The following is a 72,089-nucleotide window of genomic DNA, read 5'->3' as shown; positions in this document are numbered from 1 at the left end:
CGGATAATGTTAAATGGCGAGTTACAAAACACCCTTCGTAAACAAGAAAGGTTGTTCCAACCGAAGGCGGACATGCTAGGAGTTACTGCAATCCTGAAGGTGGCGACAGATGGCTCCATCATCGACATTGTGAGTAAATATTCATATTTAATTATTGTTTCTAAAGTTCAAATAAATGCAGTTAATCATTTATCATTTTGTTGAATAGCAGATGGGAGGTATGGAAAGAAACTTTAAAGACGTCTGGAAGCAATACTAATTGGAATTAAACTTTGAAATTCACATATGAAATACTTTACTCATTGCCTAAAAGTTCCCTTAAAAATGAATGCTTAACAACTATTAGTCTTCCTTCCAGCCGCCTTCAAATTTCATGTACAAAGTCTAAGGGTTTTCGACTTCGAATATTTTTCGACTTCTCCATAGGCAATGTACATAAAATTTAAAGACACCTGGAGCGAAGACTAATTAGAGTTACAACTTAAAAGTCCAATATGTTGGACCTGACACCGGACTTAACATTTTCCTAAAGTATGAATTCTTCAATACAATTAGTTCTCCTTCCAGACGCTTTCAAATATTTCTATGTACAAACATATGGTAACTTGAAAGACGGCTGGAGCAAAGACTACTTCAAGTTAGACTTTGAAACTTATATATTTTGGACTTTGTTCCCAACTTAAGTTTTTTCTCAAGTATGAGTGCTTAAATAAGTTTAGTCTTCTTTCCAGGATCTTTCAAATATTGTACATATAGTATATATCAAAAAATTCAAAGTCGCCTGGAGCGAAGACTAATTACACTTACACTTTCAAACTTACATATGTTGGACCTTCAACTGGACTCAACATTTCACTAAGGCATGAATCCTTAACTATAATTAGTTTTTCTTCCAGACGCATTTGATATTTTTTATGTACAAAACAAATGGTAACTTTAAAAACGGCTAGAGCAAAAACTACTGGGAGTTAAGATCTTAAATTTTTGAATTACCTTAGTCTCGATAAGACCTATCTACACTATCAATTTCAACTCTTAACTATATACTTCATATACTGCGGAATACCCGTAACTCTAACCCTAACCCTATCCCTAACCCTAACCCTAAACCCTAACCCTAACCCTAACACTAACCCTAACCCCAACCCAACCCTAACCCTAACCCTAACCCTAACCCCTAACCCTAACCCTAATCCTAAACCCTAAACCCTAACCCTAACCCACCCTTACCCTAACCCTATTCCTACTTCTAACCCTAACCAGACTCAGCACATGTATGGAAATATCGCTCAGCCACAGTCAGCCAGTTTCCCGCATTAACAGTTGGCGCGAAATTCAGCCAGTATAATCCTAAGTCTCGTCCTGATTGTAAATAGTATTGTAATTGGAATTCAAATTGTATTTCAGAGTATTTCAAGCCAACATGGCAGGAATACATATCAACAGGGATGTCTATAGTGCCATCCTGATTGGAAATCACAATGTTATGCGTGCCCAGTTTAAGCAGAAGTGTTTTCATGGGACAGCAATCATCACCGGTCCAGGGCCTCCAACAATAAGGCGTAACGGGCGATTTCGAGCATGGCCTCCTTATCCAGGCAGGAAACGTCCGAGGTCTGAACGCATATGTCCTCACTGACTAACTACCCTCTGGCTGACTTCAATGGGCGAATCCGAAAGTTCCTGGCTGAGAAGCCGTGCACGGGTAATGTATGATATTGTACTCTCTTCAAATGAAATTACATATTTGGAGTGAACATCAATACAATTGATATCAATATAAAGGTAGATATTACATTCTTCTTGCCACAAGTGGACACTATTGCACTTTATACATGCGCATACCAACATTATTCTTTAATTTTTCCAACATTTTCTTTAAACAAATTCAAAGGAAAAAAAAAACTTTAAAAATGTTGTGTTAAAAAACCTATGGGAAAAAAACAATTCTAATGGTTCTTTACACGTTTTTTACACGTCGCATTTTTCCTATTTGTATTCAATATATCCGAGGGCCTTGGTCTCGACGTTTGGACAACACACTACACCACGGCAGAAGAAGTGGAACAAGTGATAAAGGAAACCAACCACAACCAGATCATGGTAAACGGCAATTTTGGAGAGCGTTTGGCGAATGGATAGAAGTGAGTTCTTGAAATGTTGGAACCTACATTGTTATCCCATCCTTACCTATACCCTTAGCGTCAGTAAAATAGCATCAGACAAAAGTTAATATTATTGCTAAATCGAAACAAACTTGAAATGAAATAGGACAAAATATCACAAAGTATAACAAAGTGTGACGAAGTATGATGGAGTGAGCGAAAAACTGGCCAGCTTGTATTGATTCAATTGGATTATTTCGATGATTGCAATTTGTTTGTAATCCCACTTATTTAAATCCATTTTCTGTGTCTCATATTTCTACTGGGCGTCATCAGGACCGAAGGAGAAGTTAACTACTTCAATTTCGCCCTAATAGAACATGGGATGCGATAGGGTAAGGACGAGTTCAGCCATTTCACGGAAGTAATACCGCCACGTTGTCTACACTACCTGGAAGTGCACTCCGGCCTCGACCTGACGATGACGGATGGACGGATAATGTTAAATGGCGAGTTACAAAACACCCTTCGTAAACAAGAAAGGGTGCTCCAACCGATGGCGGACATGCTAGGAGTTCCTGCAATCCTGAAGGTGGCGACAGATGGCTCCATCATTGACATTGTGAGTAAATATTCATATTTAATTATTGTTTCTAAAGTTCAAATAAAAAATGCAGGTAACGGCTGGAGAACAGACTACTTCAAGTTAGACTTTGGAACTTAAATATATTGGACTTTGAACCGGGCTTAAGTGTTTTCTTAGGTATGATTGCTGACCTAAATTTAGTCTTCCTTCCAGGCACTTTCAAATATTGTACATAAAGTATATCTTAAAAATTTCAAAGACGCCTGGAGCGAAGACTAATTGGAGTTACAATTTCAAAGTCCAATATGTTGGACCTGACACCGGACTTAACATTTTTCTGAAGTATGTGTCCTTCAATACAATTAGTTCTCCTTCCAGACGCTTTCAAATATTTCTATGTACAAACATATCTGTCCCCCCCCCCCCCCCACGGAAAAAAGCAGTAACCGACATTTTTATGAATTTGTACTTTTTTGGAAAAAATGAATAGTTTACCCAATGCTCTTATATGTGATTAAGTCAGTTTTGAAAAAAAAAATGAGATTGACCAAAAATGCAATTTTTCACTTTTGCAAAAAGCAGTAACTGCATCCAGTTGATCCAACTTTTCAAGTTTCCCTACGGAAGAAAGCAGTAACCAACAGAACCTACGGAAGAAAGCAGCAACTAACAATTTAGTCTTATAATTCAGACTCTATAGTCCTGCCTGTACATTTTTTTTCCTGATACTTTTTTTTTTCAAATTCTATCAATTTTCTAAAACAACATAAACAGCAGTTTCTTCATTAATTTAGGGGAGTAGATATAAAAAGATTGTTTCACCAGTTGTCCGCAGGGAATCATTATGACAAGTTGTAGAAAAAAAAGTTTCTTTCTGGAGACTAGCAAAGCTAACATACTGAGCGCACTCGGAGTGCAGAATACGCGTACTGCATGCGCGCATAAATTTTGCAGCATGCCTACAACATGTACGCTGCAGTAACTGCAGAATTCATCACTACATCGGATACAGTCTAGCCATCACTTGCACAGTACAGTACAGTCTGAGTGACAGTGCCAACCATGCAGTCACACAGTGACTGAAAATTTTCTGCACTCCAGGCATGCCTGCAAATCTATCATGAATTGCAGAGCAACCAGAAAATCAAGGTGAGCTGAAAATGTGAGTAGAAATGTTGAATGGAGATGAGCACTAGATCTACTCTGTATCAATACACTAGTAGTAGAGGTCTACTCTAGATCATCTAACGCTAGGTCTACTGCGTACCACTACCAGACCATTCACTTCAATTGCCTTACTGTTGTGTTACACAAAATGCCATTTATTCCTAGATAGAGTAGAAGCGACAAGACCGTGTCTAGGTCTAACGTTAGGTCCTAGATCTTATAGATCTAGACTAACCAGAAAGTAGAAGAACTTTATAAGCTGGTGGTGGTAACAATTCTCCTCACTATGGTCATGTGACATGTGCAGTTACTGCTTTTTTCCATGGGGAAAACAGCAGACTCCTGGCCATCTGTAGACCGAGTGCAGTTACTGCTTTTTTCCGTGGGGAAACTACCCAGAATCAAGGGTGACTCACCGCAGTAACTAACATTTTCCTAAATAACATTTAAAAAATAACGGAAACACAAATTTTTCCTAGGTTTTGTTAGACAACTAGGTGTGGTGCATAATCATACCACAAAATTATTTTTGAATGTTCCTGTGTTTTTAAAGAATCTGCAAAAAAACACAAAATCGCGTTTATCTCAGCTCAACAGATATGCAGTTACTGCTTTCTTCCGTGGGGAGGCAGATATGGTAACTTAAAAAACGGCTGGAGTAAAGACTACTTCAAGTTACACTTTCAAACTTATATATTTCGGACTTTGCACCGAATTCAAGTTTTTTCTCAAGTATGAGTGCTAAACTAAGTTTAGTCTTCCTTCCAGGCGATTTCAAATATTGTACATATTTATAGTATATATCATTAAAATCAAAGTCGCCTGGAGCGAAGACTAATTACAATTAAACTTTGAAACTCACATATGTTGGACCTGACACCGGAGTTAACGTTTTCCTAAAGTATGAATTCTTCAATACAATTAGTTCTCCTTCCAGACGCTTTCAAATATTTCTATGTAAAAACATATGGTAACTTGAAAGACGGCTGGAGCAAAGACTACTTCAAGTTAGACTTTAAATCTTATATATTTTGGAATTTGTTCCCAACTTAAGTTTTTTCTTAAGTATGAGTGCTTAACTAAGTTTAGTCTTCCCTTCAGGCGCTTTCAAATATTGTACTTAGGCCTATAGTATATAGGAAAATTTTCAAAGACACCTTGAGAGAAGACTAATTGGAGTTACTATTTCAAATTCCAATATAATTGACCTGCCAACGGTCTTAAGATATTTGTCAAGACATGAGTCCTTCAATACAATTAGTTCTCCTCCCAGAACCTTTCAAATATTTCTATGTACAAACATATGGTAACTTGAAAGACGGCTGGAGCAAAGACTTCTTCAAGTTAGACTTTGAAACTTATATATTTTGGACTTTGTTCCCAACTTAAGTGTTTTCTCAAGTATGAGTGCTTAACTTAGTTTAGTCTTCCCTCCAGGCGCTTTCAAATATTGTATATATAGTAGATAGGAAAATTTTCAAAGACGCCTGGAGAGAAGACTAATTGGACTTACAATTTCAAAGTCCAATATGATTGACCTGCCGCCGGACTCAACATATTTGTCAAGTATCAGTCCATCAATACAATTAGTTTTCCTTCCAGACCCTTTCAAATATTTCTATGTACAAACATACGGTAACTTAAAAAACGGCTGGAGTAAAGAATACTTCAATTTAGACTTTGAAACTTATATATTATTTTGGACTTTGTACCGAACTTCAGTTTTTTCTCAAGTATGAGTGCTGAACTAAGTTTAGTCTTCCTTCCAGGCCCTTTCAAATATTGTACATATAGTATATATCAAAAAATTCAAAGTCGCCTGGAGCGAAGACTAATTACACTTACACTTTCAAACTTTCACATGTTAGACCTTCCATTGGACTTAAAGGGGCATAGTCCCGGTAGTGTAGATGGCGCTGTTGATGATACTGCCGAAGATTACAGAAGTAGAGCTGTCATCAAGAGAAAAGTGCGTAGGTGTTGCTAAGTAACGTTGCCTTTGTTGTCTTCTCTGCGCATCGCGCAGTCTGTAGTAATGCCAGGGTGCGTGTATATGTGCTTGTTATTATGACATCACAAAAGAAGTTTCCTGAAGCTGTCATCCCCCTCAGCCGAATCATGAGCCGAAGTGTGATCGGACCACTGACTACAGTGAATCGGTCTTCTTCGGACTCGGGAAAGTGGGCCAAAGCGTAAGCGCCAAAAGAAGTCGATATCGTAGGTCTCTATAGGAAACTTGCGCCGTGCGCCCGCGTACGCATTTGACTAAAACACGGGGACCATGCACCTTTAACATTTTACCAAAGTATGAATCCTTAACTTTAATTAGTTTTTCTTCCAGACGCTTTTGAATTTTTTTATGTACAAAACAAATGGTAACTTTAAAAACGGCTGCAGCAAAAACTACTATCAGTTAAGATCTGAAATTTTTGGAGTATGTTAGTCTCGATGAGACCTATCGACACTATAAATTTCAACTCTTAACTGAATACTTCATATGTGACCGTGCACCTCAAAACGAACATAAAGTCGCACACACTGATTTTGCGTGAGGACTGAAAATAAGTGAAATGGGTCAACTTAGCCGAACTTTACTTTTTCATATTTTCTGAAAGAGCGGGTCTTCTTTTACATTATTCTAAAATTTGGTATCATAAAACGGGCAGGAAAATGTATTTTTTTCGCAGTTTATCTCGAACATTTTTGGTAGAATAGTGTGATTAGGTGTGTCTTTAGAATCCCTTTTTCATTTATGAAAAACCTTGTCCACACTCTTCACTTTCAACTCTAATAACTTTTAAAAGGATAGTGCTACTGCTTTGAAAGTTGGCAATAATTATGGAGAGAATGTGTTAATGAGGCGTGCCTAATTTCAGTTTAATCTGATCATCTCTTCATTGTTGTTACTCTGGTGGTTTACTTCCTGTTTTTTGTCCCATTCATCGCACAGCCAGCACGGTTTGGTAAAGATTAACCGCTTGAATAGACACTGTACTTCAGAGCCTCTTTTCTCAGTTCACACTTTTCCTGAGTTTGTGCTTTCTTTCCAATATTTAGATAGGTTAGGGGAGTCCATTTGATTTGAGTTATACATCATTTTAGAGCTTAAAGTCTGCTCTTTCAGAATATGGTCTTAACTAAAAATTCATGTCTGGCGACTTTATGTTTGTTTTGAGGTGCAGGGTCACATATACTGCGGAATACCCGTAACCCTAACCCTAACCCTAGCAAACCCTAACCCTAACCCCTAACCCTAACCCTAACCCTAACCCTAACCCTAACCACTAACCCTAACCCTAACCCTAACCCTAGCAAACCCTAACTCTAACCCTAACCCTAACCCTAACCCCTAACCCTAACCCTAACCCTAACCCTAACCCTAACCCAAACCCTAACCCTAACACTAACCCTAACCCTAAACCCTAACCCTAACCCTAACCCCTCACCCTAACCCTAACCCCTAACCCTAACCCTAACCCCTAACCCTAACCATAACCTTATTCCTAAACCCTAAACCCTAAATCCTAACCCTAACCCTAACCCTAACCCCAAACCATAAACCCTAACCCTAACCCTAACCCTTAACCCTAACCCTAACCCCTAACCCTAACCCTAACCCTAATCCTAAACCCTAAACCCTAACCCTAACCCTAACCCACCCTTACCCTAACCCTATTCCTAACTCTAACCCTAACCAGACTCAGCACATGTATGGAAATATCTCTCAGCCACAGTCAGCCAGTTTCCCGCATTAACAGTTGGCGCGAAATTCAATATTAACAGTAATGTTGGAGCTACATTCAAATTAAATCACAAGTCCTGGCTGTGCTGCTTACATTGCCAATACATACTTGTACGGAACTTCCCCAACCAGACACAATACATGTATGAAAATTCCCCAACCACAGTCAACCAGTTTCCCGTTCTTAACAGTTGGCGCGAAATTCAAATATCAACAGTTGGCGCTACATTCAAATTAGATCAACAAGTCCTAGCTGTGCTGCTTACAATGCCAAAACATACAAGAATGGATATATCCCAGCCAGACTAAGCACATTTTTTCAGACCCTGTCGTTTTGAACACAGGTGCTCCAGAAGGCTGTATTTTCTCGGCGTTGCTGTTTATTCTGTACACGAACGATTGTAAATCAGCAAGGGAAAATGTATTCATTTTGAAATATGCAGATGACACTGTCATTTTAGGACTTATTGATGAGGATGAATCTAGCTACCGGGCCGAGGTTAAACGTTTTACCTCTTGGTGTGACAAGAACTGTGTGCAGTTAAATCTCACCAAAACTAAGGAGATTGTGTTTGATTTTCGGAAAATGCCCCCACAGCCAAAATTTATAAATATTGGTGGTACAGATATTGAGATAGTCAAGAGTTACAAATACCTAGGGACAACAGTGGACAGTAAACTTTCTTGGACTAAAGAGTGTAGATCTGTTATCTCAAAAGCCCGGACTCGTATGTACTTTCTGAGAAACTGAGATCACTACACATTGATAGAACTATTCTCAATCTTTTCTATAAATCACCTGTTGAAAGTATTGTATTGTTTAACTGTGTCATCTGGTTCGGGGTCTGCAGGAAACAAGACTTCAAGAGAATGGAAGCCATAGTGAGACAGGCTAGCAAAATCACTGGGGAAAGTTACGACCTTACAAAGGAATGTACAGATCGGATCGCCAATATGGCAGATGGTATTATGTTAAACGAGAATCACCCGCTACATGATTATTTTGAATTCCTACGATCAGGCAGAAGACTACGGTCTCTGAAATGTCGTACAAATCGATATGCAGACTCCTTTGTTCCATACGCAATCAGGATGTGTAATAACAACCGCTGATTTTTGTATAAAGTGAAGGGAGAGCTGTAGCTGGTTTGGTGTATGACGGCAGGGGGGGGGGGTATTTTGTGCATTATCAAAAACACACAAGAATTTTATGGTTTGTAATTATTTGAATAGAATAACTTCTAAGTGAATTAAGATTAATGTGCAATAGTTGTCTGATTGTGCACATCGGGCGTGTCAGGGATTCAGTGAAACGAAGCAGATTTTAGCTGTGTGTATGGGGGGGGGGTGGGGTGTAAGGAATATGTGCAATATGTGTTATAATTTATGGATTATAATATTTGGAGTGGTCTGTTTAAAGTAAGGTGTTTCGGAATTTGTGGTTATACAACTTTTTGCGGCAATTGATTTTTCCATAGTTTTCTGTGTATGTACACAAATATATTTATTTTCCCCCCTCTGCACGTTAAACACATGATGCTAGTCAATGTTGTGATGTATGTTTGGTTCCCTGTATTTTTTGAGTATTCATTTGATGTTTTATATGTAATGTAATATTATTTGCTATTTAACTGTTGTCAATATGTGTTTATGAATGTGTGACAAAATCAAATTTCCATGCCATGTTTTTATACATAATTTGGACAATAAAGAAATGAAATGAAAATGAAATGAAATGAAATGTATGGAAAATCCCCAGCCACAGTCAGCCAGTTTCCTGCCTTAACAGTTGGCGCGAAATTTAAATATTAACAGTTGGCGCTACCTTCAAATTAAATAATAATAATAATATTAATAAGTACAGCATTTGTAATGCGCCTTCGATCTAGTAGCCTATTCTCAGGCGCAGATGGACGCAATTATAAAAAGAATAGCATACATCGTAGTCATAATTGTACATAAGAAGGTTGAAAAAGAAGAAAGAGATATATAGAGATATACACCAATGAGCAATTCGTTGAAAATTCAATCAAAACAAGATGCGAACATTTGTGATTTCAGAAGCTTTTTAAATGTTTCACTCACAAGACAGTCCTAGCTGTGCTGCTTACAAAGCCAATACATACAGGTATGGAAATTCCCCAGCCAGACTCAGCACATGATGGAAATTCCCCAGCCACAGTCAGCCAGTATAACCCTAAGTCTCGTCCTGATTGTAAATAGTATTGTAATTGGAATTCAAATTGTATTTCAGAGTATTTCAAGCCAACATGGCAGGAATACACATCAACAGGGATGTCTATAGTGCCATCCTGATTGGAAATCACAATGTTATGCGTGCCCAGTTTAAGCAGAAGTGTTTTTATGGGACACAATCATCACCGGTCCAGGGCCTCCAACAAAGGCGTAACGGGCGATTTCGAGCATGGCCTCCTTATCCAGGCAGGAAACGTCCGAGGTCTGAACGCATATGTCCTCACTGACTAACTACCCTCTGGCTGACTTCAATGGGCGAATCCGAAAGTTCCTGGCTGAGAAGCCGTGCACGGGTAATGTATGATATTGTACTTTCTTCAAATGAAATTACATATTTGGGGTGAACATCAATACAACTGATATCAATATAAAGGTAGATATTACATTCTTCTTGCCACAAGGGGACACTATTGCACTTTATACATGTGCATACCAACATTATTCTCTAATTTTTTCCAGCATTTTCTTTTAAACAAATTCAAAGGAAAAAAACTTTAAAAATGTTGTGTAAAAAAACCTATGGGAAAAAAAACAATTCTAATGGTTCTTTACACGTTTTTTACACGTCGCATTTTTCCTATTTGTATTCAATATATCCGAGGGCCTTGGTCTCGACGTTTGGACAACACACTACACCACGGCAGAAGAAGTGGAACAAGTGATAAAGGAAACCAACCACAACCAGATCATGGTAAACGGCAATTTTGGAGAGCGTTTGGCGAATGGATAGAAGTGAGTTCTTGAAATGTTGCAACCTACATTGTTATCCCATCCCTAACTACCCTTTAGCGTTAGTAAAACAGCATCAGACAAAAGAAAAATTTTTGCTAAATTGACACAAATTTAAATGAATTAGGTCAAAATATCACAAAGTATGACAAAGCGTGACGAAGTATGATGAAGTAAGCGATAAACTGACCAGCTTGTATTGATTCAATTGGATTATTTCGATGATTACAATATGTTTGTAATCCCACTTATTTAAATCCATTTTCTGTGTCTCATATTTCTACTGGGCGTCATCAGGACCGAAGGAGAAGTTAACTACTTCAATTTCGCCCTAATAGAACATGGGATGCGATAGGGTAAGGACGAGTTCAGCCATTTCACGGAAGTAATACCGCCACGTTGTCTACACTACCTGGAAGTGCACTCCGGCCTCGACCTGACGATGACGGATGGACGGATAATGTTAAATGGCGAGTTACAAAACACCCTTCGTAAACAAGAAAGGGTGTTTCAACCGATGGCGGACATGCTAGGAGTTCCTGCAATCCTGAAGGTGGCGACAGATGGCTCCATCATTGACATTGTGAGTAAATATTCATATTATTGTTTCTGAAGTTCAAATAAAAAATGCAGGTAACTTCAAAAACGGCTGGAGAACAGACTACTTCAAGTTAGACTTTGGAACTTAAATATATTGGACTTTGAACCGGGCTTAAGTGTTTCTTAGGTATGAGTGCTGACCTAAGTTTAGTCTTCCTTCCAGGCACTTTCAAATATTGTACATAAAGTATATCTTAAAAATTTCAAAGACGCCTGGAGCAAAGACTAATTGGAGTTACAATTTCAAAGTCCAATATGTTGGACCTGACACCGGACTTAACATTTTTCTGAAGTATGTGTCCTTCAATACAATTATTTCTCCTTCCAGACGCTTTCAAATATTTCTATGTACAAACGAATGGTAACTTAAAAAACGGCTGGAGTAAAGACTACTTCAAGTTACACTTTCAAACTTATATATTTCGGACTTTGCACCGAACTCAAGTTTTTTCTCAAGTATGAGTGCTAAACTAAGTTTAGTCTTCCTTCCAGGCGTTTTCAAATATTGTACATATTTATAGTATATATCATTAAAATCAAAGTCGCCAGGAGCGAAGACTAATTACAATTAAACTTTGAAACTCACATAAAATGTTGGACCTGCTACCGGAGTAAACGTTTTCCTAAAGTATGAATTCTTCAGTACAATTAGTTCTCCTTCCAGACGCTTTCAAATATTTCTATGTACAAACATATGGTAACTTGAAAGACGGCTGGAGCAAAGACTACTTCAAGTTACACTTTGAATCTTATATATTTTGGATTTTGTTCCCAACTTAAGTTTTTTTTTCTTAAGTATGAGTGCTTAACTTAGTTTAGTCTTCCCTCCAGGCGCTTTCAAATATTGTATATATAGTACATGGGAAAAATTTCAAAGACGCCTGGAGAGAAGACTAATTGGACTTACAATTTCAAAGTCCAATATGATTGACCTGCCACCAGAATCAACATATTTGTCAAGTATCAGTCCATCAATACAATTAGTTCTCCTTCCAGACCCTTTCAAATATTTCTATTTACAAACATACGGTAACTTAAAAAACGGCTGGAGTAAAGACTACTTCAAGTTAGACTTTGAAACTTATATACTATTTTGGACTTTTTACCGAACTAGCAGTTTTTTCTCAAGTAGAAGTGCTTAACTAAGTTTAGTCTTCCTTCCAGGCCCTTTCAAATATTGTACATATAGTATATATCAAAAAATTCAAAGTCGCCTGGAGCGAAGACTAATTTTACTTACACTTTCAAACTTTCACATGTTAAACCTTCCATCAGACTTAACATTTTACCAAAGTATGAATCCTTAAATATAATTAGTTTTTTTTCCAGACGCTTTTGAATTTTTCTATGTACAAAACAAATGGTAACTTTAAAAACGGCTGCAGCAAAAACTACTATCAGTTAAGATCTGAAATTTTTGGAGTATGTTAGTCTCGATGAGACCTATCGACCCTATTAATTTCAACTCTTAACTATATACTTCACATACTGCGGAATACCCGTAACCCTTACCCTAACCCTAACCCTAACCCTAACCTAACCCTAACCCTAACCCTAACCCTAACCCTAAACCCTAAACCCTAACCCTAACCCTAACCCTAACCATAACCCTAACCCTAACACCCTAACACCCTAACCCTAACCCTAACCCTAACCCAAACCCTAACCATAACCGTAACCGTAACCCTAACCCTAACATTAACCCTAACCCTAACCCTAACCCTAAGCCCTAAACCTAACCCTAACCCTAACATTAACCCTAACTCTAACCCTATCAATTTCAACTCTTAACTATATACTTCATATACCGCGGAATACCCGTAACTCTAACCTAACCCTAACCCTCCCCCTAACCACCCCAAACCCTAACCCTAACCCTCACCCTAACCACCCCAAACCCTAACCCTAACCCTACACCCTAAACCCTAAACCTAACCCTAACCCTAACCCTAACCCTTACCCTAACCCTTTACCCTCTAGGCGCTTTCAAATATTTTATATAATCATAGTACATAGGAAAATTTTCAAAGATGCCTGGAGAGAAGACTAATTGGACTTATAATTTCAAAGTCCAATATGTTTGATCTGCCACCGGACTCAACATGTTTGTTAAAGGTGCATGGTCCCGGTGTTTTAGTTAAATGCGTACGCGGGCGCACGGCGCAAGTTTCCTATAGAGACATATGCTATCGACTTCTCTTTTGCGCTTACGCTTTGGCCCACTTTCCCGAGTCCGAAGAAGTCCGATCCAATGGGTGATTTCAAGTTCGGTGCTAGTGCTAGTGCTAGTGCTGAGATAGCACTAGCACCGGCGATAAAACCGAACTTGAAATCACGTCGGTGTTGGGAGTTGACCTCAAAATTATGACGTATTTCCGGTTGCTGGTGTTTGGCTCGGTGTTGAATGTCGTCTGCTGAACCGAGCTCCGCCGTTTGTGTTAGCGATTTACGTGCTTTTTCGCCATTGACTAACACTAGCCCCTAGGGATTAACATTTTCGTCATTTCAAGTTCGGTGCTGGTGTTAGCGTTGCCGTGCGAGACTCTTATTCACGTCCATAATAGATGCACGTTTTACGTTCAAAGTCTATGCTAATACAGTGGTCGCCCACGAAACGTACACGAACACTCTCGACATGGCTTCATAAATCTGAGCCTGGGAGCAAAATTAAGATAGTTGTATTTTGGGGAGTGGATGAAATTTGTGGCATTTTAATATGACTTCCTCACTATGTCTCTAAAACTACGCAATTTTGGCTACATCTTTTAATATTTGACTGTAATCACGCGCAATAACTTTTTTCGTCGCGCAATTACCGCGGAGCTCGCGGTGCTGTGATTCCAACACCTAGTGCTGGTGATCGATAATTTTGATCGGTATCGCCTCGTTAATCTGACCGTCGGTGTTGGAGCTCGATTTAACGCTATTATTCGTGGGCTAGCACTAGCACTAACACTAGCACCGAACTTGAAATCACCCACTGTGTCAGTGGTCCGATCACAGTTTTGCTCATGATTCGGCTCAGGGGGATGACAGCTTCAGCAAATATCTTTTGTGATGTCATAATAAGAAGCACATATGTACGCACCCTGGCATTTCTACAGACTGCGTGATGCGCAGAGAAGACAACGAAGGCAACGTTACTTACCAACACCTACACGCTTTACTCTTGATGACAGCTCAATTTCGGCAATCTTCGTATCAATGCTAACGGTGATCGGCAGTAGCATCAACAGCGCCATCTACACTACCGGGACTATGCCCCTTTAAGTATCAGTCCTTCAATACAATTCGTTCTCCTTCCAGACCCTTTCAAATATTTCTATGTACAAACATACGGTAACTTAAAAAACGGCTGGAGTAAAGATTACTTCAAGTTAGACTTTAAAACATATATTTTGGACTTTGTACCGAACTTAAGTTTTTTTTTTCTCAAGGATGAGTGCTTGATTTAGTTTAGTCTTCCTTCCAGGCCCTTTCAAATATTGTACATATAGTATATATCAAAAAATTCAAAGTCACCTGGGGCAAAGACTAATTTCACTTACACTTTCAAACTTCCATATGTTGGACCTTCCATCGGACTTAACATTTTATCAAAGTATGAATCCTTAACTATAATTAGTTTTTCTTCCAGACGCTTTCGATTTTTTTATGTCCAAAACAAAGGGTAACTTTAAAAAAGGCTGGAGCAAAAAACTTCTGGGAGTTAAGATCTGGAATTTTTGGAGTATGTTAGTCTCGATGAGACCTATCGACCATATTAATGTCAACTCTCAACTATATACTTCATATACTGCGCAATACCCGTAACTCTAACCCTAACCCTATCCCCTAACCCTAAACCCTAACTCTAACCCTAACCGTAACCCTAAACCGTAACCGTAACCCTAACCACTAACCCCTAACCCCTAACCCCTAACCCTAACCTAACCCTTACCCTAACCCTAAACCTTAAACCCTAAACCCTAACCCTAACCCTAACCCTAACCCTCACCCTAACCACCCCAAAACCCTAACCCTAACCCTAAACCCTAAACCCTAAACCCAAAACCCTAACCCTCACCCTAACCCTAACCCAGCCCTAACCCCCGCAAGCATGCACCGCTGCTGAAGTGATCCCTATAGTATAACACGTAGGTTGGTTGTAAACAAGGGGGTCCTCGGCGCAGATGTCCAATCGTGACCAAAGTTTCCAAAGAAATTCCTAAACGGTTTGTTGTTGTTGTTGTTCTTTTTTGTTTGTTTTTTAGGTTCGTCGTAGGTCTTCGTGTAACAAGGACTTTTTTAAACGTGCATGCAAGTCAACATTGGGGAAAGCATCAGTTTTTGGAAAGCGTTTTAAAATGTCAATGGACATTATTTTGTGTACGTCTCCGTCCTTTATACACGTCCACAAAACCTTTTCATTAGGTCTTCTACGTCGACTTCTTCTTGAATGAATGTTTAAAAAAGAAAACATTTTTATTTGGTCCGCTACCTGTTCGTCATCGGTTTCTTTATTATGAGTATTCATGCCTATTTAGGAATATTCAAATACGAAGGTATAAGATTTGAAAACTAGTGGAAATAGATTGAAGACAATGAAATCTAAAGATAAATGCTGGTTTCAAACTTTCTTTGTTAGAATAGACTTACCTTAGTTATCGTCCAGTTATTCACAATTTCGAATTGTGTTATATAGTCTAGTGGGATTTGGGGAAAATATGACTGTTAGAGGCAATTTTAGTAAAAGTTGGGAACCGGTCTATTTTGTATAATTCAAGTACGCTTAATCCAAAAATTCCGGTTCCAAAGCGGAATTTTGAGTCTGAGAGCATCTAATTTGCATAAACAAAATGACCGCCAATTCATTGCTTTTCAAGGTGTTTCGATGATCTAATTTTTATAAAATCTCCCTAGACATGCAGAAATAGTAATAATTTCAGAAATTAAAGCCCAAACAAAGTCCTGGTACGCCTGCAAAAGTTGTCAAATTTCGCTCCCAAATGTGAACGTATGCTTAGGAAATGTGCAGGATAACAATGTTATAACAAGATATTTGATGGGTAACGACGAAAATGCGAAATATTAACCAAAAAGGTTCAGTCTCAGTACTTACTCGAACGAGGTCAGGCTAAACTCGGACTCGGGGATAACTCGGCTTCACTTTGATGGCGTGATGAGTTGTAATGGTTGTCCCTCTGATTGTACAGTGTTGTCCTATGGGAGCGGCCTGTATAAACTAGCGCTTCGTGTTATGGCTACTCGCAGTAATAGCCGGGTTCACACGTACAAAATAGCGAGATGACGATCGCGATGCACATCCCGAGTTTTTTTGCGAGCGTCCACACGTACCAAATTCGCGGGATAGCGATCGCGATCGGTATCCCGCTAATTTGGCGAGCGTCCACACGTACCGAATTATCCTGCTAATTGCCGATAGAGATAACAGCAAAGCCTGCAAACTGGGTCACACAGCGCCCTTCTCTATCACTGCCTGCGCGCGTGAAGGACCTCTTCGCAGAGGCCTCGCTGTTGTGATGTGCGTATTGCATGATGGGATATAAAAACTCGAGATTCTATTCCCGACCGTTCACACGTACCAGCGCGGGGCCAATTATCCCGCTAACTGACGAACCAGCGCAAGATTTCTTGGGATATGCTTATCCCGCTAATTATCCCGCTAATTATCGGGTTTTTTTCTGTCCACACATGCAAAAAAACTCGGGATGACGTTCGCGATGCAAATCTCGAGATTTGTATCGCGCTAATTGGTGTACGTGTGAACCCGGCTATTGGTCCGAGTTGTTACAACGCGCGCATCAAAAACCTCTTTTGCGCGCATGCAAAATTAGTGTGCGCTATCAAGCACCTCTAACAATCAAAGGCGCTTGATAAACAACAACAAAAACTCCAAAGGCCGCGCTGTCATTTTCGTTTTGTTTTGTACAGTATTACGTTAGCACGCACTTTCCTGTCCATTGAGCTAGGCCTCATTTGGTATTATGCAGTGGCCAGTAGAATTGGCGATCACGAACTGCGTGTGAATTGTCTGAAGTAGGGTCGAATTTTTCCCGAGACCGAGTTAGTCTGGAGCCTTCTGGAATAAAAGTCGGTTTTCCTACTAGTATTATTTTTCTCAAAATACTCCTAACCGACTCATCATTCCGGCAAACCGCGTCAGCCAGGTGAGTTTCTTAGTGGACTCTTTCGATATATTGCAAGAAAAAATGAAATGGTGCTAGACGGGTTCTCAAGCACTTACCGAAACTTTGTTTTCACTTTAAAGTGCACATTACTTGAATATGAGACCGTTGTGACGCAAATAATTTTCACACAATAGATATATTATGTACTCATTAATAAATCCCACAAGAATTGGATCAATCATCACCCAGCATTCCCACTGATTTCCACTGATTAGTTAGTTACTAGCCATCTCCTTTAGATACCGAATAACAATAAACAAAAAAACGTTGACTTCTTAAAAGTTTTTTGAACGTTCTACACGGTTTCCAAAGGTTTTCTGCACGCCGGCAGTACGTCCACAGAACGTTTTGAATATTCTAAAAGTTTTTAAAGTTTGAAAAACGTTTTTATAACGTCAATTTGAAATCACAGAAGGAATGCGAATTTCATTTCTACAGTTTATAGCTCCACTCACCCAAAAGGAGGGCCCAACACTCTCCTACTGATTTAGCCATTCTCTTTGTTGCTTAAAAATGTACCTATTGATCGTTTTTTCCAAATACTATTCAAAGGCTGGACACTAGATTGCTGAACTTCAAGCCAAGATGTCAGGGTTAATTGCCCCCTTCCCATTTCTTTCTTTTTTTTTGGGGGGGGGGGAGAGGGGTGGGGTCCATCTCCAAGGTGCCCCTACAAATTGAAGGTGCACGCGCTGATAAATAGTTGACTAATATCAAGTTTGGGCGATTCACTTAACTTTTTTTTAAATTAAGTATAATCTTTTTTCGCCTTTCATGGCCCACGTTCGCATGTATCTAAAAAAAAAAAAAGAAATAGTGTCAAGCGTTCCACATCCTATCCGGGGCACAGAGTAGGGTTCAGCACCCCTGTTGAAAAAAAAAATAACACGGTCGAAAGGGCTTGGATCAGTTAATAACTGCTCTAACTATACAGCCATAGGCAAATTGGGGATAAACACGTTGTTTGCACATTGTTTATCGAGTACTAGTAATCCATACCAGACAAACGTTTCTTTCCATTTGTAGGACTGGTCACTCTTTTTATTCGCTTATTTTTTTTTGTCATCATTGCAAAGTATATATTGGATTTCTGATTTCATTGTTATCTGTATTTGTGCTTATGAGTTTTATTCCTACTTTATGAATGAATGTTTCAAGTAAATTGTCATAACAACATGATTTGGGAATATATGCATTGTATTTTATATTACTTTCCTGTTGAATTGAAATAAGATAAAAGAATTTGGATATGTGATTTTATTTTTCTCATGTTATCGCTTCAGGGTTTAGATTCACTACCTCTGCATGTGTCCGAGCTATTCAGACTTGAATGTTTGATAAAACATTACATGCCGGCAGTACGACTTTTAGGGTGATCTAAAAATTCACCTCTATGCTAAATATTTCAGGAGAAGATCAGAGATAAAGAGAACAAACACTTTTTTTGTGTGTTAATTCTGCGTTAATGATCTCTTGTTATCATTGTTATCTTGTAGAGCATTTCAAATTGAAAGACAACATGTCAATTTTTACCATTTTTACTTTGGTGACATGGAGAAAAAAATGCGTTCACCCATGCGTAACGTTTCCCTTTATATTGACCTGCTTGACATGCTAGGTCGGTAGCCAATCAAATTACTATCAATTTGGTGTATAATGCATTGATTTTCATCAAAATTTTCCATGAAAAATATGAAATCGAAAAATTGTTTACTTTCTTTTCTTTTCTTTTCTTTTTTTTTGCTGAGTCAGTGTACATCTGGAGCCTGAAACACAAACATGGAAACTTCAGGCTATCCTGGGACATCAAAAAAGAAAAAAAGTCAAAGTTAACTCTAAAAAAGAGAGGCCTGTGCAATCTCTGCCTCGATGTGAAGGTCATTATCATCCGGAACAAAAACGCACTAAACAAAACGTGCCAACTTAAATCAAAATGTAGACACGAGGAACAGGCACACCACCCTCCCGTCAAGCCGATCCACCTCGCCACATAAACACAGAAGTACATCACTTTGAAAGTCAGTCTACCTGAACATCGCTACAGTGTGAAACCGCCGCGCCGGTAGGAGACAAGACGCCAAAGCACAGATCCGTCTACATAAATATACATATGAGTATCTGAATATAAGAACGACCCAAGTCAAATGGAAGACCGTTTCGAGTTAACTTAAAATAACTTCATATCTTTTTTATTTGTCCAGCAATATTCTATTTTAACTGTGATGGTATTGTAACAGCACGAACTTTGAATTCTTTCAAGAATAAATTGAAATTATTTTTATTGAAATCTTATAACATAGGCCTATTACCGAACTAGGTTTGTTTCATTAACTCAATTAAGTTATCACTTATCTATATGCATTAATCATTACACATCAATTATTTTCTATCATGAGAGTAAAATAATCTGTCGAATATAAGTTCTCCTCAAATATGACAGTCATCGAACAATGCATCATTGTGTCTATTCCTTGCTTTTAATATGTCCGCTCTTTTGTAGTTTTTCTGGTATTTGTACCTAATCCTTATATTCACAATATCATTCAAGGGTGCGTCTTATTACTCCTATACATCCTGGAAATCTGTTTGCTTGTGTCGACGATGGCGTGTGTTGCAGTTTCATTTTCTTTTGTTTCCCTTGTCTCTTTTTTTTTTCGTTCTTTCCTGTTATTTCATTTCATGTCAGTTGACATTGGTTTCTTTGATTTTGTTTCATATATTTTTTTTTGTAGTTTTATGAAGCCATTATTTGCTTTTTATGTATTTCTGAGGGTCCCATATCATACAAGCTTGGCTTTTTAGTGGGACCCTCCATTTCCATTCCCATCCGTGTAGTATGCATATGTATATACCTTATAAATGCAATTATGTCGTTACTCATCATCACATGTATCTTGTTGATGTACGTTTATCGAAATTACTACAAATTTGTTTTGTTTATGCATTGAATATAAATTCTCCTGTTTATTTAGTGGAAATGAAATAAAGTTGAACTTGAACTTGAACTTGAAGGCAACATTGTATTATACAAATTAAGATATATATTATCATGACAATTAACATTTACATTAATTGTGGAGAGGCCATTTTCTGCGTACGGACTTGGGTCGTTCTTTGGATCATACACATGATATTCTGCTATATGAGATGAGAGAAAGATGAGAGAGGGCGCTATAATATGAATGTGAAAATGACCCCAGTCCTTCATTCTTACATTCATATAAGATTTAACTCATACATTTCAGGCACTTCCGGGGGTAATTAGGATTTATCATTTATACACAAGATGAGTCCATGCATAAGCTACAATTTCCCATGTGAAACTGGATTTGGCCAAAAAAAACGAGTTGGGTCGTTCTTATATTCAGGACTTCATATATAAGAAGAGCTCCTTTCAAAAAGTGCTCAACATATTTTTTCATCATTCCCAAAGCGATACCTCTCTAAAGCATGATAATTCTTGTGAGAAAAAAGAGAAGTTAGGCACTGATTAAAGAAAATAATAAATCCATCAGGATCCATTAGAAACTATACATTTTGAATGCCCGACCTCACTTTGATTCCAAAGGCCAGGATGGCGAATTTACCTGCCTGTGTAGCTCTCCACATAATGACAAAATATTATTTAATTACTGTTTGTGAAAAGTTTCGTCTATATGCATTCAATTTTGTTTTTTGAGAAATGGAGAAAATAAAAGAAATACAAGTCACCAAAACACACACACACACACACACACGCACACACACGCACATGGAGACAAAACCTAATAACTATAGGCTACCATTATTAATTTGTCGCACATTATCATGATAAAAGGTACTGTTTTAAAAGGTATAAAAGGCGATAGAGGTAGATATCATATTCGTAGTCCTAACCCACAGAACGAGAAATCTACCATTATCTTTTTGATTTACTGTAGACATATAGACTTTTCAAGGTACATTTTCTTGATCCTATTATCCCATGGGGTAATATTCTTGGACATACATGCATTGCAGGCTTTCTTCTTAACATCTATTTAAAGTGGATATAACACTTTTCGAAAAGGAACTCTTCGTATATCTGTTAGGCAGTTAGACTGCCTTGAAAACAACGTGATATTGACACAGTGAAAATTAATATGATCGCCAAAAAACATTCTGGTTTTCGAAAATGCAAAGAGCCGTATAGATTTACTGGGTAACAGTGAAAGGCACGGAACCCCCTCCCCCCCCCCCCACACACACACGTTTGCACCATACAAAGGAATATGTAAGGTGTCACCACTTTGAGCACTTTGGTTGCCCCCTTCTCTCCCCCCCCCCCCCCCCCCCACAAAAAAAAAGATAAAGAGAGAGAGAGACACAGAGAGAGAGAGGATAAGATAATACACATATCTAGCTCATTTTAGGTGATTCTATGTGGCATGGGCATGATTAATGGAGATTTTTCTATGGAAGTGTGCAATTATTACCAACATTAAGTGGAGCATCTTGTTAGTAATTAGAAAATAATTCTGCTACTTTCATCAGCTTTGTAGCGAGTTTACTGCAAATACACATGTCAGAGGTTTCACAAGTGAATTTATCAATTCTCTTTTAAAATGGGTATCTCCAACAATAAATTGGAGGTATTTTATTCTTATAATACTCTTGATGAAAATAATAAGTTCACCTCATTGAATCGGAGCACTATTTCAGATTGTTGTGGCTTGGCGCATTGGCAGGGGATTTCCACCAGAAGTCTCTACCAATATATGATAACAAATCAATTTAACACTCTCTGCAACATTTCGTCGAGACACTGATTCAAGAGGAATAAAATGATAATGCATTTTAGTTGGTACATTCCTGAATTTATTACATATGCTTTTTTATATTTCAAAGGTTATATATATATATATATATATACATAACACATGTTTCAGATTGTGAAGGTGCCATTTCTTGATTAATATTCCACTGGTAGATATCAAGAACAAAATACTGTAGATAGCGAATAAATGAAGCTTTTCATCAAACTGCGTAAAGAAAAAGAAAAAGAAAACATTATGTTCATAATACATATTATATAAACACACACATATATATATATATATATATATATATATATGTGTGTGTGTGTGTGTTTGTGTGTGTGTTTGTATGTGTGTGCGTGTATATTGTATACATGTAACTAACCTTAACCACCACTATACGACTACAACGTTCTATTTACAAACAATTTGATACTCCGTGACTGTCAGTAGCAATAACAGCCAATATTTGAGTTGTATACTTGAATATGACAAAAATTACAACAGCGTCTAGGAAAACATACAAATTTAAGTGTAACTAAACCTGTTAAAGCAGGAATTTAACAAAAAATTGAAAAAAATTGTGTTTACCAGATATTCTCTGAAGTCACACATAATATTGAGGTACAGTTACCAGTTACATTAGCTATTGTTCTAAACATTTTACTTGATTTGGGACAATCACACGTGTTGGCCAATCAGTTTGAGAGTGCTCCATCTTATATACACATTTATTTTCTAAATTTCCCTTTAATGCAATACGTATTCCAATAATTAGCACAAAGGGTATATAGCAAAGTGCTCACAGCATGATCCAAATGTACTATATAGCATCCGAACGGTATTACATATATATCGATTCGGGGGGGGGGGGGGGGTCGTGTGTGGTATGAACTATGGCAAATTTTCTTTCCGACTATAATCATAACGGGTGATTTGCTCAAAACATCACTGTATAAGTAAATATCATCTTAGATGCATCTGTGAAGTGTACAATAATTCAATAATCAGTTAAAAGTTTTGAATTCTTAACGATTTAGATGTGAATATCACAGTACATGCCTCAATTTATACAAAGAATGAAGCATATACTCTTTCAACCGAATTGAACTAAAAAGGCATCATTTACCACTTGCAGGTGAAACAAACACCTAACTATATTACTCCAAAGTATTTCTAAATGGTGACTTAGGAGTAGAAACATTTTAGAAATGTTAATTAGTACAATGTGTCTAATCAATGTTATGTATTGTTGATAAACAAAATGCGAACAATAGTTGAAATAAAACTGATTCTAGTATAAACATAACAACTTTATGGTAGGATGCTTTAATCGTGACACAACTGACCTATGCAAATAAGGCATCAAATGTATTAACTCGATTTGTTTTTAAATCACTGCTCCCCATGTCAAACAGTGCCTTAAAGCTATTGCTGGTTCTAAGTATACATTCCAAACAATTCTGACTGTATTTTCTCATTAGCTTATTCCATTTCATCCTCAAATCTCGTTTAAATGCTATACTCAGCTTCGTCAAATAGATTTAGGAAAATTTTCATGCAGTGCGTTCTGTGACATATAGGACTATTGAAGTACATTTACCTGTCAAACGGTCATTTTGGTTGGTTTTTGTTCATGTGTTTAAAGGGGAGCATTATCATTTTTATTACTGTTATTATTATTATTATTATTATTAACATTATTATTATTATCATCATTATTATTGTTATTATTTCGGAATAAAAGTCCTCATCTCAGAAAGCAGTTATTTCCTTTAAACTATACTACACTTATTGTGTTTACTTCATGTCGATTAGTAATTATGAAAGATTAAAATAAGGACGTAAATTTAAGAAGATAAAAAAATGTTGGTATATAAATAACCCCCACGACACGTCCAGTGTGTCCCGTAAGACTACATACAGACATAGGGGTAGATGGTGTCTTTACTGATCGTTTATGTAAAGTTTAAACTTTGTCTCCTCTTTTAGTTTTAGTTCCCATTTGGTCCAGAATCGGTAAAGTCAGTACGTCCTCTTGGCTCTTCAGCTTTCTTGTTCTAGATATGAAAAACAAAATCAAAAGAAAACCACGTGTTAGTAATAAACCTACATGAAATCACCTCCTGATACACGTCTTCTTTGTTTGTTTTTTTCAATGCAATTTTATCTCCATCAACAGAGGAAATGCGTTATACAATGTTTGAATTTTGTGCATACGGGTATCTGATGTCGTCCAACTTGGTTTATAGCACTTTGTGGAACAAAATTAGAAGTGGAATTATTACTTTTTAGAATAAAATCAATTTTCTTCCCTTTTTTTAATTCCCTACAAGTATTTAAATATTGATAATACTTAACTGTGCATGGCTACCAGAAATAAATACATTTCTGTGGAAAAAAAGTCAGATTTGATGATATATTTCTATTATGCATTTATATCTTAATGTAATACATTGTTTTGACATTTTCATGCTATTCTCATTGATGGAGGCTTATGAAGCCAAGGGCTTTGTATGGAAGGATATCATGTAACAGATAGTGGAGTGAAAACATTAAATACCTTTAAGCTCTCCCTGATAGAGAAAAATACTATCAGGAGGAAAATAAGTTCAAGGCCTTGGAGCGCCATCAACGTCAACATAAAAGCCATTCGGAATGCTTTGTTGTCATAGATCCAGCAGGCTCCTCGTTCGCCTTCGTTCCATTGCCAATGTAGACAAACTGAGTTGATAATGGCGCCAAAATATATCGGTGCAGGAAAGAAACCTGATAAAGAGAGAAAAAAAGAAATCGTAAGTTTCTGTACTCCTATAACACTGTAACTCCCGTCCAGCTTCAATAAGAGACCACACCAGCTGGTGTTACTTTGGTGTAAATTTATTTTCACATTTTTTCAAAAATCTAGTATTTTAATGTAAAATTCTTGATCGTCTTGTTTAAATTAAAAATCAACAAGAAGTGCAGTTTAGAAACTCTTAAAAAAACAGTTTAAAATTTGGAAATGACACCCGCAGGTGTTAATTTAACACCATAAATGAGCACCGAAAATTTAACACCAGCTCGGTGTTCACTTTTTAACACCGGACTTTTTGCAGTGTATTTAAAGTGTTTCTAGGTCAAAAATTGCGAGTAATCGTGTCAAGCTTCTTACTGATAATTTCCCCAGCCAACGAACCAAGCAAACAAACGTGACACTGCTGACCCATTGAACGTTTAGAAGCGGGTTATAATTATTGTCGTGAATGAATGGACACAGTTGTTGTAGCCATTTAATTTTTAGATGTGTCATTCGTAAGAATTAAGAGTACAGAGGAGCTGTTTTAATAAACGTGTGAATGTGTGTGTGTGTGTGTGTGTATGTGTGTGTGTGCGTGTGTTGGTGGACGAGCAAGAGGTACACTGTGGGAGTTCCATCTTATGTTTTTCTTCATGTAGTAGGACTCTATGAGGCTGACAATGACTTTATGGGAGCATTATGTCTATGGGAGAAAACAACGGGGTACACTATAGTACCCCTTGTTGGGATGTTCGTATGTGTGCGCGTACCCGTTTGTGTGTTTGATTTCAAATCTCACCTTGAAAACTTTGGTTTTAAAGTGAAATTGCTTATCTATCGACGAGCCGTGGATATAAAAATGCAATGCCACATCATTTGAAAACTGATATTCATAATATGTTTACGTTAGGATAGTGGTGGAATGCTGATTTAATATTTCACACCAATACTAAACTTAAATTAGGAAAGTTATTGCATTTAAACTTCTACGTTTTCACCGATTACACGCAAATTGAAAGATAATTCAGTACCTCATAACTCTCCAACTTACTTCGTTTGACCATACAATGTGATTTCAGATTTTGTTTTATTCTTAATAATCTAGCAACTACAACCACTTTCCAAGTAACCGCATCGTCTCTAGGTTCTTAGAAAGCTGAAATGAATTTGTGTGAAAAATACATTTCACCAAGTTCTTATCAATTTTAAGCTCAAAGATACCTTACTATTTGTAAAAGGATCATTAGAAGGTCTGTGAAGTAATGAAATCATCACCGTTGGAAGCTTTAGTATTATACTAAAAATTAATATTACTGTTTTGTCTTTGTGTCAATATGGTAATTTCTGTAATTTCATTACTGTGGTTTTGATGAGACGAGAACCATTTCAGAGAAATGATAAGGGTTGCAAATTTCGAGCTACATGGCTGCCAAAGGCCTCTATTCGGAAAGTGTAACAGTTAATACTGAATATCTTCATGAATGTTATGTTGGGCTAGTAATGTATAAATGATCAACCATCAGTGATGGAAAGTTTATCTAAAACAAACAATCAACTGCATGCATATTCTGCTAGACAAACAAATCTACAAAAAAAAAAAATCTTACAGTGATTACGAATATCGGAAAACGCTCTAAAACAGCCTGAAACTATGGGTTTCCGAGAGTCTTAGTCTTAAACAATTCTGAGCTTCTTATCCATTTAAACGTAAACTAAATTTACTTTTTTTTCTCTAAAAACAGGGGATGTGACAAAACTTAATTATGATGCCATTTTGTGATTTCTTGTCATATTACCCATCTAACTTCATTACCACATTCTGTTGCTGGTGGACAAGACCTCGTATCTACAAAATGTCAAATGTTTAGAAGTGAAAAAAAAAAAACATGGCGGCCAAAGCACTATAGTGAATGGGATAGCCTTTCCTTTGACATGCCATGGTGGCTTCATTTTTTGGAGTAAGACAGCGTGTTTGGATTTGGCCAGGACATCACTTAACCCATTATTTGACCATTAATCCAAAAAAGTCCTTTTCACCAAAAATTCAGATACAAGGTTTTGTCCCATTACAGCGACGATTTGCTAAAACTAGTCAGTTAGGTTTCTCCCACTTAATTAGCAAGATGTACTTAATTGCATAGGCACTGCAGTTTGAATTATGTCATATATTAGTAGCCATATAACTTAAGAATGTATCTATTAGTTTGTATATCTTGATTTTAAAAAAATAGTTATCTCTGTTTTTATAATATAATGGGTAGGTCATTACTAGTAATGTCCATAAGTACATTTTGCGTCATAGTTACAAAATAAAAGTAAATTCCATTTAATCTCCCAATATAAACCTTTTTATTGAAATCAACTTGAGTGTAGTTTGAAGTTGTTCTGTATCATTAAACGAAAACAGGCTGATATTAACAAAGATTTGCCATTTATCAACTTTTTTCCTATCAATCTCGATGGATCAAGCATGCAATATTATTTTGTATAAACTCATACAACGGCTCCAAAAACGTTAAATTCTCCGTTGTTGATCTTATATCTCTGAGAGGCATGACATGTATACCTAGTATTTTTGATATCACTGTGCGAAGGCCAAGCGCCATGGATCTGTCATCTTCCTCCACACACCTGTAAAGTAGTAGCGAATTGTATGGAAACACACGTATTATACGAATATCGTATTCTTGTCGCAAGATAGAGATTAGACTTTACATCTGGGTAAACATAACATCAACTTGTCGTAATATAGTACATGATTGTGGATCCTATTTATTAGCACAAAAATAAAAATGAAAGCGGTTACATCTTAATCGCAACGTTGCTGACAAAACAAACAAACAAATAAAATTAGTCGAAATAATCCAAGATTTGCTCATTGCAGAAATAGGCTTCATGAAAATCTCTGAATTCGACCATACCTTAATCATTCCATTGCAACTAAAGACCAAAACAGAAATTGGGAGTAAAGTACGTCTAGTTGCATCGGTAATCATCCTTTTCAAGAACAATTATATGTCGAGTAATGTTGCTTTAAACAGTGTAAAACAAAGGACATGATCGAAATTTGAAAAAGAATCTTCTTGATATTCTTTGTGGTATCTACCTTAGTCCCACATACATTCCCGGATTCTGCGTCGCGCACTGGAGAAAGAAGAGAGCTGTAACAAGCAGACACATTGAGAGATACGCGGGGCACGTCTTTGGGCATGGTCCAGAAGTAGCGTCCACCTCGGGTACAGTTTGGTTGATGCTTATTCTCTGGCTCCTAACGCATTGACATTGCGTGTAGTTGTACAGTTGGAACTGAAGTTTGGAGAGATCAATAACATAACAATCAGGTTTTGACAGAGTTCTGACGCAGTAATGAGTTCGCTACTGAAGAGGCCTGAGACATTGATTCGTCCTAGGATAACTAACAAAATCCGTAATTGTATTGCTTCTCATTGTACAAGGATTTTCTTTTAAAAAGTCATTACAGACGATTTTTCATAATTTCACATCAAGTAGTACATAAATCAACAGATCCATGTATAGATTTAAATCACCGAAGCAACAACAATGAAGAGATGATCAGACAAGGCTGGCATTAAACATGCTCTATCAACACATTGTGTCCGTGATTAATGCCAACTTTCAAAGCAGTATCGTTATCCCTTCAAAAGTTACTAGACTTGAAAGTGAAGAGTGTGCAAAGGATTACCTAGGGGGCCTATAAGACATACCTGATCTACCTACTCTACAAATAAAAAGGATTGGAAAAAAAAACTGCTGAAAATGCACTTTCCCATTCATTTTATTATCCCAAACTTCGTTTTAATGTAGAAGAAGGGTTGCTCTTTCAGAAAACATGAAAAACCCAATATTGACTTGGTTGACCCGTTTTACCTTTTTTTTTTAATTCTCACGTAAAATCAAGGGGGTGCGACTTTTTGTTCGTTTTGTGATGTACGGTCACATGTGATAGTTGCATATACAAAAAAGTACAATGTGATTTTGGTCATATTCAAACAAAATTAATGCAGATCATTTTTTTTTTACAATTTGAAAAAAACATAGTTTAAGGAAATGCATGGTCAAACTCTACTACTGAGTTATATCAAAGAAAAAATATCGGAAATGGAGGAACTACTAAAAAGCCTGGCTTGTAGAATTCAGTCCCCTCGTGAGTATTATGACCATTGACATTCCATAACTTTCTTATTTATATCCGATTGTGCTGGAATCTGTTTTCTATTTCTTCGCCTGATTTAATAAGTATTGTCTGTAAGAACTAATTTGAATAAAGCACTGAAACGAATTTCAACCATTCCATTTAACTATTTAGCGCAAAGAGCATTTAAGTGCAGACCCGATAGTGGTTTATTGTCTGCACACAGGTTCCCTAAAAATAAGGGCATGATACCGACCCCTCGCGGTTCCTACTTGTAAAACGTGACTAACTGCAAACGGTATCAACAGGAACATAACTCATTAATGTAAATCAGAACTCTGTTTTCACGCGTAGGTCCTTCATCTACACGATTATTGTTCATTCAATCGTGATTCAATTATATCCATCACATTTATTGGTTTCTCCATAGCGAAAGTTCCATACCATGAAATCTTATCCAACATTTATGCTAAGAAGACATGCACTTCAATCAGTGTTGGGTGCGGATTACCAAAATAATAGCTAAATTCATTCACTTTCATAGTTTCAAGCAAAAAGCCGCTGGGCTGTCTTTTTTCACAGTCCAAGAGTGGCTGGAGCGTGGCGTCGTGAATCGAAGTCACAACACTTACAGGACATCGAAATGGCTACAAAGAAGTCACACTTCTTGAACATCGAAAATATATACATGCTTGACATCACATTCAACATTGGAAAAAAAAACAACATTTCATTCTCTTACTTTACACTAATTCCCCTTGTTATTCCTTAGTGTAAAATCTCCACGACTCGTATACAAATTATGTGAGTGAATTTTTCGCTTTATCCATCATACAATATTTGAAGTTGTTATATTTTTTGTGTTGTTGTTGTTTTTTTTCAAATCGGTGAGTCAATATGGTCATGGTCATAAAGAGTCCAACAATACCTGGCCAATATTTGATGCTTTCAAGAGAGAAAAGAAAAAAAAAACACTTACTTGATCAGATGAGGTTTCATTGACCGACAAATCAACATTAAGACATCCGGCGTGGCATGGTGTGATATAGGTTACTCCGTTTGATCCACATACAGGCTGAAAGGTGGACGTATCACACGAACACTCGGTGTTGCATGCATTGCTGTAAAGTAATTAGATATGATATGTAGGCCCTACATGATATGTATGCAAATAATATGTACGGATCACTGTACAGTCCCATTATGTATTAAATAAATGTAGGATATCAATGTAGAACTTTTTTCTTTGTCCTGATCCCATCTCAACATTGCTTACTAAGAAAATGCATGTAATTCTATGGTACATGTAGTAAGTGAGTCATGTTGTGCCTTCCTTGATGTAAGGATCTCGATAGAATGAACAGTTATGACTAAAACAATACTCTTATAACAAACTGCTCCTAGTCCTCATTAAGGCTCAGCATGTTGCAATAAACGGCAAATTGGCGTTCTGACCAAGAAATACTCATAGACAAAATTCCAATCACACTTGGAAAAGACTGACGACTGTGCCTCGCTGTGGCTACTCACCTGACCGATATCTCAAAAGCAGGTGACCGTCCATCGTACGCTTCCGTCACCCCGGCAACAGAAATATTGTCACATCCGAGAAATAAACCAACCGGGTAAAGCAGCAACCCTATGGCTGTCCCAATTACAGCGAAGAGGGCGCACTGCTTGGAATTAAGTTTAAACCTCCGACACACGTAGCCTGAAAACACTTGACTGAGAATCATTGCCGGACCAACTATGATAGCTGACGAAAAGAGAATAAGCAAAGTTGAGTCAGAACAAGGAAAGTACAATAAAAAGACATAGGGCATAATGCCTCGATGTTACCCTTTAACAAGGAATAATCGTAGTGTCACGTACATTATCTCGTTGCTTTATTTTACCATTTAAAAATACAATTATCTCTTTGACATCAAGATCATACCAGAATTCGACACTATCTTTGGTGGCTCAATTTGGCCACCTAATAACTATTTCATTGCTGGTGGCTCGAAAATGAAATTTCGCAGCCCGAAAGAAAGGAGACATAAATATAAAACAATTTAAGAAAACATCAAAATGATAAAATAAACCATGATAATCATGTCAAAACTGACAGGTAAAAGAATGCACTTCATAAACCGCGTACTGCTTCTTTAAAGGAAGAAGAAAAAGAAGTAACAAAAATTACATGAGAAAACTTGAAACACATTGCAAAACATAAAAAAAAATCAGAAACTATGAAAATGAGTAGAAATAAAAAATGCAATAAATAGCACGTACTCGAGACCGAATTTTCTATAATCAGTCTAATATTAGGCAATATTGAATTAAGGCATAGACCTTATTTCTCCATGACCACGATGACAAAATATTCATGAAATGATTGTCAGCTGATTGTAGTTAACGTAGGGGTATACCAACACTCCTATTTTCAGATAGAGAATCTGTGAGAAAGACGAGGAATGTGACCGTGCATCACAAAACCAGCAAAAAGTCGCACCTCTTGATTTTACGTGAGGACTCAAAAAAGGTGAAACGGGTCAACCGTGTCAATCTTGAGTTTCACATATTTTCTGAAAGAGCTATTCTTATTTTACATTATTCCTAAGGTTACGATCATAAAACGAATGGGAGAGCGTGTTTTCAGCGGTTTTTCTACAACTTTTTTTTTTTTATAGTAGTGTGATCAGGTATATCACAATAGAGAAAACTTTTCATTTCTTAAAAACCCTTTACACATTCCTTCCTTTCGACTCTAATAAGTTTTGAAAAGATAAAGCTACTGTTTTGAAAGTTGTTATTAGCCATGGAAATCATAATTATGCTATAAAAGCATGAGGAATTTCAGCTTAATTTGATAATCCCTGTATTGTTGTTGCTGTGGAGATTTACAGCCCTATTTTGTTTGTTTTGTTTTGCTTTGCTTGTTTTGTTTTGTTTTGTTTTGTTTTTTTTAGTCTCATTCATTTCACAGCTAGCGCAGCTTGGTGAAGATTAAACGTTTGAACAGACCCTGTACTTTAGAGCCTTTTTCCTCAGTTCACACTTTCCTAGAGTATGTGTTTTCTTGATGTTAAAGACACACACATACACACATACATACACACACACACACACACACACACACACATACACATACACATACACACAAATGGTATTGTTCCACCAAAGCAAGCCATTTCTTATAGTAATGATAGTAGCCCGACATTTACTTCAGATAGACCCAGGCCACCGGGCCAAAGCTAAAACAGAGCCTTGTACATACCTTTTGAAAGATATATTGGTCACTACATATAAAGGTATATTTTTTGAAGTTATGGCCAAAAGAAGCAAAATTTTCGTATTATTCTCTTTATTTTTCTTGACCTTTAATCTTAAATATCTCCATTTGGCAAATATGGACTTATCGGTTTTTGCAAACAAACTCTTCAAATTATAATGTAGTCATGTATGTAGGTCTACGTAACATTTATAATGACCGTTATTGGTCTTTTTGCATGTTTCTTTGTGCACTTTATGTTGAGTTTAAGTTTGCCTCTATTGTTTTCAAGGTCATTTTTCTTACCTGTAGTCGTGGAAGCTGTGGCAGGACTCACGGCATACTGCACCTGGATGAACTTGACACTGAAGGATCCATAAATTCCAAGTATAGATGAGAAGGCGGCTCCGTAGAAAGCGATCGCCATGTTGGTAGGGTTCAGGAAGAGACGCCTGAGACATAGCAGTGGACCTACCGTTGTGCAGCAGAAATTTCATATCAACATACTGGACAGGTGTATTGCATTATGTAGCCTACTGTACACGAAGATCTTACTTCATTGACCTACTGCCGATGTGACGCGAAGCAACCAGTCTGTATAATAAACTTTACTGTACTAAATACTTATCGTTTAAGCCTATATATCCCTGCAACATCGCATCTGGGAAATTACACTTTCGGACAACTACCCCGGATAACTACAATGTACCAACACAATGGCGCATCCAGGATTAACGTAAAGGGGAGGCACCTTTAAAAAAAAAAAAAAAAAAAAAAAAAAAAACTTAAGGGGGCATACTAGTACGCCCCCCCCCCCCCATTCGTTTTCTTTTATTTCCTGTGTTTTAACAAAAAATGAAGAGGGGCGCGCGCCCGGTGCTTCCCCCTCTGGATCCGCCACTGCCATCAGGATACCTACTCCCTGTTACCCCTGGGATACTAACACTGCGGATAGCTACCCTCCCCCCCCCCCCCATAACATCTGGATCTGGATCTGGATCCGGATGAATACGCTTGAAAAACTCTGGATAGAGTATCACTCAGCACTGTAAAGAGGCCTGATGGTATTAATCCCCCTCCCCCTCCGTCAGTTACTGTTACTTTAATCCGATTTTTTTTTCTGTTAAACCCCGCCCCCCCCCCCCCCCCAAAAAAATAAAATAAATAAATAAATAAATAAAATAATATAAAAAAGTGGCAAATGGGAGTGGTAATTTTCCTTGGGCAGGTTGATTGTAAGAGAGCGGTTGTTTGGGGCCTAATTTTAACAGGGGGTAATTGCCAAGGTACGTAGTCCTTTGCGGTAACAATACTAGTGGTTAATGCTTAATGACGCATAAGTACTGTAGATGTAATCCTGGGCAAAAACAAGGTTACTCCGTGATTTTTTTTTTTTTTTTTTGTTGCATAGGCAGAACTGAACCTGAGTAGGTGTCGGGGAGGCCTGGGGCCCGGTGGTTGTGATCGGGGGGGGGGGGGGGGAGGGGGACTAATCATACGGATGGTAGCAGGGCCGGCGCAGCCGTGGGGGCCGTGGGGCCGTGGGGCCACACTTTTGAAAACACTGCGCCGTTCCTGGGTAGTTATCCTGGGGATAAGTGCCCTGGGAAAAGTGACTTTCCTTGTGGTAGCTATTTGAGGGTTGATCTCCAGGGGGGGGGGGGGGGGGGGTAGTTGTCATATGGGGTAAGTTATGGGGTAAGTTATTATTATTAAAGCCATTGGGTGAGTTATAGGGGGGGGGGGAGTTATCGTAGGGGGGTTGCCCATGAGGGTAGTTGTCCGGACTGCAGATATTCAGGTATGATTATCCGAGGGTATTGTCATCAGAGGAAAGGGTAGTATAGAGGATGGGGCAACGCCGGCAGAACTTTTTCAAAAGTGTGTGTTACCTAACAAGTAAAAAACTAACGTAGAATAAGATAAAGGTCTTCAGCGCAACCTTCAAGGTTTCTATATTTCTTTCTAGTGCCACTTACGCACTTTCGGGGTAAAAAAAAAGTTAGGCCCAAAGTGGTGACACCTTATGTATTTCTTTGTATGGTGCCAAATGGGGGGGGGGGGGGTAGTTATTCGGGGGTAGTTATCCGGAGGATATTCGGAGGGTGGTAGTTATTCAGAGGTTGGTTTTCCAGGCCTTGTTCTAGAACCGGAGCAGTATCAATCGGTAGAGAAAGTTAGGAGAAGGTTGGGGTCAAGTTTTGCTAACAGAGGTGTGGTGTGTCGTAAATGTACTCAGTGTTGACAATGCCCTAGTTACGAGCGACGCAATATGCTACGCTAGAGGCTCGTGCGACATGTGAATGTCGAGCAGCGTGTTGTCACGGTGAAGTTACCATCGCACAGAGGGCCAGAGAGATACCAAAATGACTTTTGGGCACTTGGGATTTTTTTAATTTTTGACATGCGCTCTTGAGAGGCAATACTTTGAATATTTTATTAAAATATTTAAATCAGAGGTGTACATTAAATATATTTAAATCAGAAGTGTACATTAAAGGGGTACATTTCCTACCTGAAGTAGCAAAATACAACATTTTAAGAGTTTCAAAGCAAATTGTAACCTTTTTAATAAATAAGTAATTTCAACATGTAGTTTTTTTAGATATCCACCTGTAATTTCTCCCGCATATTTCTCAGAGTTTATTTTATGCTGTGAATGCCGTAAAAAAGCAAAAAAAAAATTATACTTCATGAATATTTTACGGTAAATATCCTGGAAAAGAGGCTAATTACTTGTCTTTTTAATATATCCAAATGAAAAGTTTAGATTTTGACGAATTTCTAACTAAATTCTATTACCACTACATTCCTTGATGTCTCAGCTTTAAGCTGATATCAGATTTGGTTGCCACCTTTAGCCACTTTTTGTGTTAGAGCCGATTTTCCGCGACACATTGCGTCTATTTTGGACCTGGCAGCCGCTTAGGAATTCTCTTATCATACGGCGCCACATGAGGGCGGCCTTCTTTTTAAAATTTATTATTTTTTCTCGCACGTTAAAGGCACAGTTAACATGATTAACACTGAATAAGAGATGAACAGAGTTATAAAATACATGTATAGGGCTAGTCCGGCACCTAAAAGACCCCTCTTCCGAATATAAAAGAGTAGGCCTACATAATTGCACATAGTCAAGGCCATAGCCATATTGTCCATTTTGTCATAGCCACTACTGTAAACATAGCTATTCCCTCTGGGATACATACTGTATGGACACCTAAATACTCCGATCCTACTCTTGACATACGTAGGTAGAACGTTATACACCAAAACACAGAGATTTTATTCTCATCGGTTACTCGTTGGAAGCAAAGTCTGTTGCTTTCCGGCCGCTCACCAAAGTGTTAAAACAGGATCGCAGTCTGATGAATCCGATTGCGTCGATCGACTACTTTATCAGGTGGTCAGTGTCAGACATTGCTCGTGTGATCCTCATCGGACGATCTTGCCTCAACGGATCATGCCCGACCTGTCTGATGCATGGACCTGATAGGCGACCAATACAAGTCGGATTCATCACTGTGATCCCATAAACTTTGTGGGTTGCCGGAAGCAAAATACTTTGCTTCCGAAGACTGACTGATGAGAAAAAAAAAATCCTCGTGGAACGGGGATGAATTTATAATTTCATATGATAGTGATTCCGATAGATTTTTCATTCAAAAAAAAAAAAAAACTTTTATCATAGCTTTTTCGAGTAAACTTTCATACACGGCAGACTCATTCTTAGTTGTTTCAGTCATAACCTTTCGTTTTCCTGATTACTGACTTCACAATTTGTTATCTTTCCAGTAAAATTAGACCAGATGTCTTTTTGAGTTTTGCGCTTGTATGAATTGATATGGCATAGGCTTAAGGTTATGAAGTAGAGAGATAAGAACTATATAGGAGATTGATTTTATATCACACATCTATGTCCTGCTATAGAGTGAAGAAATTCACTCAAAAGTACAGCGTACACCATAAACTTATATTCTAACTAATTTACACGGACAGCAGTATCATTCTGCAGTACGTATGTAATATGGAACTTTCAGCATGAATTCGATTCTTTTAACGAAACCCGAATGTTTTTACACTTTACGTGACATGTAAGCATCCTGTATTCAATGGCAGTATATAAGCATTGTCAGTGAATGTGAAAAGATAAATTAATCTTTAAAGAAAAAAAAAATTAACAGCCTAAGATTTGCATTGCTTTATTTGTCATTTACAGACAAATTTTTGGAAGCCAATGAAAAATCAGCATCACAGTGACGTCATATGAGTTTGAAATTATGTTCAATCAATTCTACGCCCCAATTACCCCTAAACACCAAATTTGGGTAAAAAGAAGCCATGGAATATAATTTTGGCGCACTTTGAGCTCATTCTGGCCCAATGTGCATCGGAGTGACGTTGTTCATGCAAACCTTTGGAACGTTGAACATCTAACATGTCTAAGCCTGTCATTTGCCTTCAAACAAATATTATAGGAAATAAGCAAATCAAATACCACATCTCTAGATTGAGACCCTAACTTGCCTTTAATAACAGTCCAAAGCCCTTTGCCGTTGTCGTTGCTGTCGATCTGCAAGGATTCTCTCAAGGGAAGTGCGTTCTCTGACTCCTTCACCAGAGTTTCGTCAGATCTGTCCTCCTTTTCGACTTCTCTCTCCTGCCTCCATTTCTCCAAGGCAGATGGTAGTATTTTAGGGTAGAAGAAGATAGGCAGGGAGAGAACTGCAAGGATCACGCCAGTAATGATAAAGCCAAGCCACCAGGCACCGATCCAGCGAGGGTCACTCTGACTAATGTCTGGGATTTGATCGGGAGTGACGCGATCGAAGTCCACGTACTTGGAAGTGGTCAAGGAGCCTAATAAAAAGCCCATACTGGGTCCGATGGTGAACGCTGTGAAGAGAAGAGCTGAAATGGAAAATGTAAGATAAATCGATATCACTCTCTGCATTAGAAAGTTCAAGTTCGGTTGTCTCCGGATTGACTGTAGAATTCTTTTTGGTGGATGAGTGATAGCACAGTAAGAAAAAGAATATCGATTGCGTTTGTAATTTGTAGATGTAGTCTTCTTGTATAAAAACAACAAGAAGACTTGCAGACCATCAGCAACAGAATACTGGCATGTGAACAAGACTTTCAAAATGTCTTTCCAGTTGGCATAGGGATCTAGCAAGCTTATGTTGTGACCCGCCCTAGAGTTGCGTGGGAATGATGAACAGCTATAGCCTATATTAGACTTTAACACAGTTTTCGAGCCGAGAGAATGATTTGTTGTCGTACTGCTATTTGTCAAAATCGTAAAATTAATTGGTTCTTGTCAAAATAAATGTTGCTAAACTCGAGATCACGTAGCAAGAGATCAAAGATTATCAAAACAAGATGTAATTTTTAGAACTTTTAGAACTTATCATTTATAACCACAACATAGTTCGTTCTTCTCTTATCACTGTGTTTCCTCTTTGGAAATATTCAGTGTTATGGACTTTTTCTCTGGTGAAGTTGGGGCTCAGACAAAAATAAGTCAAGGGGCTCTGTTTTTACTACCTGTATAGGCCGCCAAGTGGAGTTAGGGGCAATGGCATGAAAAACTTATGAGAAATCATTGTTTTCATTACCTGTATAGGCCGTCAAGTTATGCTTCTTGACGCTGTCGTCAATATAAGTAGAGAGTAAGGGGAAGAAAGCGGCACTTCCTATACCGACCATAACTTGGCCAACGATGATCCACCAAACCTGTCCCTGGCCATCCATCTTGACTCTCCCATGGTCTGTAGAAATCAAAACAAACAGATTATGTCATCTACATACAGTAGCAACATATTGGTCAATGGTGTGATTTCTTGTAATGATTGTGGCTCACTGTTGACTTACCAGCATCGTGAAGTAGGTCGGAGAAATTTCCCACAGAGTTCGTCACATTCTGTGCATACATCTCTACAGGGCGTTCACTGTCGCACAGTGCAGTTTTACCATTAGATAAACGAGATGAACTCGTGAAAAAGGTATCAGGGTCGAGCGGTCGGGATAAGAAATGAGGCATTGCACAAAGGAATGTGCCAAGTGACGTCAGCATCAGTCCAGTGGCAATCCACTTAGGTCGATGACCTCTCTGCCCGTAATAACTCAGCGGCAACACAAAGATGATACCCGCGACATCAGAATAGATGGAGAGCGAGCCTGATTCCGAGCTGTCTAGTTGAAAGTTTCGCTCGATGGTCGTGAGAACAGCTCCAAGGTAGACGAAAGACATCATCTGTACGGAAGTGACAACCATCATGTGAGCCGTGAAAACCTTTGGGTTGGCAAGACGCTGTAACCAGGATGGGTTGCATACCGGTGGGCAGCCACATAGAGTGTCGCTCCTGGAGTCCAAATCGGGTATTTCCTCTTCTGATGTCATCTTCGACTCTTCGTCCATTGCGTTTGACGTGTAACTGCGAAATACAAATAGGTACATTACAACACGGTTATGATTTCAATTTTTAAGTAAATTCGCATATTTTGAAAAAAAAATACTATCAGTATACTTCAACATTATGTCATGAAATGATATAATGTGAAGAACACGTTTCGTGGTTTTCAAAACATTCGGATGTACGGATTGATGTTGCTACAAATCATGTGACGATTAGATAATAAATCATGCACTCAAACTTAACAGCTATACAGATAAAGTTCGCTTGAATGTCAAGTAATTGGTCTTTTTTTTTTTTGTTCAGTTACTCTATTTTGAAACAGAATAATGATGGATATGATTATATGACAGAAGATGAACCATAATGAAATAGATTTATTCCAATAAAATCATAAGATATAGACATTTCACAACATATCATTATGGAAACGGTGAGTGTTAAATGGTATCTTATATAAGAGTGAGAAAATACACTATTATATGTGTTGTTTATAACTTATATGGAAAAACTATCTCTCTCCCGTGGCATAAGGTTGATTTAGAAATTCTGGGGTTTCTTTTCGATAGATTGCCTTGAAAACCCTTTACAATAATTTTACAGCTTGATGCAGCCTTTTCGATTTCTCCACACACACACGCACACACACACACACACACATTAAACAAACGTTTAGTCCTGCATAATACCAAAAACTCTACCGAGCAGTCATTAGCATGTACAGTGTACATGTATTCCAAACAGGTGAATAAACAAAGTAAAACAGCCGGTGGCTTGGGAGCAACCTGCTAATCCACATTGGCTACACGGGTATCGTTTTCCACGGAGGTGGATTCATAGATATACGAAGAGAAGAGTATGAAATACATGTACATCAAAAATCTTTAATAGGTTGTTACTCTTAAAAAGTGAGCCTGTTGGTGCAAAATAATTTATTATTGATAATCCTTATAGCTCGTCTTTGTATTCTTAAAATAGACTCTATTTGTATTTTGGAACAAGTCCCCCTGCAGTCCAGTATGCTATGGAAATACGGAAGTATAAAGTCGAATACAAAGTTTATATAAATGGCAAACATGCTTAAGCAAGCGTTAAGCTTCTGTATAATACCTTTTTTTTTTAACAGTAATTTACATGAATGATAATTGTTTCTTCCTGCCAAGATAATTTGCAATCAAATAAAAGGACAAGAAATTTAGCTGAATTTGTCTGTTGTAAGTTTACCCCTTTGATAAGATTAAACCAGGTAGATGGGAAATTGTGATACTAAACACCATGAAATTAGCTTTGTTTATCGAGATTTAAGGGAAATTTGTTGGTTTGGATCCAATCATTAACATGAATATATATATATATATATATATATATATATATATATATATCTATATAAATAAATTTAAAGTAGATAATGCAGGGAACTTTGTGGTTTTAGATGTAACTCTGTACGAATATAATATTACTATCGCGTCGTTGTATGGGCCAAATACAGACAACCCAACATTTTTTGCAGATCTTCAACAAATTATACTAGATTTTGAGAATCCACATGCTATTGTTTGTGGAGACTGGAATTTAGTACAAGATTCAAACCTTGATACGTATAACTACTTGCATGTTAATAACCCGCGAGCAAAACAACAAGTAAATAACATGAAAGATGAATTAGATTTATGTGATCCTTGGAGAATTAGATTTCCAGATAAAAAATATTATACATGGCGACAACCTACCCCTTTTAAACAGAGTAGATTAGATTTTTTTTTTATATCCTCAGAACTTCTTTCATTAGTGCATAAGGTTGATATTCTTCCAGGTTATCGAACAGATCATTCTTTAATTCTTTTAAGTCTCAGTTTGAATCAGTTACAACGAGGCCCTGGCTTTTGGAAATTTAATAATTCTTTGTTAAAAAACAAAGGTTTTGTTTCACACATTAAGAAAAAAAATAAAAGATACTATTCTATTTTATGCAAAAGACGGAGTACAGTTCGATCAAAATGATTGCATAGTGGGTGACTGTGAATTCATTGTAAATGATCAGATATTTTTTGAAACTTTAATGATGATGATACGGGGAGAAGCAATATCATATGCTTCTTTCGCTAAAAAACAAAGTGTGAATAGTGAAAAGGATTTAGAAAAGAAAATTGAAGAGTTAGAAAGAAAATTGACAATTTTAAATGATAAGAATTTCATATTAGAGGAAATTAATAAATTGAAAGTAGAACTGGAAGCTTTCCGTTTAAAATCAAATGTAGGAAGTGCGATTAGATCTCGGATAAAGTGGATGGAGTTTGGAGAAAAACCTTCTAAATTCTTTTTAAATTTGGAAAAGCAAAATAATATCAATAAAGAAATACGTCAGTTATCGACTGAAAATGGTGATATTTTAGATAAACAAAATGACATACTTAAGGAAGTGTTTGATTTTTACTCTAATCTTTATGCAGAAAAAGAAACTGATGAAATTAACTTGGAAATGTTATTAAATCATCCTGACATTCCTAAGTTGTCTTCACAATTGTCCTCTTTATTGGAAGGTCCACTTAGTGTTGATGAGGTTTATTCCACTTTAAAACTCATGAAAAATAATAAATCTCCCGGACAGGATGGTTTTACTGTAGAATTTTATCGTTACTTTTGGGAAGATATTAAATACTTTCTGGTAAGATCACTGAATTATGCGTATTTCTCAGGACAATTGTCAAACTCACAAAAAATGGGAATAATAACCTTGATTCCTAAAGGAAATAAACCTAGACATTTGTTAAAAAATTGGCGCCCGATCACTTTACTGAATGTAGTTTACAAATTGGCATCCGGTTGTATTGCAAATAGACTCAAGGGCGTTTTGTCTTTTTTAATACATGAAAATCAAACAGGATTTTTGAGTGGTCGCTTCATTGGCGAAAATATACGTCTATTATATGACACGCTACTTTATACTGAATTAAATGATATAGCAGGCATGCGTCTTGTTGTCGATTTCGAAAAAGCTTTCGACTCCTTATCGCATACTTTTCTATTCAAGGTCCTGGATTTTTTTCACTTCGGTCCATCTGTAAAGAAATGGATCAAGTTATTTTATGCAAATGCATCCTCTTGTGTATTAGTTAACGGATTCTGTACAGATAGATTTGAAATAGGACGAGGGTGTCGTCAGGGAGATCCTTTGTCCCCCTACCTCTTTTTGTTAGTCAGTGAAATACTTGGTATCCTAATACGACACTCGGATTCTTTAGTTGGATTGCATATGAATGGGAAATCGCTTAAACTTTTGCAATATGCAGATGATACCCTTTTGACACTCAACGGTTCAACCCAGGATTTACAAAGTGCTCTTACAATACTTAATGAATTTGCAAATATGTCCAACCTCAAAATTAACGTAACTAAAACTCAAGTAATATGGATTGGGAAGAAAGAGATAAAACGTCAGATAGCGATATGGCTGAAAAGAACATTGACTCCCTTAGGGAGAGTAACGATAGTAAAATCTTTATTGATACCCAAACTGAATTATTTGCTTTTATCTCTTCCAGAACCAAAATTAGAAATTATGAATGATGTTAACCGATCTTTTTATAAATTTATATGGCACGATAAACCTGATAAAATAAGTAGGAAACAAATGTGCCAATTATACAGTGATGGTGGGGTTAAAATGACAGATATTTTTATACATTCTAAATCACTCAGAATATCATGGATAAGAAGATTCTTTTGTTATCCAAGTAACGAAAATTTCACTTTACATATGTTCCAATCATTCTTGCCTTCATCATACACATCTCTCCACTTATTCATGGGGGCTGAACATTACAAAGAATTAGCCATTTCAATGCGCAACCCATTTTGGAAAGAGGTATTATTAGCCTTTTCAGATTTAACTCAGTCCATTGTAGATAATATCGCATGTCAACCCCTTTGGAACAATCCTAGAATACAAGTTAATAATAATGTAATTTATTATAAGTCATGGTGTGCTAAGGGGGTACGTTTTGTTAACGATGTTCTAGAAACAGATGGAAAATTTCTTTCATATTTTGATTTTCAACGTAAATACAATGTACAAGTAAACTTTCTTCAATATTATGGTTGTGTAATGCTATTCGATTTGGTTATAATAAAAATGTCATACCTAAGATTATGGAACCTACATGTATTATCCCTGAAACATTGTTTTTAATACTGAAAGTGAAAAAAGGTTGTGCACATATCTACCAGGCTTTCTTGAAACATAAGACAAAGGAATGTAAAAGTCTTATAAAATGGAAACAGGAGTTTGATTTTGACAATATCATTTGGAGTTTTTATTACCAAATTCCCTTTTATTCAACTGTCGATGTAAACATGAGATGGTTTCAGTTCAAGATGCTAAATAGAATTCTTTATATGAAAGACGCTTTATTGAGATTTGAATTAGTAACAGATAACTTATGTACTTTTTGTAATAACAGCGAAGAAATAATTATGCATATATTTTGTTCTTGTATATATTCAAACGAGATGTGGTCAAAACTTGAGCTTTGGCTGTCCCGTAATGCTATTCATATTAAGCTTACAAATCAAAATAAATTATTTGGCTTTTATGGACGTAATAACAGTGCCCTCAATTGCATTATGATTATAGTAAGGAAAGAAATTTTTACAGCCAAATGCAAAAATTGTTTGCCAGTTTTTGAACAAATCATGTCAGCGATAAAAAGTTATTATGATATAGAAAAGTATATATGTAAAACAAATCTGAAAGAAAAGAAATTTATGAAAAAGTGGTTACATTTTACTAAATGTTTCTGATTGTGTTTTCTTATGAAATGATTTGTCAGGTAAATTTCTGACACTTTGAAAAGAATTTGCAATTTATAATTGATTTTTGTAACTGTTTGCTGTTCTTATCGTATTTAGAATGGCCAAGAATATCATGTGTTAAATCTGCATGTACATACATATCTCTTTTTGTATATATTTGTGTGTATGATATTATTCAATAAAGGAACCCTGTGGAAGGGGAAAAAAATTAAAAAAAAATTAACATGAATCAGCTCAGAGTGAAGCATATCAAGTAACACATTAGGATTTCGGTACGTCAAAAAAAGACTTGAATCGTCCGCAAACAAAAGGAGAGAAAGGAGTGTGGACGACTTGAGTGTGGATGATTAAAATGTAAATGCTTCAAAGGAAAGCTAATGATCTTCAAAGTCAGCCATGTAGCATTTTACTCTCTGACGGCTTGACAACGACCTATATCGTGACGTCTACAACAACAATGAATCTGCACCGAGAAGTTGAGTGATTCCTGTCAATAATTCTTTAGAAATTCAGAGTCCTAACACAATACACGAACTTTGCCCGACCCGAGCTACTGTAGGCACCCAAGCATCATGATATGATATTTTCCTTCGTCAATTCTCTTGAATAACACACAGTGCAGCTTGGTGGGATAGTCCATTCAGGCGACAACAATCGAAATTGACATGAAAAAAAAAAATGATTGTCTAAAACTGGGACAAGTACGACTCGGTACATAAGCTACCATTTACGTTCCCAAAAATGTCCTTGAGTTAATTTGCTCAGGTAGCTCATTTACCCGTTTTTAACATGTATCATGGAGGTCCAAGGAGGTATTTTACCTCCATCTGTCCATGGTGTATCAATTTGATTTAAGTATAGACATTTGTGATATCGAGGGCTACCATACGAATATCTTTGAATTCATGTGAAAGGAGAATTTCGTGAAGACTATGCTTCAACCCGGTGTTAATATTTCCTTTTATAAAGTCTAGACAATTCTGAACAGCAACGTTTGAAGAATCCCACTTAATGAGACTGAATTTGCCCTCCCTTCTTTGCTATCAAAATGCGAAGATAATATCTCACATGAACTCATACTTAAGTAAAGAATATCACAGTGTGAAACGTGTCAAAAAACAGACCTTTGTCTTACTGAGAAAAAAACACTGGTAAATAGTATTGACACTGGTATTTATTCTGCTATCAATTCGATTTCGTACGTAGTGTGTTTACAAGCTTATAATGCTGATGAGAATCGTTCACACAATAAAGATTGAAAGCGTAAGAGAATGATTACTTAAATGAGTGTAGAATGCACAATATGTCTTTTTAAATGTGCAGTAAGGGCCTCTTTGAAAATCAGCCCCGGCTATGGCTGAAAGGGCAACCCTTCCAATGATTGGAGAGTGAATAAATGAAAGAAAAAGAAATACAAATAAAAACAAATATTAAACATCTGTACTCTACCACGCGGCAGTAGAACAGTCAAATGCTGTGACCTAAACTTCCACACCATCCTGTGATGTTACGTAGAGCGTACATTGCCTTGGAAATCCAGGATGAGCATGTCAAATGCATGGACAGCCGATGGCTTGCTTCACACCTCGCAAACCCTATCACAAGGAATCTCTGTGACATACTTTGATCATCAAACATCTTCCTCACATAAAAAGTCCTTCTATTCGCAATGAAAAGACACATATAAGTTTTGCGTCGGGGGGGGGGGGGGGGACTTCAGAAATCATCACAGTATACAGTATGCGATGGGGACACAATACGATAGTTAAAGATCGTCAATGGCCCAATCCATTACTATATTATGGTCTATCTTATCAAAGAAAAATACAATAGCATAAAAGTATAGAACAGAGACGGATTTAAATGAGCCTACATAAAGTTTTGCAGATCAGAAAGTATAATTTGGGCTTATTTTCGATGCTTTCACATCTCCTGCTTGATGCAATGTTTAATTGCTGGCAGGTTTGGAAAAAATTACAATGCACTGACGAGGAGATAAGAGAGAAATGCGCAGCTAGGATTACATTCAAGACCGTCACATAACTACCGAAGAAATGATAATATAGTCACCTGGTGAGCCAAGCAAATCTATGGAAGTTTCTTGGATGTGATTAGGCCGTCCCCGAACTTTGAATTCAAAGAACTTGTGGTGCACTGAAAACACTGACAGACGCTCGTACATGAACGTTAACACTTTCCTGGTACTGTTGTATTAAACTCCAGACAAAGTTCGACTAGATGTACTGCTATCTGTGTTCTGCTATACAGAGCCATATCACTGTGGCATTCTGACAAAAGATTGAATCAAGAAATGCGCATGATCACTGTTCCATAACAAGTAGTCTCTTATTATACAGACCCATTGACTTTATAATCAGAGACCTTGTTGTTTAGTACGTCTTAGTACTATGAGGTAATATAGGCGAAGTAATGAACGAATGAGTCAGTGCCGTCACTGCGTGATTGGCGCCAGTCGAATTCTGGTTCAATGTCCCGTAGTAACATCTGTAGGAGCCTACAAACAATTTTCAGGCAAGAAGTGCGGACGGTATGGAAATATTAAAAGAAACGTAATGAGACCTTGCAAAAGACTAACAAAAATGTGAGAATCCTGGCAACTTTAGGTCCTAGATCATTCTTTGTTCAAACATGAATTCCATAGATTGGGCAAGCTCATGCATTATGTCCCTCCAAACGAAAGAAGTGCCTGACATGTGCACCTGACGGGGAAAAAAGTAATTTGATGGAAAAGATGGAAAATTTCTTTCATATTTTGATTTTCAACGTAAATACAATGTACAAGTTAACTTTCTTCAATATTATGGTTGTGTAATGCTATTCGATTTGGTTATAATAAAAATGTCATACCTAAGATTATGGAACCTATAGATGTATTATCCCTGAAACATTGTTTTTAATACTGAAAGTGAAAAAAGGTTGTGCACATATCTACCAGGCTTTCTTGAAACATAAGACAAAGGAATGTAAAAGTCTTATAAAATGGAAACAGGAGTTTGATTTTGACAATATCATTTGTAGTTTTTATTACCAAATTCCCTTTTATTCAACTGTCGATGTAAACATGAGATGGTTTCAGTTCAAGATGCTAAATAGAATTCTTTATATGAAAGACGCTTTATTGAGATTTAAATTAGTAACAGATAACTTATGTACTTTTTGTAATAACAGCGAAGAAACAATTATGCATATATTTTGTTCTTGTATATATTCAAACGAGATATGGTCAAAACTTGAGCTTTGGCTGTCCCGTAATGCTATTCATATTAAGCTTACAAATCAAAATAAATTATTTGGTTTTTATGGACGTAATAACAGTGCCCTCAATTGCATTATGATTATAGTAAGGAAAGAAATTTTTACAGCCAAATGCAAAAATTGTTTGCCAGTTTTTGAACAAATCATGTCAGCGATAAAAAGTTATTATGATATAGAAAAGTATATATGTAAAACAAATCTGAAAGAAAAGAAATTTATGAAAAAGTGGTTACATTTTACTAAATGTTTCTGATTGTGTTTTCTTATGAAATGATTTGTCAGGTAATTTTCTGACACTTTGAAAAGAATTTGCAATTTATAATTGATTTTTGTAACTGTTTGCTGTTCTTATTGTATTTAGAATGGCCAAGAATATCATGTGTTAAATCTGCATGTACATACATACCTCTTTTTGTATATATTTGTGTGTATGATATTATTCAATAAAGGAACCCTGTGGAAGGGGAAAAAATAAAAAAAAATAACATGAATCAACTCAGAGTGAAGCATATCAAGTAACACATTAGGATTTCGGTACGTCAAAAAAAGACTTGAATCGTCCGCAAACAAAAGGAGAGAAAGGAGTGTGGACGACTTGAGTGTGGATGATTAAAATGTAAATGCTTCAAAGGAAAGCTAATGATCTTCAAAGTCAGCCATGTAGCATTTTACTCTCTGACGGCTTGACAACGACCTATATCGTGACGTCTACAACAACAATGAATCTGCACCGAGAAGTTGAGTGATTCCTGTCAATAATTCTTTAGAAATTCAGAGTCCTAACACAATACACGAACTTTGCCCGACCGAGCTACTGTAGGCACCCAAGCATCATGATATGATATTTTCCTTCGTCAATTCTCTTGAATAACACACAGTGCAGCTTGGTGGGATAGTCCATTCAGGCGACAAAAATCGAAATTGACATGAAAAAAAAATGATTGTCTAACACTGGGACAAGTACGACTCGGTACATAAGCTACCATTTACGTTCCCAAAAATGTCCTTGAGTTAATTTGCTCAGGTAGCTCTTTTACCCGTTTTTTAACATGTATCATGGAGGTCCAAGGAGGTATTTTACCTCCATCTGTCCATGGTGTATCAACTTGATTTAAGTATAGACATTTGTGATATCGAGGGCTACCATAAGAATACCTTTGAATTCATGTGAAAGGAGAATTTCGAGTATACTATGCTACAACCCGGTGTTAATATTTCCCCTTATAAAGTCTAGACAATTCTAAACAACAAAGTTCGCAGAATCCCACTTAATGAGACTGAATTTGCCCTCCCTTCTTTGCTATCAAAATGCGAAGATAATATCTCACATGAACTCATACTTAAGTAAAGAATATCACAGTGTGAAACGTGTCAAAAAACAGACCTTTGTCTTACTGAGAAAAACCACTGGTAAATAGTATTGACACCGGTATTTATTCTGCTATCAATTCGATTTCGTACGTAGTGTGTTTACAAGCTTATAATGCTGATGAGAATCGTTCACACAATAAAGACTGAAAGCGTAAGAGAATGATTACTTAAATGAGTGTAGAATGCACAATATGTCTCTTTAAATGTGCAGCAAGGGCCTCTTTGAAAATCAGCCCCGGCTATGGCTGAAAGGGCAACCTTTCCAATGAGTGGAGAGTGAATAAATGAAAGAAAAAGAAATACAAATAAAAACAAATATTAAACATCTGTACTCTACCACGCGGCAGTAGAACTGTCAAATGCTGTGACCTAAACTTCCACACCATCCTTTGATGTTACGTAGAGCGTACATTGCCTTGGAAATCCAGGATGAGAATGTCAAATGCATGGACAGCCGATGGCTTGCTTCACACCTCACAAAACCCTATCACAGTCTGTTGTAGGAATCTCTGTGACATACTTTGATCATCAAACATCTTCCTAACATAAAAAGTCCTTCTATTCGCAATAAAAAGACACATATCAGTTTTGCGTCGGGGGGGGGGGGGGGGACTTATCATTTTACGAATTTCTTCAGAAATCATCACAGTATGCAGTATGCGATGGGGACACAATACGATAGTTAAAGATCGTCAATGGCCCAATCCATTACTATATTATGGTCTATCTTATCAAAGAAAAATACAATAGCATAAAAGTATAGAACAGAGACGGATTTAAATGAGCCTACATAAAGTTTTGCGGATCAGAAAGTATAATTTGGGCTTATGCTTTCACATCTCCTGCTTGATGCAATGTTTAATTGCTGGCAGGTTTGGATAAAATTACAATGCACTGACGAGGAGAAAAGAGAGAAATGCGCAGCTAGGATTACATTCAAGACCGTCACATAACTACCGAAGAAATGATAATATAGTCACCTGGTGAGCCAAGCAAATCTATGGAAGTTTCTTGGATGTGATTAGGCCGTCCCCGAACTTTGAATTCAAAGAACTTGTGGTACACTGAAAACACTGACAGACGCTCGTACATGAGCGTTAACACTTTCCTGGTACTGTTGTATTCAACTCCAGACAAAGTTCGACTAGATGTACTGCTCACCTGTGTTCTGCTATACAGAGCCATATCACTGTGATATTCTGACAAAAGATTGAATCAAGAAATGCGCATGATCACTGTTCCATAACAAGTAGTCTCTAATCATACAGACCCATTGACTTTATGTGACCGTGCACCTCAAAACGAACATAAAGTCGCACACACTGATTTTGCGTGAGGACTGAAAATAAAGTGAAATGGGTTAACCTAACCAAACTTGACTTTTTCATATTTCTGAAAAAGCGGGTCTTCTTTTACATTATGCTAAAATTTGGTAACGTAAAACGGGCAGGAAATTGTTTTTTTAGCAGTTTATCTCGAACATTTTTGGTAGAATAGTGTGATCAGGTGTGTCTTTAGAATCCCTTTTTCATTTCTGAAAAACCTTGTCCAAACTCTTTACTTTCAACCCGAATACCTTTTGAAAGGATAGGGCTAATGCTTTGAAAGTTATTATTAATTATGGACAGAATGTGTTAATGAGGCATGTTTAATTTCAGTTTAATCTGATAATCCCTTCATTGTTATTACTCTGGTGGTTTACTTCCTGTTTTTTGTCCCACTCATCGCACAGCCAGCACGGTTTGGTAAAGATTAAGCGCTTGAATAGACACTGTCAACTGTACTTCAGAGCCTCTTTTCTCAGTTCACACTTTTCCTGAGTTTGTGCTTTCTTTCCAATATTTAGATAGGTTAGGAGAGTCCGTTTGATTTGAGTTATGCATCATTTTAAAGCTTAAAGTCTGCTCTTTCAGAATATGGTCTAAACTAAAAATTCATGTCTGGCGACATTTTGTTTGTTTTGAGGTGCAGGGTCACTTATAATCAGAGACCTTGTTGTTTAGTACGTCTTATTCTAGACTATGAGGTTATATAGGCCAAGTAATGAACGAGTGAGTCAGTGCCGTCACTGCGTGATTGGCGCCAGTCGAATTCTGGTTCAATGTCCCGTAGTAACATCTGTAGGAGCCTACAAACAATTTTCAGGCAAGAACTGCGGACGGTATGGAAATATTAAAAGAAACGTAATGAGACCTTGTAAAAGACTAACAAAAATGTGAGAATCTTGGCAACTCGTAAAACATTTAGGTCCTAGATCATTCTTTGTTCAAACATGAATTCCATAGATTGGGCAAGCTCATGCATTATATCCCTCCAAACGAAAGAAGTGCCTGACATGTGCACCTGAGGGGGGAAAAGTAATCTGTACAATGTGCTGACTCCCAACTGGCTTATTATCGTAATATTGCAAGAGTTTACCAGAATGATTGGCGCGTCAAGAAACACCCGGGGAGGCAGTCATTTCCTTAACCATTGCATTGAATGCGTTATTATATATATATATATATATATATATATATATATATATATATATGTATATATATATATATACCGGGTGTCCCAAAAAAAGCGGAACGGTGGATTTTCAGTACCTTGCGTTCTAAAAGTGATATACTTTTTGACATCATTAGAAAGAGCATCTTCCGCAAAAGACCACGATACCAAAATCATTAAATTTGGTTCTGTACTTTTTATTCTACGCCAATTTCTGTAAATGCAGACATTTTCAATTTTTTGCGACTTATGAGATAATAATTTGGGTGCGAAACGCGTTCCATACGGTGAATTGTGTAAGCTCGGTGATCCATGTCAACAAAAGATAACGCTTTCATATTGGGCGCGCACACACACACACACACACACACACACTGTTTTTTTTCCTGGCCCGTGCCCAATGTGAAAGCTGTATCTTTTGTTGACATGGATCACCGAGCTTACACAATGTTCACCGTATGGATCGCGTGTCGCGCTCAAATTATTATCTCATAAGTCGCAAAAATCCGGCGAAATTTGACAATGACTGCATTTTCAGAAATTGGCGTAGAATAAAAAGTACTGAACCAAATTTAATGATTTTGGTATCATAGTCTTCTGCGGAAAATGCTCTTTCTAATGATGTCAAAAGATATATAACTTTTAGACCGCAAGGTACTTAAAATTCACCGTTCCGCTTTTTTTGGGACACCCGGTATATATATGTATATATATGGATGAAAACGTTGAACGATGTACAATTGGCCATTTTCGGGCTTTGCGATATTCAAACCCTTGTAAAATTGTCACCTGTGGGTGTTTTTCATAGTTTTATGTATCATTCGGTAGGGGAGGGTTGTGCCTTTCAGAAAATATACACTTTGTATTGTTGTTACCGCATTTCCTTAAAAAATAATGCCTTAAAGCTGAACAAATTGACAAAAATACATATTTTATGAAAAAATCCCAGAATCAGACGTCGCAATTTTTGTTCTTACCCAATTCTACAGCTTTGTTTTTTCTTGTGAGTAAGCCCACATGCTCCAACTATTTAATCAAGTACTTCTGCCATGAACGTGTTTATTATTCATCTTATCAGGAACTTTTGAATTCACTTCATGTCTGAAAAAGAACGTCTCTGAATGAATTATCTTTTCCTTGACGCAAAAACTCCAGGATGAATATGAAAACATGTAAGGCCATATTTATTTAGCGTATTATCCATACTACCATTCCATCAAAATTTGTGAGTGAGCTGTACAAAGTAATCGCGTGGTGGCTCATTAAAGCAAATTATACTGAATAACCATCAGAGATGTTCGATTGGTTAATGGTGTCATTAATGAAAGTTGATTATGCTTGAGATAAAAACTGGTGATCAGTACGTCAGTGTGAGCCAGGCGATTATGATGATTGGCAACAAGAGCAACATACTGTCCATAAAAATGAGTTCTGGTTGAAAATCCAAATTGGCAAACGTCTCTGATCAAAGCGAATGTCTCTGATTGAAAATCTGTAAAGGGATATTCCCTCATCTGACACGTACACACTGCATGATACTTTATTTGCGCGCTTATAGTACGCACTGACGCGCCATCTTGGAATCGAGTCGGCATAATTCAACAACGGAAATGCCCACAAATCCTGAAAATGTGAGTAATAACAAAAACTTTCCTGGTGTTTGTGTCGATTTATAACAGTTATCATTCCGTAGATTTGCCAATTAGTATCATCTGTGAAATTATGTATTTTAACCTTTGGATTATAAATAAATTAAAGAAGGATGGACAGTAAATATGTAAGATTCTACATGAAGATCAAAGACCGCACGTCTCTGAGCAAAATGAAAAACGTCTCTGATAATTACTGTTTCATGAAATAAAGACATCCATTCTACAAATTATGAGAACATTAAAGTAAAATTAGGTCTGGATGGGTGCGGTTAGTATTATAGGAACAAGAAGAACAAAGTTTACACGGGCGTGTTAAAATATTAAGAAAAATGAAGCTTCCTGAAAGATGTTGAAAATATGTAGAAGAGTTTCAAATTTAAGGTTTTCTGTTGATTGAGCAAGTGTAAACACATTGCCTGGACAGAAATTGTGTTTTATGACTAGTAATAGGTCAGTAGTCTATAATTATAATGTAGTAGTCACTTTGAATGACGTATTTTTTTTGTGAGAGAAGCAGAAATGTAAGAAAAACAGGTTTAGGTCAGGGACGTTCTCTGAACAAATAAGATCTGTTCTCAAACCAATATTAATGACCCATCATGGCGAATTGGTGCCTACGTTTGAAGCACATAGGTTCCTCAATCCAAATATAATGCTAATATCTTGTAAAAATCAAACCCATTAAGTACTGATAAGCAAAGATGTTTACGTCAGAGACGTTATACGGGACGTTTTACATATTTTCAACTACATTGGGAGTCGATCTTTCATTATTCCACAGTAGATGGCCCTCGTATACATACATTGTTCTAGGTAATTTGCGCAATCTAGAAACAATGTTGATTTTATAATTTTGATCAGAGACGTTCATTTTGTGCGTACATTGCTCCAGTGCATGGTAAGTTAACTTTAATATCATTTTTACTCTATTTTTTTTTTCTTACAGCAAGATGGGAAGACCGGATGGATTGTAAACACTCCGAATATCCTGTTTAGGATCTTTAGTCTCAGTCATGTTCATGGAGCCTACAAGTTCCAGACCACGGCCGTGGTACTGGCAAGACCGGACGGATATCTGATTGGAGGACGAGTGCCATCTGTTTACACAATAATGACTTTCCCAACCCCGGTTTCAGGTGTCGCAAGCGACACAGTCGATACTATGCACTGATTGAGGACATTGAATACCAAATGAAGGAGAAATTCAGTCCAATGTTATAATGCCGACTCCGTTTTTAATGCACGTCACTACGTTTGCTTTTGAGCCTGTGAAATTTGAGGCTTTCGCTAAGAAGTAAAGGTTCAAATAATTTGCACCCAATTTGAAACAATGGCAGGACACACTTGAACCCTTAATTATGTTTAACTGCACCCTTACTTAACTGCCTTTTTGAATTTTTGCCAATTTCGGCAAATAAGGTTTTTGTACAGTGGATAAGAATATGCAAATGAGTGAGCTAACCATGTCATAACCTCTCCATTTTCCATTGATCGTGTACAAAAAATAACGAAAATTTAATGTTTCTGGCATTGAAATCTGAAACATAATGCTATTCGTGGTCGATTATATACCTTCGGAATAGTGTTCAGTTACATAACCCGGATTTAAGCCTGGGGCATAATTATGTTTGAATGAAAAACTGGAAATTTCAAAATATTATGTTCAAATGTTATGGCAAGTAGTGAGGGGATGACATAGCACATAGGTTCCTGAATCCAAATATAATGCTAATGTCTTGTAAAAATCAAACCCATTAAATACTGATAAGCAAAGATGTTTACGTCAGAGACGTTATACGGGACGTTTTACATATTTTCAACTACTACAATTGGGAATCGATCTTTCATTATTCCACAGTAGATGGCCCTCGTATACATACATTGTTCTAGGTAATTTGCGCAATCTAGAAACAATGTTGATTTTATAATTTTGATCAGAGACGTTCATTTTGTGCGTACATTGCTCCAGTGCATGGTAAGTTAACTTTAATATCATTTTTACTCTATTTTTTTTTCTTACAGCAAGATGGGCAGACCGGATGGATTGTAAACACTCCGAATATCCTGTTTAGGATCTTTAGTCTCAGTCATGTTCATGGAGCCTACAAGTTCCAGACCACGGCCGTGGTACTGGCAAGACCGGACGGATATCTGATTGGAGGACGAGTGCCATCTGTTTACACAATAATGACTTTCCCAACCCCGGTTTCAGGTGTCGCAAGCGACACAGTCGATACTATGCACTGATTGAGGACATTGAATACCAAATGAAGGAGAAATTCAGTCCAATGTTATAATGCCGACTCCGTTTTTAATGCACGTCACTACGTTTGCTTTTGAGCCTGTGAAATTTGAGGCTTTCGCTAAGAAGTAAAGGTTCAAATAATTTGCACCCAATTTGAAACAATGGCAGGACACACTTGAACCCTTAATTATGTTTAATTGCACCCTTACTTAACTGCCTTTTTGAATTTTTGCCAATTTCGGCAAATAAGGTTTTTGTACAGTGGATAAGAATATGCAAATGAGTGAGCTAACCATGTCATAACCTCTCCATTTTCCATTGATCGTGTACAAAAAATAACGAAAATTTAATGTTTCTGGCATTGAAATCTGAAACATAATGCTATTCGTGGTCGATTATATACCTTCGGAATAGTGTTCAGTTACATAACCCGGATTTAAGCCTGGGGCATAATTATGTTTGAATGAAAAACTGGAAATTTCAAAATATTATGTTCAAATGTTATGGCAAGTAGTGAGGGGATGACATAGCACATAGGTTCCTGAATCCAAATATAATGCTAATGTCTTGTAAAAATCAAACCCATTAAATACTGATAAGCAAAGATGTTTACGTCAGAGACGTTATACGGGACGTTTTACATATTTTCAACTACTACAATTGGGAATCGATCTTTCATTATTCCACAGTAGATGGCCCTCGTATACATACATTGTTCTAGGTAATTTGCGCAATCTAGAAACAATGTTGATTTTATAATTTTGATCAGAGACGTTCATTTTGTGCGTACATTGCTCCAGTGCATGGTAAGTTAACTTTAATATCATTTTTACTCTATTTTTTTTTTCTTACAGCAAGATGGGCAGACCGGATGGATTGTAAACACTCCGAATATCCTGTTTAGGATCTTTAGTCTCAGTCATGTTCATGGAGCCTACAAGTTCCAGACCACGGCCGTGGTACTGGCAAGACCGGACGGATATCTGATTGGAGGACGAGTGCCATCTGTTTACACAATAATGACTTTCCCAACCCCGGTTTCAGGTGTCGCAAGCGACACAGTCGATACTATGCACTGATTGAGGACATTGAATACCACATGAAGGAGAAATTCAGTTCAATGTTATAATGCCGACTCCGTTTTTAATGCACGTCACTACGTTTGCTTTTGAGCCTGTGAAATTTGAGGCTTATACGCTAAGAAGTAAAGGTTCAAATAATTTGCACCCAATTTGAAACAATGGCAGGACACACTTGAACCCTTAATTACGTTTAATTGCACCCTTACTTAACTGCCTTTTTGAATTTTTGCCAATTTCTGCAATAAGGTTTTTGTACAGTGGATAAGAATATGCAAATGAGTGAGCTAACCATGTCATAACCTTTCCATTTTCCATTGATCGTGTACAAAAAATAACGAAAATTTAATGTTTCTGGCATTGAAATCTGAAACATAATGCTATTCGTGGTCGATTATATACCTTCGGAATAGTGTTCAGTTACATATATACCCGGATTTAAGCCTGGGGCATAATTATGTTTGAATGAAAAACTGGAAATTTCAAAATATTATGTTCAAATGTTATGGCAAGTTGTGAGGGGATGACATGCTCATTTTGCCATTTGCAGATTCATAATGACCATTCAAAAACTGTTTACTGAAGAACTAGCGAAACTTCAAAATGTCACAACCTTCTCATTTTTGTGGAGCCCGTATGATTTTCTTTCTTATCAGCGAATAAATTTATACATTTGAGCTGAATTTCCCCTTGAATGAAGCTTTTTCCTTTGGAAGTAAGGTGAAATATTCTAGTGATATTTTTGAGGTTTGTAAGCCAAATACAGGAGAAAAGGAAAAATACTAACGTCTGTGTGAAACAAGAAAACGTCTATTAAGAATGTCCCTTACCTAGTTTCCACTATGAACACTATAATGCATCGCCTTTGAGTTGAAGGAAGAAGGATTAATAATCCCCTAACGATGTGACAGATAAAATGTGATATCGTTATGTTATCATTGTCAACCTCTTGAAAGAGGTTTTCAGTTCACTTTTCGTCAACAAACAGTTGCTATACCATACTGTCGATATTCTTTTGAGTTTGGTGTTGTGGCAAGTGCATTACATTGTTTACAATTTATATCTGCCATAGTATGAAAAAAAGCGTAGCGAAATTTGATGCTTCTAGGATAAGCAAAGGTTAATTACAGCTTTCTGAGACGACATCATAACAGTGGCCCAGGTATAGGTCCCTAATGAAAATACAAACTGGCTTATACTCATACAATTATATTTTCGACTAAGGGGTCAAATTAAATTAGTATCAATAAATTTGTGTTTACCTTTTTTATAGATTTGGACTACAATTGAAAGCAAACACATACAAAATTTATAGCGTGTGGGCACACCTGCATATACACCTGAAGGTAAAATGCAAAGTAGTGGTCATCATAAACAAAAACAATTCTCGACATTTAGGCCTAGGTAAATGATTTCTCAATGAATGTGGAATGTCCAGTTGCGAGCATCTTTTAAAATAGGGAGTTTGATGTTTAATTTTAGTGATAACTTACAGCCGAAACGTCCCTGATGGAAAAGCAAATGTCTCTGATATAAATGAGTAATTAGGTAAAGTAGTTGAAATTGCAAATTTTTCAGGTAATTTTGTTGTCTGTCATTAAAAGGTGTTGTAAGATCTGAATAATATATCAAGAACAGGCTTGCTGTTGATTTTTGGTGCAGAAATCGAAATTCCTCTTACAATTTGGAGATTCGTAGTTATAATCAATTAGTATGAAAAATAATTCAAGGTGAAATTACCATTCTGAATTGTTGACAAAAGATTAAAAGACATGTGTTTAATAAAGGAAAATGTTGTTTGCTCACAAAACTCTTAAATATGGATCAAAGGACATCATTTGTATTGCCTATGTCTGAGGAACGTCTATGAGTGAAACCAGAACGTCTCTGATCAAAACATGGCTTACTTCCAGCGTCTGTATAGGGCTTTTATGGTGATTTGACCAAACGAAATGCACTAATTCATTATTAGTATCTACTGAACATTAACATTTAAACAAATGAGACCCCTGCTACATGTTTTGTTCAAATGAGATGAAAGTGAAGATAAGAATATGAAAATCTCTGCTTAAATGACAAAAACTCCACTTTGTCTTTAACTTCCATGTGTATTAGCTTTTGTAAACTTCACAGGAGGCAAACAATATTTTAGGAACAAATTAACACAGTCTTCGAAAGTATGAACAAGATTAAACTATCTTCATTTGAATGTTTTTTCACCCTTCATTTGAATTTTCACTAAAACGATGTTTATTTTAGTCAGAGACGTTCGCCATTATGTCACAGTTCTATTCAACCTTGAATAAAAACAACACCCTTGGAGATATCCCAGTATAATTGGGTTTACAAGAAAGCTGACAATGACATTTCACTGAGATGTATCTATATCAATGAGTCACATGTTTTAATTTTGACCCCTGATTTGCCCAATTGTACATCGTTCAACGTTTTCACCCATATATATATAATAAATATATATATATATATATATATATATATATATATATATATATAAGTATGTCCTGCTTATGCACAAACTAGAACTCCGAGCTGCTTTTATATTGATTATATCAAATGACTTTTTTTTAGTTCGTTGTATTGTTGTTTGTGTGTGTGTGTGTGTGTGTATGCGCGCGCGCGTGTGTGTGTGTGTGTGTGTGTGTTTGGATGAGGGCGTTACTCTGGGTAGGCCTGTCAGTCCCAAATATCACCACGTCCTTCTTTTACGCTGACTTACATAAACTGTAACCTATCTGATGATCGAGTGAGATGTAAACAATAAATATGTTTAAGAGCGACTGATACAGTATTGACAAAGTAGATAAAATATTTCATAGAATATCAACCAACATTCCAATTATTTATCATTATTCATTTGCTGTTTTCATGAAAAAACCCACACATAAAACTTAGGTGAGTATCAGAATCATCTTTAATTCAAAGCGCATAAAAGAAGCACTAAAGTGTACCATAATGTGTTGCTAACACTATCCCACCCCCCCCCCCCCTTCATTGATACCCCAAATATCAACTGAACAATGCTGTTTATGCCTTCGACACGCACAATTTTTACAAAGTCATGTTTTTGTCGCCTACTTCCCTGTTCTGGAATCCCCTGAAAAATAACACGAAATATCCACTTATAGATTGAATACCTTCAAACTGATATATCAAGGAAATATCATTGTTGATACCAGTCACGTCCATTTCCTTACTCCCCCCCCCCCCTTATACTTAAGCATTTTCCTAAATGCGACGCTTTCAGAGCGCGCTTTTTGTTCCCATTTTCTATTGTGTTTAATAGAAGAAAGGGTTACTTATAATGATTATTGTTGTTTTGTTTGTGTGTGTGAGGGGGTGGGTGCGTGTAATAATAATAATTTTTATTTTTTTTATAATAATATTTTTTTTTCTCCGCAGCTCAAAAACATCTGTCGGGCATCTACCTATTGTCAAAATAATTAATATTCATACCACAACAAAATTCAGAGATTAAAACTGTTTTCCCATGTTTTATGATGACTGCATTTGAGTGATATCAAGAAAGGGCCATTCTCTATACCTTTTTAAAAAAACAAAGATAAAAGACTATGACCTGAAATCTGGAACTTGTATGTGAGTATTTGTCATTCCTCTCAAAGATTCTTAACTAAAATTAAAAACCACACCATTTCTGAATGAACACACAAAAAGAAACAAAACGGAGAAAAAGAAGAAAAAGTCCCTCTGGTTTAGAACGAATTCAAAAGCTACATGTATTCCAGGCTCCAATTCATGGTGTATCACTTAAAGGGATAGTACAGTATTGGAGGAGATGAGAATTGGGCTTTTAACTTTTTGCGAGATACCAAGAAAACACTTATGAAATAGTATAGAGCATACCATTTTAAGAGGAATTCAAAGTTTATTTGATGAAAATCGGGTTTGGAATAACCGAAACATCCAAAAACAAAGTAAAACAAAGCGATCGTAACAAAGTGTGGGTCCCACACTTATCAGAATCGCTCTGTTTTGGATACCTCAGCCATTTCAAAACCAATTTTTATCAAATAAACGTTGAATTCCTCATGGAATTACATGCTCTTTCATATTTCATAAGAGGTACCTCATTATCTCACCAAAAAATGTTAGAAACCTGAAATTAGGTCTCAACCAAAACTATACGATCCCTTTAAGAATACAGATAGAAAAGACGAGTTTTTATTCATGCTTTTTGTCTTGTACTGCATAAAGAAAAGAGGATAATCAGCTTCTTTTAGTTATGGATAATTACACACATGTGCTTTAAAAATATTGCGCACATAGTTTTCACTGTTACCCCACATGTGCTATCAGGCCTATGATCAATTTCATTTCTTCTAATTCAATTGGGCTAATGACCCCACAACAATTTGTTATGTAATCTTATAATCATTGTGTACTCATATACATTAATTCGGAATGTTAAGGTGAAGAGGCTTCATAATGCGTATTATCTTTTTACTGTTTATGAGTAGATTTGTAGGCATATATTGTAATCAATGAGCAGGCCCAACATGATTAGACATACTATAATTGAGGCTATTAGCTTTTGTAATTGGCATACTATTATTCATGTATGTGCGTATTTAAAGTAACTACGCAGGTCGTAACGTATGCATAATGTGTACGTCTGTGTGAGTGTTTTGGGTGTGGTGTGTGTATTGCGTTTACCAATGAGTGCGAACACATAAGCTCAATGTAAGAAATATTGACTGTGGTGTAGAGAATAATAACAATTATGTCTAAGGTTCTTTATAACACTCAATTTTCGCGCCTCCAGCGTTCAAAATAATAACTGAATTCACACTGTGCTATAATACGGTGTGGTGTGGACAGGTTTACTTCGTAAAAATGTCCACACCACACCCTCTGTCTGCATAAGATTTCCTTCCACTCACTCTACAGAAACCAAGACTAAAACTTTCCACTTTCCAAACGCCTTTGTGGCGGATCCAGACGGGGGCGCAACCGGCGCACGCCCCCCACCCCCTTATTTTCTTTTCTTAAAAACAAAAGAAAGTAATAATGAAATGAAATCCGGAGGTGGTACCAGAAATATTATTTGCGCCCCCCTCCCCCCGACAGAATTCCTGGATCTACCCCCTTGAGGTAATTAGTTTGTTTCAGCGCTTTCATGCCGTTACAGTAACTTTAATCTTGTTGTTTTATGTATAGGCCTACCCAACTTTTAATTATTGTTTTCATTGCAATTACCACTGAATGGTCATGATATGTTTTCATGCCATCTTGCTGTTCTGGCGCGGGGTGCATGTTAATTAATCGGTATGTCATGTGGCCCTTTTTTGCTTTGCTGTGATTTTGTTCAAGTTCTGTTCTTGCAAATTGGTTGCTTTTTGTTATGTAAACTGTATGTTGATTTCCAAAGTCTTGAAGAAGACCTATCAAAAGGTTGAAAGCTTATTTGCCATTGGCATTAAAGACATTAAAGTGAACGAACACTACAACAGTATACCGTCAGCGGTCCTTCACGTCAAGATTATTATGATAATGTATATATATGTATAATGACTTGTCATGCATATCAATTTTAGATAAATGATATTTGAGAAACAATATCATGAGGAATTCATTGTGTAGGCTATTTATATTCCCTTATCTTCTTCCATTGATTGGATTTCCCTAAAAGTTGAGATATATTCATAAAAGTTGAATATTGTAAAAAGAAATGTTATAAACTATGCCTTGCTTTGATAACCTAGGCTTACCTTACAACCTCCAGAAGAATCTAAATCTTCCGTTCTTTTGAATTCTTTTAACTTGTTATTGCACTTATACACCGTCATATAACAATTCTGATGTGGGAGGGTTTTTAGAACGAGGTCCGAGTATTTACTTTCCCGAATTCTTTTATTTCACTCGTCTTTTAAAGAAAGGTCTGGCCTTACGGATTGTTAGAAACTTAGAGGAAGGAACAACAGCATAATCTTATAAAAGCAAATTATAACTATCACTCAATGTGATTAATGCCCACACCTAAACACTGAGTGAGTTCAACCAGCTGTTATTTTGTATGTTATTCATTCAGAGATGCCAAGTTCACAAAACTTTTATGAGTGAGATTTTTATGACTCGGCGTCTCGGCGCTCGCGCGCATGCGCACGCGAACGAGGAGGGTGTCCCCCTCCCATGGTAGGGAGCTTTTTTTAAATTATTAGCTCTTAATGATGCGATCTGGTGCATACTTAAGTGATTATTTTTTACTACTTTTGAAAGGCAAAAGGGAAATATACCTTCAACTGCAACTATCACTCTAATCCTTTGAGCTATGCTTCTTATTTTTGGCCCAAATTGCAGACTTCACCAGATGCGTGAGAAAAATGAGTGCCATGCGTGAGATCGTGAGACAGACCCTAAATGCTTGAGTCTCACGCAGAATGCGTGAGACTTGGTAGCTCTGTTCATTGGGGGAAAAAATATCGTTACCATGGCAACGTATTGATCAACATTGAATAAATGTATATTTTGCTCACTGATAGTCACATGTGCCATATCTCAAGTCAAGTGCTCAAATAAATTTGAGTAAGATAAATAAATTGACATTTTCTATTTTTCTCATGAAAGTGATGTTACCATGGCAACACAATGTTTGGCATTAAAAAGAAATAAAGTCTACACATCTATAATCATAACCGTGACATGTGCCAAATTTCAAGTCAAATGCTTTAAAGCTGAGGGAGTTAGCCGAATTCACAATAATTGTATGGTTTTCATTAAAAATATTATGTTACTATGGCAACACATTTTTTAAACAATGACGAAAGATACATTTTGCACATCTAGGTAATATAGCGGTAACATGTGCCAGTTTAGTTTCGAAGCCAGATGCTCAAAAAATGAGAGAGCTAGCTGAATCTAAATTGTTGTATAATTTTCATTTAACTTTGTGGCAACACATTGTTCAACAATGACAAAAGATCAAGTTTGCATATCTTTGTAAATTGTATACTATAGCAGTCACATATGCCAAATTTCAAGCCAAATGCTCCAGTACACTGGGAGTTAACTGAATCGGAGGTATTTTGTATGATTTTATCAAAATATGCTGCTACCATGGCACCGCATTGTTTAAATTGAATTGAATTGAAATGAATTGAATTGAATTATTCGACCATGACGAAAGATTCAGTTTGCACATTTACGTACCATAGTGATCACATGAACCAAATTTCAAGCTAAATGCAATATTTTTGGATGAGTTTTAGTGAAATAATGCCGGTTCCATAGCAACGCATTGTTTAGCAATGACGAAAAGTTAAAGGGATGGTACAGTATTGGTGGAGATGAAATTCGGGATTCAATTATTATTATCATTTTTTTTTTGCGAGATACCAAGAAAACCCTTATGATACTACAAAGCATACCATTTTAAGAGGAATTCAAAATTTATTTGATGAAAATCAGGTTTGGAGTAGCTTAAACATCCAAAAACACTTTATCAGGATCACAACACAATTCATGCTATTTTACTCATGATAGAGAAAATTATCAAAGCGATCGATGCCAAGTGTCATACAGTAGGTATCTTTCTTGACTACTCCAAGGCCTTTGACACAATCAACCATGAAATATTATTATACAAATTACAACACTATGGGATTCGTGGGAGGGCCTTGGAGTGGTTTAGAAGTTACCTTACTGGAAGAACTCAATTTGTTAGTTTGAATGGCCATGTGTCCAGTTCACAGCCTATAACTTGTGGGGTACCGCAAGGATCCCTTTTAGGTCCTTTATTGTTTATTCTTTATATGAATGACTTTCGCAGTTCGTCCTCTCTGCTCTATTTTCTACTTTTTGCCGATGACACCAGTATTTTTTATTCAAATCGAAACCCTCATGTTTTACGGAATACCGTAAATACTGAATTAAAATCAGTATCTAAGTGGATTCAGGCTAATAAATTGTCATTGAATTTGACCAAGACAAAATTTATGGTTTTTAGCAATATAATCAATATTTTACCGGGTAAGTTGGTTGTAAACGACGTAGAATTGAACCAGGTGGAATATATAAAATTCCTTGGTCTTTATATTGATTGTAAGTTGACATGGAAAGTTCATGTTGATTCTTTGCGTAAATTATTATCAAAAAATGTAGGTGTTATGTATAAGTTAAAACAGTTTTTTCCTAAACATGTTCTGCATTCATTGTATTCTACTCTATTTTTGCCTTATATAGGTTATGGAATCCTGGCATGGGGAAACTGCTGTACAACTAGACTTAATTCTTTATTATTGATACAGAAAAGAGCTATACGGATAATTAACTTCGCCACATTTTTCGAACACACTAATGTCTTATTCTTTTCCAGTAGAACACTTAAGATCCAGGATTTATATCATTTTAATATCGGGTCATTTATGTATCAATTAAACTCAGGTGGTCTCCCTGATGTGTTTTCTTCGATGTTTGTCAAAAATACTGAAGTTCATTCTTACCCTACTAGACAAAAAGATTCTTTTCATCTTTCTCCTGTACGAACCGTATCTGCTTTAAAAACAATAACCACTACAGGACCTAAATTTTGGAATGAGTTGGATAGAGAGATAATCCAATCTCAGTCTCTTTATTCATTTAAACATAAACTGAAACTAGTTTTTCTGAATTCATATCTATAGCTATTCTTCGATCCTCCTCGATATTCTCTGTTCATACTTCACATTACTGACATTATCGATTATGTAACATGTGCCTCGCTCGTGATTTCTGTATTATCTCCTGAACTTCCTTTGTACACATTTGGTATCTCTGCTATTGTACACTGCATCTGACTTGTACCTCGCTCGGGTGATCACGCAACACTCAAGAAGTCTGTTTTCATTGTTTTCTTTTCTCTTTTTCTTTTTACTTTTTGGCGTTTATATTTCTCCAATTCAGAAATTGTCATTCCTTTAATTACATACCCAAGTAAGAAATAATCTCACATCCGCATCTGGGAATCTACACCCTACAAGCAATGCTTCTATGTAGATTCCTCATATTTCACATGTTTTATTGTCTTACAAGCTGTACGTGACAATTCATCCAGGCTTTTGTATTGTGATGTTTATGTTTTATGTATTTGTTGAAATGTGGAATATGGAACAATAAAAAACAAAAAACAAACTCTGTTTTGGATATCTTAGCCATTTCAAAATCAATTTTCATCAAATAAATGTTGAAATCCTCACTAAATTATATGCTTTTTCATATTTCATAAGAGGTTTCTCACTATCTCACCAAAAGATGGTAAAAACCTGAAGTTAAGTCTTAACCAAAACTATACGATCCTGTGGGGAAATTTGATTATAAGGATTTGGGTAAGTAATAGAGTGTGTTGTAGTAATGAAGGTCAAAAGGTTAACATAACATTACAGCTTCATTCACACAAACAAGTCAAAAGGCGTGCTCAATCAATCTCCTTTTTTTAACTTCATGATCCACCTGGAGAGCAGTTCACACAAATGATTGAAATGAGTCAAGTATTAACTTTTCTGTTTTTATTACAAAATATATAGCTCTGGTAGGTATGTTCAAATCAAAATATTGCACAAAACGAAAGAGTGTAATTTTGACATCGTAAAACACTCAAAATCGAGAAATGGGGGGAATTCACACGTACATCATGTAGAATGTAAAATGTTTACATCACCATGTAAAATGTAGCGCTACAGAGTACAATGTACAATCAACATAAAAATGATGACATACAAATGTAGTGACATACCAACTGAATGAAAGTCAGTGCGAAGTCCATGCAATGAAGGCAAGTGTTTGGCGGATTTAGTGTCCACAGTCCACGGTCTATACAAACAAAGCGATTTTACCGTGCCGACGGGTTAAGGTGAGCGAATCGCTGTAGCAGAAGACCAAAATGATGAACTGGAACGGTTACAGAAAAAGGGGCTCGACGAACGGGATCCTGCGGAGCTGAGCGGACGCGATGCGATGAAGAGCTCGATGCGGGGATCGTTCGGAGACTTGATGCGACACTCCGTTGTATGGGGCTGAAGAGCCAAACGGAGGTTGAGATAAAATGCAGCTCTCTACCAGCGCGGTGAGTCGGGCGTCGGCAGGAGGCTGAAGAAAACAGTTCGACAGGACGGTGAGTCGCCTGGAACGATGTAGATGTTGATCTAGATGCTCAGCCGGACAGCGGGTCGTCCATGGCGGGAGCGATGAATCGATGAGGTCACTCGACGACAATATCAATGAAAGTTGTGCAGTAACTCGTCGACAACGTCGGAGGACGAATAATAATAATAGTTCTGTGTCGGGGGCAACAAAACTGCGGAGCTCCATCCCCGGATCTCTGGTACGGTGCGCAGAGAGGACAGCGGCCGGGTAGAAACTTTAAACAGCCAGCGGGCCCATAAAAACACAGTTCTAAGGTGGAAGGTGACTCTACCGCAGGACAGGTCCGGAGGTCGTCCCTCAACGGCGGTTGAAGCGGGAGTGGTTCGATGCGGCGAAGGATCGTGTGACATGCATCTCGCACGTGCGATGGGTGACGCGCGAATAGAGGTCGCGATTGGCCAAAAGTAGCGTTGATAACAATAATTACGCAGTTAATACGCACTAAAAATCTACCGTGATTGGATTAACACTATATCATGAATAATGAATCTACGTAACGTGTGCTACATCATTGCAACACGACATGACAGTCAACCGGTCTGAACTAGATTGCAAGGTCATGGAGCTACATGCATGGAAATTTCCACTATAGCTATGAAAGGCTGGGGAAATCTTATATTCAATAGTGAAACAGTGACAAATCAAACTAGCCATTACACAGGGTTGCTACACATAAAATAATGAGCGGCTAATGGAGCCACTACAATCCCTTTAAGTTTGCACGTCTATAATGTACTACAACAGTCACATGTGCCAACCCTTATTTCAAGCTCCTGTCAATGCTCGAAGACAGAGAATCCGGAGTTAACTGAGTCCACGGTATTTTTGTATGATTTTATTCAAAATATTATGCTATTACCATGACAAGGCATTGTTTGATCATGACGGATGATTAAGTTTGTACATCTACGTACCATAGCGGTCAAATTTAAAGCTAAATGCTCAAAGACTGAGGGAGTAAGCTGAATCCACAATAGTTTTGAACGCTTTTCAGTGAAAAATGTCGTTACCATGGCAACGCATTATTCAACATCGACAGAATTAAGATGAGTTCTGCACATCTATACTGTAGTGGTCACACGTGCCAAAACTCATGCCAAATACTCCAAAACTCAGGGAGTTAGGTCAATCCCCAGAATTATTTTGTACGATTGGTAGGCCTATAGCAAACTGTTGTTGCCATGGCAACAGATTTATTCACACAATAACGAACAAGGCCTGGCCGGGCGTCTTGCACAACGTGTACATAATTACATTGATCGTATACCCCAAATTTTGACTGAACTGCATTAAAAATGACAGAGTAATTTCATCCACAACATTTTGCAAGATTTCTTCACAACTTGCTGTAGTTGCCCTGGCAATAATATTTCATGCATTATGCAATATTTACAAAAAAAAAAGAAAAGAAAAAAGGTGTCTTGGGCATCTTTCTTTGATAATGGTTACACATACTAAATGTGGGCTTAATTGCTCTAAAATGAGAAAGTACTTCAATCTACAAGTTTTTATGGAAATTTGCCGTTGCCATGGCAACGCATTATGCGATAGTTACGAAAAAGGTGTCTTGCACATCCACCTTTGGTAGTGGTCACACATGCCAAATTAGGTGTCAATGGTTAAGAAAGAGAACCAAAAAAAAAAAAAAAAAAATGAGAGAGTTACAATAGTTCGATCCACAATATTTATTTAGCAACCGTACGGACCAACCGCCCGACAGCCAACGGCGTAAATCCGTACTGAGGAGTAGGGGGAGGGAGGGGGAGGGATGATCGGCGATAGTCACCATCACCACGATTACAAACCCATAACCGAAGAGGCGCAGCCCGGGGGAGGGGGGGGGGGGAGGGGGGAGGGGGGAGGAGGGAGGGGGAGAGAAGCTTGGTCCCCCCCCCCCTACACACACACACAAACACACACACACACTTTACAGGGATCGAATGTCCAACTCTCTTGCATGCAAAGTGGGATGGAAGTGGCAGCAAAAATATGACGACTTTTTGTTCTTGTTTTTGTTTGTTTGTTTGTTTGTTTGTTTGTTTGTTTTTGTTTTTTTGTTAGTTGTTTGTCAGCCGACTTTCGGCGGAAAATCAGACCTTAAAAGCATGAACACTTTGTGATTGCTGTTTCTCTTGTCTTTTGATGTTCTTTTTTCCTGACTGACAGGCGATTTTGACGCCCCCACCCCCTTTCAAGAACGTTGCGCAGCCCTGAATAATGCCCAATAAATTCAATAAAATGGTAATATGGATATCCATTTCTTTGTATGTAATAACGTAGTAGATATTTTCCTGCAGCTACTAATTGTATTCTTCAATTTTCTTGATTTCAGTCAATAAAGCAATCATCCCAGGGGCATCGTTCCGTTTTAATGATGGCGCGTGGGAGAGGGACTTTGAGTTGGAATATCTGTGCGAGGGACCTAGCGACCTAGCCGGGGGGGGGGGGGGGGGGTGGGGTGGGGGGGGGGGTATCCCCCTCCCACACGAGGAAGATTTTGCATTTTTCAGACCTGAAATTCAGCGATCTGGTGCACACTTTTGGTTGAATTTGGGATTTTTTTTTGTATCAAAAAACAAGTAAGAAAAAGAAATATTCATATAGATAATGGAATGACTACGGGTATTTAACTTGCTCCGCCTGTGCGACATCACTGTGAAGGCCTACTAAATAGTGGGGCCTATCACCGGCATAGCCAGGATTTGATCTTAGGGGGAGAGGTTAGATGTGAGGGAGCGAAGCGAGCTAGGGGGAGGGGGTGGGAGGGGGTTCCCCCCTCCCATAGTCAGAACTTTTTGCATATTGATGTTGTAAAGGGTGCAATTTGACGCATTTTTTATCGACTTCAAACAGTCCCACATGTTTAAGGTTATAGCAGTACATTTTATGAAGATTATTATTGAACAATTTTGCCTATAAAATGGTATCATTTAAATAAACTTCTTGTATTAATTCTTACACTGAAGATCACGAACGCGACCGAGCCCGAGCGAGTGGAGCGAGCGAGAGGGGGTGGGTTTGGGAGGAGGGTGTCCCCGTCTCACAGTGAGAACTTTTTTGCATTTTGATGTTGTACATAGTGCCATTTTGATGCATGTTTTTTTTTTTCGCGTTTTGTCGACTTGAAAAAGTTTCCCTTGTTTAAGGTAGCAATACATTTTGATGTCGATAATTATTATACAATAAATTTCGGTATAAAATAGTATCATTTTAATAAATAAACTTCTTGCATTAAATCTAACATTAAATATCATGAAAGCGACTGAGCCCGAGCGAGCGGAGAGAGCGCGGGAGGAGGGGCCGGGTGGAGGGGGTGTGGGAGGGGGTGAGAACTTTTTGCATTTTGATGTTGTAAGTACATGGTGCAATTTGATGCATGATTTTGCGCGTTTTGTCGACTTGAAACAGTCCCACTTGTTTAAGGTAGCAATATATTTCGATATCGATTATTGTTAAACCATTTGGCTATGAAATGGCATTATTTAGATAAAATTATTGTATTAATTCTTACACTTAATATGGTGTGAACTTTTTGCATTTTGATGTTGTAAATGGTGCAATGTATGCATTTTATTTTTTTACGTGTTTTATCGACTTGAAACAGTAACACTTGTTCATGATGGCAGAATATTTTGATGTCGATTATCATTGAGCAATCTGCCTTAAATATTATCATTTAAATAAAATTCTTGTATTGATTCACTAAATGTCATGAACGCGACCGAGCCCGAGCGATGTTCCCCCTCCCACGGTGAGAACTTTTTGCATTTTAATGTTGTAAATGGTGCAATTTTAGGCATGTTTGGGTGTTTTATCGACTTGAAACAGTCCCACTTGTTTAAGGTAGCAGAATATCTTGATGCAGATTACAATGAACAATTCGCCTATAAAATGGTATTATTTGAATAAACTCATTGTAATATTTTTTACGATGAATAATTATCACGACCGCTGTCTGTTAAGCAATTCAAACAGAAAAAGCAAACACACGAGGGTGTAGATAAGGGGCATTTCTCCTCCCACACGAAGGTGATTTGACATTTTCAGACCTGAAATTCAGCAATATGGTGCAAACTTTTGGTGCAATACTTGGATTTTTTTTTCAGCGCCCCCTCAAAAAAAGTAATAATAATTGAAGAAATAAATTGTTCAGGCTTTTTCAGGCTTTTGCAGGGAAGTGTTAAAATCATGGAGTCTAGCTCTTATTCCGAGTGAATGTGCACCATCTTTTTGTTATATGTACAGAGTCTAAGTGAGGTAGAGCTTAAAAGGGAAGGGTGTGGGAGGGGGAACACAAGACGGACTTTTTGCGTTATCAGAATTGAAATAAAGCAAACTGCATGAAGCACACTTTTTTGCGGAAAATTCGGAAATTGTCACTCCCCAAAGTATACCAATGTAAGTCTATAGAGGGGACCAAGCAATGGGAGGATGGCAAGATACGGTCTCCCATACTAGTATTCGAGGGAGCTTTTTTTTTCAGTTTTAGAACTGAAATTCAACAACCTGGTGCACACTTTTGTTGGAATATCTGGAAATTTGTCAGTCAGAGAAGGTGGGAGGGGCTAAGTCCTATTCCCTATTCCCCCTTCCTACACGAGGGAGATTCTGTATTTTGGTGTACACATTTTGTGGCATAATTATTCATTGGAAAACTGTCTATGTTCAAAGTGTAACCACAGTCTACTTTATGCAAATTAGAGGGGGTGGGGAGGGGACGGCCGGGCGAGCAGGGAGAAGGCGTGGGCGAGTGATAACACCGCCCTTCCAGTTTTCTATCAAAAAAACACAAGAAAATTGTCCTCATTTCGGTAATCATTGGGGATTATAATGATATCTTTGCCCCTTCCCTTCCTCCCCCGTCCGCGCTCATGGTCCTCCAGGATCGACGCCCCTGCATACGAGGGTGCTTTTGCATTTTTAGAATTCAGATGAAAAAATTTCGTAAACACATTTATAATGTAATCTGGGAAAATTTCAATCCAAGAAGTGTATACTATTTTATTTTTTTTAGGGAGAGTGGGAACCCTCCGTTAATTAAAAGCATGATATCTCTTCCCACCCACGGAACATATTTGCATTTTTTTAAAAACTGAAGTAACAGACCTGGTGCACACTTTAGATGAAACATTTCAAAATCTGTCAATCTAAAGTGTATTAAGTAGAAAGGACTGAACGGGGAGGATATAGAAGGGGTTATAGGCCTATCCCCCTCTTACGCGAGGGAGATTTTGTATTTTCAGAATTGAAATTCAGCCATCTTTGGGTGAAATATTTAGACAGTTTTCTATCAAAACAGTAAAAACATTTCCACATCTCGGGAGTTACGAGGAGGAGCATGCATGATATGTTTGTCCCCAATACTTTTATGAAGGAACCATCCCCCTCATCTTCCATCTGACGCCTCTGCATACATAATACAGAGGGAGCTTTTGTAAGTGAATGATCTGCTGCACACTCTGTGATAAAATATAAAAATACGTCAATCTCAAAAGTGTGCAAGGTCTATCGAAAGGGACCCAGTAGGGGAGCTTTTGCATAGCTTTTTATTTATAATTGCAATTCAACGATCCGGTGCATAGTTCTGGTGGTAGTTGGACAATTTTCCATAAAGAAAGTTTGAGATTTGTCCTCATCTCGGGAATTGCTTGGGGGACAATAAACACTTAATAATGTCTGCTCCCAACATTTCTGTAGGGGCGGGGGCCGTGCCCCTTTGCCCCATCGTCGTTTCAGGAATGATTCAGGAAATGAAGGGGGGGGGGTGTTCAATTATGGCGGTATAGTTTTTGTTGTTTGTTTGTTTTCGTACATAGTTTGCAGATGGTCACGAGTTGCTCGCGTCATAGCATGTTTACATGTAAGCCTATATGCTATTTGACGTTGTCAACATCTGGACCATACCTTATGTCGATATATACTTCCTTCGCGAGCGAGCGAAGAGAGCGAGCGCTTGAGAAAATTATGTATACATTATCCTACAAGATAGAATACTGTTCAGCTTTGTCACCTGTCTGAAGGCGGGCGTACGAACGTCATGCAATATGCCAAAATTGATACAATCACATTTCTGCTTCCTCCATTTTTTTTCTCAAATTTAAGGGGGGGGGGGATGATTGTACAGGCCATCCCCCCTCCTCCATTTCAGGGGGGGGGGGATATATCCCCCCCCCCCGGATTTACGCCCATGCCAACAGCCCGACAGCCCGACAACCCGACCAGTATACCGACCTACCGACCTACCGACCTACCGA

The 72,089-nt window shown here is 37.3% G+C and overlaps 1 protein-coding gene across 1 annotated transcript; it reads right to left on the bottom strand.

Annotated features, from left to right (window-relative positions):
* Nucleotides 1-24,714: 24,714 nt before the first annotated feature.
* On the bottom strand, nt 24,715-38,757 carry LOC139712168 (solute carrier organic anion transporter family member 5A1-like; the record flags this gene model as incomplete). The annotated part of the gene is made up of 9 exons (XM_071624008.1): nt 38,200-38,757; nt 37,955-38,078; nt 36,864-37,247; nt 32,643-32,807; nt 30,614-30,839; nt 30,063-30,204; nt 28,037-28,236; nt 27,497-27,561; nt 24,715-24,920 (listed from the first exon to the last, which is right to left on the bottom strand). Coding segments are annotated over exons 1-9 (2,070 nt in total), but the record flags the coding sequence as incomplete, so codon positions are not given.
* Between the last annotated feature and the right edge of the window lie 33,332 nt (nt 38,758-72,089).

The sequence above is a fragment of the Diadema antillarum genome, unplaced genomic scaffold (assembly GCF_040938485.1).
Source record: "Diadema antillarum isolate AM-2024a unplaced genomic scaffold, OU_Dant_1.0 seq00001767_RagTag, whole genome shotgun sequence".
NCBI lineage: Eukaryota > Metazoa > Echinodermata > Echinoidea > Diadematoida > Diadematidae > Diadema > Diadema antillarum.
This window is presented reverse-complemented; position numbering and strand designations above follow the sequence as displayed.